This window comes from Nelumbo nucifera, chromosome 4 (assembly GCF_055504915.1).
Source record: "Nelumbo nucifera cultivar China Antique chromosome 4, China Antique-T2T, whole genome shotgun sequence".
In the NCBI taxonomy this organism is placed as follows: Eukaryota; Viridiplantae; Streptophyta; class Magnoliopsida; order Proteales; family Nelumbonaceae; genus Nelumbo; species Nelumbo nucifera.
This window is the reverse complement of record NC_142652.1, coordinates 84,512,534-84,580,179: the sequence shown is the minus strand read 5'-3', so window position 1 is coordinate 84,580,179 and position 67,646 is coordinate 84,512,534. Positions and strand designations below refer to the sequence as shown.

Sequence of the window (67,646 nt, the reverse complement as noted above, 5' to 3'; positions counted from 1 at the left end):
AATGTCTATTGGCTATTGAGCTCGGATCGTTGAAATTGTGTTAGGCTCTTCGAGCTCAATTCGAGCTAATTCAGTTTGAGTTCGGTTTGGTTTAAATCTAATAAGTTTGAGTTAGATTGCCATCCCAAGTTTTTTTCTAAAAAATATAAATTATATATATATATATATTATTTTACATATAAAAATGATTTACTATTATACATAAAAAAATAAAAATATTATATATATAAAACACTATAAAAAATAAAAATTATGTATTATATATATTTATATATTTATTTATATGTATATGTATATGTATATGTATATGTATATGTATATGTATATGTATGCAAGGGCGGATGTAGAGTTTTTTTCTTGAAGGGGGGCAAAAGCTAGGAAACATAGGTAAAGGGTCAAAATATAAGTGGGAATTAAATGTGTTTTATTGAAATTTTGAAGGCATAGGGGGGAGCCATGGCTCCCCTCTGCCCCTGTATGTATGTATGTATGTAATAAAGTATTATTTATTTATTATACTAGGCTTGATTAGGCTCGTGAGCCGAGCTTCACCAGGTTCGAGCTCGGCTTGATTAGCAAACAAGCCTATATATCAGGTTTGAGCTTGACTCGAAACTCGATTTAAACCGAGCCGAGCCAAACTCAAATAACTCTTAAGAAACTCGGCTCATGGGCACCCCTATGATCAGTACAATTTGACACCAACAACCTTTGAAATCAAGATTTCACTTAAACCTCCCATCGTTTTTCTCATAAATACTAGAAGTCCCCCTCCTTTTATTCTGAAATGACTTGTACATCCCTTCTTAAAATAAAACATTGTTACGACCAACAAGGTCAATCAAAAGGCTCATTTACCCTTAATTATACTTTAAATTTTCAATGCATTTGTTGTTCATTTATGAAATGATAAGTACAAGATCGAACTGATATGGTCTTTGTAATTCTCAGTTCATCCTTTCTCTTTCTCCATCAAAAAAAATAAAAATATGCAGAAATTACCTTTAGCATATTCAAAGGTAGCATGTGAATCTATAATTATAATGTTTCTCCTCTTTTCTCCTCTTGTTAAATTACAGTCCCCTTTTGTTTGGAGTTTATAATATATTAATATTGATATGCAACTCTAAATATGATAGGAAAATGAAGGGAAATTATCTAAAACTCACCATGACTTTTAAGCATTTATCTTAAACTCAATATAATTTTTCAAAACATCCAGAGAACCCCATGTCATTGAGTTTTTGCTTTCCAAAACTCACAATCCGTTAGAGCACCATTAGTATTCATTTACAAAAGTTGTCCACATCAGCATAAATGCAATTTTCATGGCCAAATTGCCCCTGAATGGCTAGCCAGCCTTATTAAACATATTTGTATGATTAAAATGCCCTTAAGCACCCAACTGCCTTATATATAAGATTTCTACTTGCTGAAAGACGTTTTGCTTTCACCATGTTCATTGAAAGTATTCCAAGGAAGTTAGAAAATGGGTTTTGGGTCGAATAATAATAGGGTACTTCTGGAATATTGACAAATGGGTCAAATATAACAAAAGGATAAAATGGTAATCTATTAACACCTATTAGCCTCTTTAATGTCACGTTACTGACATGGGGTTCCTTAGACATTTTGAAAAGTTATGATGAGTTTAAAAGAAACGTTGAAAAGTCATGGTAATCTTTAGACAATTTCCCAAAAAAATGAAAGAAATATCATAACACGATCTCCACCAGTTCTCAAGCTTCAGAATTGCCGACAGTGATAATAGATCATACCATTTTGATTGGAAATTAACCCCCTAGAAAAAAAAAGTAGTTGATTCACACATGAGCAACATCGAGTTTTCAAAAAATTTAGCCATGTGTGAGGTTACATGCGTTCCATGGGACAGAGGTTTTGTCTGTTGACATCACTCAACATGGGAGGTAATAGTTCATTTTGAAAAGAGAGGGGAGGTCTTAATATTTAGCATAAAAGCAATGGAGGTTTAAGGTGGCATTTGATAAACATGAAATCTGAAACTTGAATAGTTAAAAAGATATTATGTGTCTAAAATCCGAAAATAAGCAATTCAGGTTTTGTCGTTTGTGCTGGGTTAAACCTTAAACGTCTGAAAATTCTTTATTTACTATTTTACCCCTAGAACAGACTACTTGGTAAAATTATAAAAAAATATATAAAAATAATTTATTAAAATCAAAATAACATTAAAAAATATTAATGAAATCCAATGAAAAAGTAATAAAATAGTTAATAATTAATAACAAATAAAATGTATAACCGGCCTTGATAGTTCCACCATTGTTGATGGGTATCAAGTTCCATCGAGGAGAAGAACAAAGCTTCGCGTTTGCGTTGACTAGAGGCACCTCAACCCTCCAATTAGAGTAATTTGTAGTCAGTTCGACAGTTGGCCTTTTCCAACCTCTTCGTTCTCCTCTTCTATGGTTAAAGTGACACCAAGACTAATGGATTCAATGGCTAGCGAAGAAGAAGAAGAAGAAGAAACCTCCATTGCAGACTGTATAGGCCAAGGCCGAAGATTTTGGCAAGCGGGACTAGGAGTATGTATGGATTTCAAAAGACAACAACTTCGAGGCAAAACGATAAGGTGTACTTAGAGGCTGATGACGTTCTCCGAGAATGCGATTTGCAAACCCATCACAGTATCAGAAACTACAAGATTTTCCTACTTGCCTTGGAAGCAATGGCCCTCTATGAAAAGCAAATCACATTTCCAATGCACTATAGTCTTGAAATTCAGAGAGAGAGAGAGAGAGAGAGAGTGTGTATGTGTCGTTGCCATGAGTTGCAGCGGCGATCGAAAAAGAAAAATAGAGGACGAAAGCCATGGGACCAAATAAGAAGAAGAAGAAGGAAAATAGAGGGAGAGAAGGCCGGAGGAGTCACTTGCCATCGCTAGTTCGCCGTTTTGTTAAGTGGAGAAGATGAATGGTGGGAGGGAAAAACGCACATGTCTTTAATTAAGGGTATTTTGGACTTTCAACCAGGTCCGAAATGCGTATGAGCACATTCAACACCTGACCTAGGTCTTATTACTTCAGATATGAAAATTCATTTCAAACCCAAATTCATATACATTTCCAAACACCTTTAGCATCTAAAAAGCAACATTTTTAGACTTCAGATGTTTGAAAAGTGTTGTAAAAAGCCATCTAAGTCTTTTACCCAAAAATGTAAGATCCCACAACATCAACCAAAATCTTAGTGGTCGTTAGCTCTCACATTTCTCAACAAAACTACATTTTATTAGTAAAGCTATTGTAAATAATATATATGGGTAAATTGTTGAAGCCTCCTTGAAATTTGGTAATTGTAATCACCCATTCAACTACTTTTTGACAAAAATACTTATTGTCCAATTTTTTATCTTCATATGAATCACTACCTTAAACCCTTTCAATATTTCTTTTAAATTGATTTATTTTCCAAACTTATGAGGGTCGGTCTACCCCTCCAGTCTTATTATGCCATGTGGTGACGAGAACGCTTTATGGCACTTTGGCAACACATGCGGTAGGATCTCGCTTGAACGCTCCTCAACAGATCGGCCTATGTGGCCCTAACAAACTCTGACCTGGCTTAAGAGTACATCGACAAATCAACTTACTAACTCATAGCACATGACCGACTTAGCTGCTCTACACTCCTAACCTACTTATTCACACTGGGCAACCCACGACATGAGGAACCTCTTTGACCTTAGTATGCCTTCTGACCTATGTGGCACGATGTCTCTCTTCTTCATTTGCACAAAGTAGTCAACACAAGGTGTATGTTGACGCAATGCCTACCTGGCAAGGATAAGCCTGCTTGCGCCCCGCTTCACAGGGAAGTGGATAAGGACACTCGTGGTGTTGTATGGACGCATCCTGTAAAGAAAGGACGGATAGATGTCAATAGACCAAATATGTCAATACATATCTCAATAAAGTCTCGAGGTGTATATAAGGGTGAGCCTTCACCCTCAAAAGGTGTGCTCACAATTACACACAAACACAAACACTCGCTTCAATTCTTACTCTATTGCTTATCACCACCTTAGAGAGCTCAATACTTACTTGATCGTTGGAGTTCCTTGCTTGGGAAATCCCTTGGGCCCTCTAACACACCCACGATGCCGTACAGGCGCATCTCATAAAGAAAGGATGGGTAGATGTTAATAGACCGAATGTGTTAGACACGTCTTAACCAAGTCTCAAGGTATATATAAGGGTGAATCTTCACACTTAGAAGGTTTGTCACAATTACACACATACACTCTCTTGCTTTAATTCCTACTATGTTGCTTCTCACCACCTTAGAGAGCTCCGTACTTACTTGACCATGAAGTTTCTTGCTTGGAAAACCCAATTGGGCCCTCTAACATCATCTTCCTTGTAGGTTTAGCATATAGTTGAGCTTGTTGAGCTCCAAACTATCACTGACAATAAGGATCCAGTAAATTTGACCTCCATTAATTGGCGTTGTTTTGCGGGAAATATCAAGTACCGAATACAAAGGTTGTTCCCTCTTTCTTTCCGTTCACCATGTCTTCTCCAAAGAACAAGGACACTCAAGTCGCTTGTGGATCTTCCTCTAGGAGACAACCCCAAAATGTTGAGTCATTAGTGATGCCAATGGGGGTAACTAGTGAGCAATTCAAGGACCTTGTGCGCCTGGTCAAAAGCATGCACGTCTCCTATGGGTTTGGGAAGAGTGTGGAGCCGCAATTGCCTCAAGAACAGCCCATTGCACAGTTAGTGGGTAGCTTCCAACACATAACTATGAGAATTGACCACCTGCACCACTAGAAATTCCTCCAACACCTCGCAACAACAATAGTGATAGCCTTTACCGAACACGGACATCAGAGTAGTGGGACCACACTTACATGCTTGAGAAAAAAGGGGAGAAAAGTGAACTCTTCCTATAGGTTTGACATCTAATGCTCAGCGGCAGCCCCCAAGCGAGATAGATACAAAAGATGTTCCAACATGAACCCATCCGGTTTGATACCTTGAGCGCCCCAAAGTTCACAAGGGTGTCGTCTTTAGTGCTCGAGATACTCTCGGAACTACACCCTAAGGATTTCAAAACGCCAACCCTAGAGACCTACGATGGGATCGCCGACCCACTAAACCACGTCAAAAGCTTTTAGGGCACTCTTGTTGCTATAGAGCCTCATAGGTGAGCATGTGCCTGGCCTTCCCGACCACACTTCGGAAAACAATTCGTTGTGGTACTCGAGACTTGCATCGGGCTCTATCAAGAATTGGGAGCAGTTCAACGAACAATTTGTGGCACACTTTGCGATAAGTCACCAACATTTGAAGACCATTGTTAGCCTAATGCACATCCAACAACGATCTAAGGAAAACCTCCGGGAGTACATCTAAAGGTTTAACTTGAAGACCCTCTAGGTCCATGACCTTAACCCAACAATAGCAGTATAGCAACCACCCACGAGGTCAAAGATAATCGTCTCCAGTTCTCCCTAGCAAAGAAGCTACCATAAAACATGGCCAAGTTCCTCCACCACGTTGAGAAGTACATGAATGATGAAGAGGCCATATGTGCACAAGGAGACTAGGGGAGAGGAAGAAAATAAAGGAATGGGACAGGGACCAAGGTGAAAACTTCGATAAGCGAAGTTGCGCTGAGGAAGGTTTCTCCAGACGATCTCAATCACCACCCATGCACGCTCGGGTTCTGTCCAAAAGGCATCGAACCTACACACCATTGAACGTCAAGAAGGGATAGATCTTGATGTAGAACAAACAAGTAGACTACCTAAAGTGGGCCCCCTCGCATTAGAGATAACCCAACAAAGATAAACTAGGATTGATTTCGTAAGTTTCATCGGACCGCCGGGCATGATACAAAGTATTGTCAAGACATGAAGAATGAGATCAATGAGTTGATCGAATGCAAATACCTTAAATTGATTGTTAAGGACACTGACATATCGAGCAGCCTAAAGATTGAGAAAACGAGGATGAGGAATAAGCACTCACCGAGCGAATTGCAATGATCGTTGGCGGATCAGTAGTGATTGGGTGCAGCCAGACCACCCGAAAAGCATAAGTTTGGGAGCTATAGTCGAGAGAAGGCAGCCCACCTTTGAAGGGGTTGAAGCTAGACAAGATGATCTCGTTTGGGGAAGAATACATGAAATACGTTTGCTTACCTTACGATGATGCCCTAGTGATGAAGATGTTCATAGCGAACTACGAGGTAAAGTGTATTTTATTAGATAGCGGTAGTTCTGCTGACATATTGTTGTTGGATGCTTTTGAGGAGATGAAACTCAATCGGAAATGTCTCATCCCAACTAACGTACCATTGGTTTGCTTCAGGGGGACGTAGTTCATCCGATTGGGAATATCAGCATGTCAGTAATAGTGGGGATTGCACCGAGCAAGGCTACTATGAAATAGGGGTGAGCAAATGGGTAGGTTCTACCCGTAGCCGAATGGAACCGGCTTTGAATTGACCCTACCCAATTTGTTATAGGGTAGGGTTTGGTTTCAAATGCTTGGAACCGCCCCCTACCCAGGGCGATTCCAAGGTATAGGGGTTTACCCTACCCGAACCGACATTAGTTGGCCTTGGTGGAACCGACCTTGTTGGAACCTGACTTGAAATGAAACCCAAAATACTTTTTGGGGATGTGGAGATTTGAACCTAAGCATTCATGGTTACAAAGGCCATGGCCTCACTTGACTATTGAGTTACTTTAGTTATTTGATCATTTGTTTTGACCAGTAAGTATGCATGTGCTTTGTACATGGCAATTTTAGATGATGATAATGATAGGGACAATGTATCCAAAATTTTCTAAAAAAATCATGTATTTTTTTTTGTTTTCACTATTAATCGGATGTAAATTGCAAAATATGAATCTGATTACGTAAACACCTCATATTGAGCTACAAAGTTTCGGGTATCATTATTAGACCTACCCACTCGATTGGACTCTCATCTTCTTAGTGTTTTTTTTTTGTTCATTTGTCAATAAATAAATGTAAGATTGAAAGAAAGGGATTGAATGGGGTAAAATTTGTAGTTCAAACTATATTTTAAACCTCACAATTAAATAGTGATTAAATTCAATAATTTTATTCATATTTTTAATAGTAGTGTAAATACGGGAGTTATAGATGTATTCAATTTTTTCTATCTTTTTTATTTCCATGTGTAAAAATAATATTGTTATGTACACTTTTTTTTATTTAACATGGTACATATAAGATATAATACATGTGCCCAAATGTTTTTTGGGGAAAATTTATGTATTTATTTATTTTTGTCTTTTTTATATTTTATTATTTAACTATGACATTAAAGGTTGACTGATTTGACCTAATAGTTGAACTATTGATCTCCACTAAACAAGAAAATAATTTCATTTTTGGTTAGTTTTAGATTATGTATTTCATTTTCATCATCAATAAAATATTTGTTTTTTTAAATTGGATTAACAAAAATATCACAAATTTGTCTATTTTTATCTACGCTTTTGTAATTTTTTATATTATTTATATTTAAAAAATTTATTATATAACTATTATTTCATAGGTTGGCCAATTTGATTTGGATGGTTGAAATGCTTAGTTATCACTTGGATAAGGAATGGTTTTATTATTGAGTAAGTTTGAAAATATATGGGTCTATATTGTTAGAAGTATTGGACATAGATCTAATTAGTAGCATTTATTAGTGGAAAAAAACTTAAATATGGGATTTAATAAGAGAGAATGAGAGTTAATACCTTAATGTTAATGAAAGACTATTAAATGAGGTGAAAGGTATTAATTGAAATTACATTTTCAACTTTCATAATTAGAGATTGACTAAATAACAAATGTGGCATTTTAGTCAAGAAAAGTCCCAAACCCTCATTCATACTTTTATAATAGTATAGATAGATTTTAATATTTGAATGTGTACAATAAGTATTGTAAAAGGTAATATTTACAAAATTTAAATTTAATCTATAAGTTTTTAAGCATATAGTGATAATTTACATATTAAGTTATCTAATTTAATCAATAAAGATAATATAAGTTTTAAACTATATATTATATTTATTAAAAACACGCTTTTAAAGAACATGTTTTTTCTTTGTGAAAGGGGGAGAGTAAAGAAAGTACAAGTTCCATGGGATAGACCCTAGAACCAACCCCGGAACCACCAAGGCCATATAAGGGTGAGCAAAAAAACCGAAAACCAAACCGACCGAAACCAAACCAAAAAATTGGTTAATCGAACCTATCGGTTTGATTTTGGTTCGACATTCTTAAAAAACTGATAGTTTCGGTTAACCATTAAAAAAACTGACGATTAATCGAGCCGATATAATTATATATTTTTTTAATTCAAATAAAAGGGTTTGGCAGTCTGAGATATTTTTAGCCTTTCTCTTTGAATTTTGAACCTTTCAATTGAAAGTTCGGCAGTGCCAGATTGCCAGTTTGATAGTTTCCATTGCCCATCGGTTTTATCTTTTATCTTTTCCCCAGACTGCTAGTCTCCATCGTTATTTTTGTCTCTCCCAGTCTCTTAGATTTCTACTTTTTTCTTTTGTCTCTCTCACTCTCCCAGTTCTCTTACTCTTATTCAGTTATTCTTGTACTATTCGTATTCCCCAATCCCCACTCCAGACCGTCACACGGCCCGCGCCAACTACCAGCACGACAGCACCTAGCGGCAATGCCGGTCGCCGCCTCACTGGCAAGCAAGCACGAACGGTCCAACGCCAACCACCAGCACGGTAGCACCAAGCCCATTGAACAGACTTTCATCTATCTTCACTTTCCTTCTCTCACCACTCCTCTTCGCGCCTCTGCCAAGCGCCACCTCTCAAGTTTCAAGTTCTCACTTCAGGCGATAGTCGACACTTGACAACAACCATCGGCACCAACCAGTCCGGCACCGACAGTAACCACCATCTTCATGAAAAAATCTGACACCGACAACAACCACTAACAATTTTAGTTTTTTTTTTTTATTTTAAGTGCATAAAAAAACCGAACCACGGTTAACCGGTCAACCGATGCATCTTCGATTTAGATATTTAAAAAATTGATCAGGTTGGTTCGGTTTGAAAAAATACCCCATGGTTCGGTTACCCTGCACCCCTAAGGCCATACCCTGGTTCTAGGTTCTACCATGGAACCATACCGAGCTAGCCCATGCTCACCTCTAAATATGATGATAGAATCCTTGGTAGTTGAATCACCATTGCCCTACAATGTAATCCTGGGCTGCCCCTTTTCTACATGCCAGCTGAGCCGTTGTGTTGACTTACTACCTTACCATCTGACCTGTTCATGGGCCGGGCTTTGACTCTTTATTAACAGAAAAATGTTAGGCCCGAGCCCAGCCCGACCAACGGGCCTACAACTTGGGCCCGAGCCTGGCCCTGATAAAAAGCCCGAAGCCCGACCTAATAAAAAAATCAAAATTTTCCCTATTCAAATAGACATTATCTATTTTAATTCAAATGTTTTTTCCCCCATTTAAATGAACAATGGGCCTACAAGTGAATCAACAACCTTCTCAAATCAAAAAAATTATTCAAATGGACATCACATAGGTTTAACTATAGGTTGGGTCGGGTTTACTTAGGTTTAACTATAGGTCGGGCCAGGCTATTTTGGCAAAACCCGAGCCCAGCTCGAATTTTATGCGGGTCGGGCTTTTTGGCCCGAGGTTAGGCCCGCGGGCCAAAAAGCCTATTCAAGCCCGTCCGGGGGTCGGGTCGGGCCGGGTGGCCCCCATGAACAGGTCTACTTACCATGAAGTTCCCAACTGAGAGGGATTGGTGTAGTTTAAGGGTATCATATCAAATAAAGAAAGTGATATGCGGTGACACTGAAAGGAAAAGGGAATCAATCACTAGCAGTTGACCTTGACCTACTGATCAATGATAATAGAGGATAGCCTGTAGGGCAATCGTCTCAATTCCTATATTTGTGATCGATCATAAGGAGAAAGTGTAGATCATGTTGCTTTTTTAGGACCCCATCATAACTGAATTAACATGTGAATTAGGAAAAAAAATGAACTTCACCCCATACAAATGGAGGACCATTGATGAGGAGGTTGGGAAGCTCCTAAATGCCGATTTCATTTAAGAGTTTAAGTACTTGGATTGTATAGCCAACATGGTACTCGTAAAAAAAAGGTGAATGGGAAGTGGTGACTATGCGTTGATTACACTGGCTTAAACAAAGTATGCTCGAAGGATAACTTCCCACACCTGCGGATAGATCGACTAGTAGACTCCACATCGATATTCAAGCTGCTAAGATTCATGGATGCCATTTCTGGACTACAACCAGATCCAGATAAACCCTTTAGACCAAGAAAAAACCAATTTTGTCACCAAGGCTAGGTTGTACTATTATAGAGTCATGCCCTTTGGCCTTAAGATGTTGGGGCGACATACCCAACGTCTTGTAAACTTTACTTTCAAAATTTTAATTGGAACAAATATTGAAGTTTATGTGGATGACACGGTATCTAAGAGTAAGACTTAGAGGTGATCATTTCATCCCGGCCCCTTGGGCCTGGGTTTTGTGTTCAGGCCCGACCTGAGCCCGGGCTCACATCAGGCCCGCAAATTTTAGGGTCAGACTTGGGCTTAATATTTCAAGCCCGGCCCGACCCAGCCCACATACATTTTTTGTATAATGTATGCATGTTATTTTACATTATATTATATATTTTATATATAAATATTATAACATTACATTTATAATTTATACTATATGTAATATTTTATATTATATAATGTATAAAATAAGTTCATATGCATGTTATGTCATTTAATATATAGATATGCAATGTTTTATATAGGAGTGATATTGTCCCGAAATCAGGCCCAAGCCCATACAGACTTGGGCTAGGGCTTATGTTTTAGGCTTGGAACCTCAGGCCGGGCTAGGCCCGGGCCTAAACTATAGTCCTTATCATAAGTGCAAAGTCCGGCCTAGCCCATGATCACCCCTAGTAAGACTTCTAGCTCATGTATAGCTGACCTAACCAAAGTGTTTAAGGTATTGCGAAAATACCAATTGAAGCTCAAGTCGAACAAGTGTGTGTTCGGCATTACATTAGGATATTTTCTTAGTTACATGTTAACTCCACGTGGCATTGAAGTCCATTCCGAGAAGATCCAGACAATCATGGATATGCAACTATTGAGGTCAATCAAGGAAGTTCAAATACTCACCAGCTGAGTTGCAATGCTTAACGACTTCATGTCCATGTTGGTGGGAAGATGTCTACCCTTTTTTCTAAGCAAGCAAGAAGGCAAAAAAGTTACATTGGACTGAGTAATGGTAGTATATGTTTGACGAACTAGACAAATACCTTAGCTCACCTCTATTATTGACAAGACCCAAGCCCGGAGATGAACTCCCTTTGTATCTATCTGCCAGTGACGAAGTTGTTAGTTTGGTACTGGTCTATACTGTAGAAAAAGTGTAGTGATTTGTTTACTACATAAGCAAAACCTTGCATGGATATACAACCAGATTGAGAAGCTTGCCTTCACTTTAATAATATATGTTTGGAAGCTACGACAATACTTCTAAGCCCATACAATCGTCGATTCGTTGTGCTCATTGACTAGCTGTTGCATTAAGTTATGCAAGAACTTGAAGTGTTGGGGAGACTCTCCAAATGGGCTGTCGAACTCAACAAATCCGACATTCGATTCGAGCCACGACTAGCTATCAAGTCTCAAGTCTTAGTTGACTTCACCACTAAAACATTTAACTCGATGACATTGGAACTGGACGAACCACCAGTTAAGTTGGAGGCATCCATAAGCATGGAATCTTCATCCAATACAGAATAATAACCTTGGATCCCCCACGTAAACGTCTCATCCAACCATAAAAAGGTAGTGGATCCAGATTGATCTTGCTAGGTCCTGACGAAGTGAAGCTTGAGTATGAAGCGTTGGTAGCCAGGTTGTCCCCGGATAAGGAGTTTAGCATGAAAAAACATCGAGGTTTACAATGACTCACAGCTCATTGTCAACGAAGTCAACAAATGGTACGAAGCTCGGGGAGCCAGCGATGATCAAGTATTTGGCAAAGGTAAGGGAGCTCTCACAGTAATTCGACTTGTCCACCATCTAGCAAATCCAGAGATTCAAGAACGCACTTTCGTGGACAACATTCGGAGAATGGTTCACATTGAAGACCTGCCACACCCTAATGTAGATAAAGTGGCAGAGGTCAAAGTAACACTGATATAGATGATAGAGCCAAGGTAGATCAATCCCATCATGGAGTATTTGTGCCATGGAAATCCACTGATCGAGGTGAAGCCCAAAATATTGAGTGCAGATATGTCCGTCACTACATCATCATTGGCAATCAAATGTACCGAAAGTGGTTTACTATACCCTACTTTTGATGTCTTTGAGACCTACCAAGGCAGAGTACTTGCTTAGAGAGATCCACAAAGGAATATGCGGTGAACACTTGGGGAGTAAGTCACTGACTCAAAAAGCACTTCAACAAGGCTACTATCCCACTATATAGGAAGGCATGGTTTGATTGGTCCAAGGTGTGATTGATGCCAATGCCACACCAATGTACCCCATAAGCCCGCCATTGACTTATAGTACCTTAACAACCCGTAGCCATTCGCTCAATGGGGAATTGACATCAATGGTCTTTTCATACCAACAAATGGTCAAAGGAGGTTTTCAATCGTGACTGTTAACTACTTCACTAAATGGGTGGAAGCTGAATCCGTTGCAACCATCACTATTCGAGACATTTAGAATTTTATTTTAGAAGTGCATCATCTATAGTTTGGACTAGTACAAGCGCTCATATTGGACAAGGACAAACAATTTCGTAGACATTAAATTTCAATACTGGTGCATTAAGCTGGGGATCTAACCGAATTTTACTTCGATTCTCAACCCAATAGACAAATTGACTTGACCAACGAAGCAATCGTTCACATTATTAAAATTTAGACTAATTATTAATTATTTATTAATTGTTTATAAGGAATGGGTATAATTATTTTAATAATTAGTCATTCAATTATTTATTAAATGAGTATAGTTGCATCGTTTCTTCATTAAAACCTAGACTAATTATTAAAACTTATACCAAAGATTAATAGTTAATTATTCATTAGTTATTAAAATGGAACAAAAAATAGAATCAAACCAAACTGAATTCGATTAGGATTGGTTTGGCTCAAAACTCTAATTTGATTCGATTAAATTGAGAGAAATGCTCAAAGCCTCAAAACCGAATACTCGGTTAGGTCTTCGGTTCGAACTGAACCGAACTGTACACCCCTAAGCAGAACAATGGTTACTGGTGCTGGGCGGGAAATTATCGTCGTCGCCGAATAATTGGCGGGAAATTTCGCCTGGCAACGCCCGAGAAAACCATATTTCTCTCAAACACATATAAACATTACCCCGCCATTTTCAATATATTTACATTTGCTTGACCAAAAGTAGTTTTTAGGTACTCCGCTTCCTTCCGGTACCCATTCTTCTCTGTTTTCCATTTCGACTCCTTCGCCGCCTGAGTCCGATCCACGAAACCCTTGATCCGAGAATCGATGGCGAAGATCTCCAATTCCGAGGCCTCCTCCGACGAAGCCCCGTCGAATGTTTCAGTCTCTTCGGAGGAAGAGCAGAAGGACGAAGAGATCAACGTAGAGGACGAGGAAGAGCTCGAGTCCGTCGGGAGGACGACTGGCTCTGACGACGACGAAGCAGGGGAGGACAATTCAGAGACCGAAAATGAGGTCGGAGGTGATGCGAAGAGCGAAGAGGACGAGGATGAGGATGATGAGGTAAGGTTGCGAATTTGGATGTGTTGTTTGGATCTGCAGCCTCTTTTTTGTTGTCTTGACAAGTCAAATATTATGGTATGTGTTATGGTCTATACCATTTTTCTCCTTTATACGGTATCAGGGGGCTGTGTGTCTAGGGTTTGGGTCGTTGCATTGGTGAAGGGGGATTTTCTCCTTGTCTTTCCTCACCCCATTTGATGGGTTTCGTTGCTTAGCATGCTTTTTTTTTGATATTTGTTTTAAGGGACTGTTATCTTTTCCCTCTTTTACTTGCTTATTATCCATGTTACCAACTGCTTAGTATGTTCGATGTATTATTTAATATTGTTCCAGTGCATTTCTGCAAATTTCATCTCTGTTTCGTGCATTGCATTAAAAAAGTAGCTCAGGCTTGTTGGGTCCTGCCTGTTAGATTCATTTATTTTTTTAAGCTACTAATTGGTTGTTCGTGTTTGCGCCTTATGGAGTGTTTTCTTTTGCCGATTATATCGTTTTTATTGTATTGCCACAGGCTGGAAACACTTCGGCTAGTGCTGAAGTTGGACAGCGTGAAAGGGCCAGGTTGAGAGAACTGCAAAGGCTGAAGAAGGAAAAAGTCCAGGAAATATTGGATGCTCAAAATGCTGCTATTGATGCGGACATGGTTTGTAATTCACCGGATAATAAACATATTGCTGCTTTTTGTTTGGTCCTTTTACTAGATAGGTATAAAAAATTATGGATGTTTTTTGACCAGAACAACAAAGGAAAAGGCCGTTTGAAGTATTTACTACAGCAGACAGAGATATTTGCACATTTTGCCAAAGGAAATCAATCTGCATCTCAAAAGAAACCGAGGGGAAGGTATGGTTCTTGTAAAGCTTATGACATTATTGTTGGTAGGAAGTAGAAACAAACCGAGGTTATCAATAACAGTTGTGCAAGGAAGTTCTGGTGCTTAGACATGTAATTCAATTATATTATGGCACGGTGATTGGTGAAGAAGCATAAATGCTTTAACTTACAGTCTTACTTAACCTATAACATGGAAGGAAAAAAGAGAAAATATAAAAGATGGAAGAATAAAGCAAACAATGAGTCAAATTACCAGAACATTTGATCAACCAAAGAATCAGTAAATCCTAAAATACTTAAAATAAGAAAACCAACAAAGTTACAGTTGACAAGGCAATATAACCGTATTTTGAATGTTGTGTGACAAAAAAGAAAATTTCAAAAACAAAAATAAAGAAACTTCATTTAAAAAAGAAAAAAAAGGTTAGAACTTGGAACAGAACAATGAAACATATAAATTTAATAGAGTACTTCACAAAATGCCAAAAGTTAGATCTGTACTAAGTCCTCAGTGACAGGAAAATGGAGTATAACACCCTAACTTGAAATAACTATAAATGGAAAATGCAAGTTAGAGATAGATGTTTTGAATTACACCACAAAATAACTTAACAAAATGATAGATTGTTGTCTTGCAGGATGAGGGAGGAATAAGGCAAGCATCAAAACTAATTACCTTGATTTACATTTGAAGCTTGCATATATAAACACATTATTGGCTTCTATGAATTATTACTATTACTTTTTTTTTGTAGTTGCATCATAAACAGTTTCCCTCTTTTAATGGGTTGATTTAATGGCTTGATTTTTGACTGAAGAAAAAAAGGACTACATCGCTGAGGAACAAACAAAATCATCAAGCAAAATATTTTAGGCAAGATTACCATCATTTTTTTGTAGGCTAGATTTTATCAAGTAATCAAATGAGTTTATAAGTGTTAGGCAATATGCCTTTTTTATAGTATATCTTTACTATTTGTCTCAGCAAAGCTGTTTAAAAGGATAAGAGTACAGTGGTGGCATTTTATATTACAAACATGTTTTATTTTAAATTTTGATTTTTTTTTTTGCTTTTTCATTGGATTTATCAGGGGTCGCCATGCATCCAAGGTAACGGAAGAAGAAGAAGACGAAGAATGTCTTAAGGAGGAAGAGGATGCTTTTTCTGGTGCTGGAAATACACGATTGGTGACACAACCTTCATGTAAGTTGTTACCTATCTTTTGCAAGAATGGCATGCATTTGATAGATTTGTAATGCCATGACCTTATGCTGTACTATTGTAAGTGGGACTTTAGGATGACTAGATTCCATTGATCTTATGGATTTCAGAGTGTTGTCCCTTGAGCGTCAAGAGGCAATGATGATTAATTGCAGCGGTCCTCCATGGTTGCATCCCTTTCTTATTGTGTTAACTTGGTTGTCCCCATTTTTTGTATCACCAAAGATTTAAATAGATGGGGAAAGAGAAATGGCCTGCATATTGCAATGTGCCAATCAGCTGGTTGGTAAGGTCTCTTGTTGGTCATAGCGGAGACTTGGGGTCGAATCTCACCTGCACCTGGGTTGGGGGATGGGGCCGATGGGCTACCCCCTGTTGTGTAGCCCTTCAGACGATATAAAAAAAAAAAAGAAATGCTCTGCATATTGTCCTGTCTTCTATCATCTACTTTTGTCCCAATTTAGTTCATTTTGTGGATTCTTCTTTTTGTAATTTAGATTCTTGTGGTCTTATTTAACTACCTAGTTGCTGGAAATCATAATCAGCGACCAGTTTACTAATATTTTTACGTCTTCGACTAAGTAAGATGTCAAACTGTCTGTACTTGGAGAATATGGTTTATTTCACTTTTTTCAAGTGTTGTGGTATTTCACAAAATCTAATTTGAGTAGGACAGTCAAGTCCTGCAGTTTTTTTTTGAATGTAAAGTATGTTTCCTCACCTTTTATTATCCTGCATCTAGAGTTTATTTTACTTTTTGGCATCCAAGTAAGACCAGGGGAAATTTTGAAGTGTTGTGCTTCTGATCTTTTACTTTTTTTTTGATAATTGAAATAATTTTATTAATCAGCAATAGACAAGCTTCTGATCTTTTACTTGCCAATAAAAAAATTGTACTATGCATCATTTTCATGTGTTTCTTTTAGTTTTAGTTGCATTCTGGAGCATGAGCTTAAGGTTCTGTTTGGTTGCTAAGAAAATACAAGTGTAAGAAACTTCAATTTTTTCTCCTCTTAAACATAATTTCTCAGCAAGGAAACAAAAATGTTTGATTCATTAGCTGTTAGTGAAACCCTACCACCCATTTTGCACCTTTTACTTGCACTCCAGTTAGATTTGTACAGAAAAATACAAGTGCAAGAAGCTTCAATTTTTTCTCCTCTTAAACATAATTTCTCAGCAAGGAAACAAAAATGTTTGATTCATTAGCTGTTAGTGAAACCCTACCACCCATTTTGCACCTTTTACTTGCATTCCAGTTAGATTTGTACAGAAAACTTAACCACAACTTGGTGGATGATTTTTTGAAATCAAGAAAATCCTGTAGCTTGCCACATACTTTTTCTCAGAACAACTAAATTCCTGTTCCAGATTTCAATCAGAAAACTTCAGAAATCCTCCCACTCTCCCTTAGTGATTTAAAAGGTGTGTCTAGATACACAGGCGAGGTGCACTTTAGGGTATGCGCCCTCTTAGGCGCAGCCCTTTCAAAAGACACGATGTGCCTTGCGCCTCAGCCCAGGTGTGTGCCTTTTTAAAATTTTATGTTTTTTTGCTTTTTTTTTTGAATCTAGTGGTTGGGTTGTGGGCTTTTGCCCAAAGCCCCCCTGGACCCTGACCACACCACAAGAGTGGAGTAAAACCCCTATTTGCTAATGTTGTTCATTCATTCATTTTAATAAAATATCTTCTTAAAAGGAAATTAAAGTTATAAAATCATTATTTCTTATGTGGGAATTAAGAATTTAAGACCCTAACATGGAATTGTTTGGGCTTGCCTTGAGGGGTGTGGTACAAAGGTGGCTTGTAGAATTGGGAATGCATTATGTTTTACATCACTTTATTTTTTGGATCAATAATAGAAACTTGTTTTACATCACTTTATCTACTTGAAGTAATGCAATTGAGGAAAAAAAGAGATTGTGGGTTTTACATGCTTCAAAATGCTTTATATGTTTGATTTTATTTTTAAATTTTCATTGGAATACATTTTACATGTTATGTTTATGTATTTTAATTTTAAATAATAGGTTTTTTGAAACATTATTTTAAAATTGAAGTTTATATTTTTTTTTATTAATGTTAAGTTTAATGTTTTTTGATTTTTTTTTTTTGCATTTTTGACATTTTTTTGAATTTTCTAACATTTTTTTTTGATTTTTTATTTTTGCACCTTGCTTAAAAAAAAAGCGTGTGCCTCACCTTTGGGCACAAATTGCCCCTTGTGCTTTTTTTTGTGCCTTGCACTTTTATCTTTTAAAACATTGCTCTCCCTCACTTCTTGGGCAATGTGGTGACTTTGCTTGAAATATGAGGAACAAGGGAAGGCATCCATTGGGTTATGTGCACATGTGAGAAAAGTAATGATTTTGCTTTCAATGAATGGAAAATTTTGGCATGTATTGCTCTAGAGTTGGTGATGAACCTTACCATAAGGTCCACAAGGGTTCATTGATCTTCCTTGAAGCTGCACCAAATTAATTCATGGTTATTTTAAAGATTAGATTCTGTAGTATTGGACAATCCATGGAACCTTATACTCTCACAAATGTGAGGTCTTCCACAAAATATATGCATGTGTATATCTTAGTAAGCCACCATGGAGGTATATTTATCCATCATTTGTTGTTTTTCCATGAGCTGTGCCAATTGCTATTGTTTTAGTGTTAGTCTACTTTATGTTTAATTTTATCCTGTGTAGGCATTCAAGGGAAGTTGAGGGATTACCAGCTGGCTGGATTAAACTGGCTGATACGGCTTTATGAGAATGGCATAAATGGAATCCTTGCAGATGAGATGGTATGCAGATGTAATTTAGTCTTGCCATTTTAGATTTCCTTGTCATCCTCTTCTCTTGTGTTTATTTTTGGTACCAAGACCAAAAGCTGTTCATGTTTTAGTTGATATAATCATAATTCAAAGTATCAATACTCTTGATACTCAAAATTTGTGTATTGAGAGTTTCAACTTGATGGAAAGTCACTTTTTTCATTTTTTTTTGATTTTACCTCTTGACAGGTCATCCTAAGTACTATTATTTTCTGTATTGATAACCCTTGATATTTGTAAAATCCCTATTCGATTCTAGGTTAAAGTAGAGAAGAAGAAGAAGAGAAGAAGGAGAAGAAGGGTTCGGCCAGATTAGGAAAAAATCAGTCCACTTCTAGCCGACCCACTTGTATTTATCTCCAATAACATAGTTACAAGAAAGACCATATTGTCCCTCATAAGTGATGTGACACATAACTTAAACTTAAATAAAATAGACCTTTCACTCTCAAATAGATAAACCCAAATGACCAAAATACCCCTGATTTGTGTATTCTAACACTTCCCCTTAAGTTGGAGAGTATATGTCATATAGTCCCAGCTTGTCACAAATATAATCTACTCTGCCCCGAGACAATCCCTTTGTAAAGAGATCTGCCCACTGATTTCTTGAGTTCACATGAAACGTGGTTATCACGCCACTTATCACTTTCTCTCTCACAAAGTGACAATGTGAACAACAGTTTGGTTGTCACAGTATAGTCTCATGGGTTTGTCAACCGAGAGCCCCCTCTCTTGTAGCAAGTTCTTCAACCATACCAGTTCACATGTGGTATGAGCCATAGCTCTGTACTCAACTTTTGCACTACTCCTTGCCACCATTGTTTGTTTCTTGCTCTTCCAAGTTACAAGATTGCCACCAAGGAAGGTACAGTACCCTATAGTTGATCTCCTGTCTGATATAGAAGCAACCCAATCAGCATCTGTATACCCTATTATTTCAAGAGTCCCTCCACTTTGGTATAGAAAACCACGACTTGGAGCACCCTTCAAGTACCTAACAATCCTTAGAACTGCTTTCCAATGAGGAATCCGAGGATGTTGCATAAATTGACTCACCGTACTCGCAACAAATGATATATCTGGTCGGGTAATAGTCAGATAATTCAACTTTCCCACCAACCTCCTGTATCTTCCAGGATCATCAAACTCTTCATTTGCATCAACACTCAACTTGACATTAAGTTCCATAGGAGTCTCTGCTGGTTTAGCATCTAACAGTCCTGTTTCTTCAAGTAGGTCAAGAACATATTTTCTTTGACATAAGTTAATTCCATGTCTTGACCTTGCAGCTTCTATTCCTAGGAAGTATTTCAGCTTACCCAAATCTTTCATATTGAAGTGGTCCTGTAGGAGTTTCTTCAGCTTGTCAATCTCGTTACTGTCACTCCTAGTTATGACAATATCATCCACATACACCACTAGCAAGATTTTCCCATCTTTTGAGTCATGGCTGAACACAAAATGGTTTACCTGACACTGTTTCATCCCAAATTCTTTCACTACTTCACTGAACCTGCCAAACCATGCGCGTGGAGATTGTTTCAGTCCATAAATTGCCTTTTTGAGTCTACAAACCTTACCATCCTCCTCCTGAGCAACAAACCTTGGCGGTTGCTCCATATACACTTCCTTAATGAGATCACCATGTAGGAAAACATTTTTGATGTCTAGTTGCACAAGAGGCCAATCATACATAGCAGCTAATGAAATCAACACCCGAATTGAACCAATTTTAGCCACAGGAGAAAATGTCTTCATATAGTCTACACCATACAATTAAGAATAGCCCTTGGCCACTAACCTGGCCTTCAATCGCTCCACACTGCCATTTGGAAGATACTTCACTGTGTAGACTCACTTACACCCAACAACATGCTTACCAGGAGGAAGAGCAGTAAGTTCCCACGTGTGATTGTGTTGTAGAGCAGGGAGTTCCTCTTCCATGGCTTGCTGCCACCCTGGGGAGGTAAGGGCTTCCTGGACAGTCTTGGGAATGGAAACAGATGATAGCAATGATATAAAGTTGCGATGAGAAGCAGAAAGGTGAGCAGCTGAAACATAGTGTGAAATAGGATGAGAAGTACAAGTGCGTTTATCTTTCCGTAGGGCATTAGGAAGATCAAGGTCTAAGGGAGAAGAAGCAATGATAGGATCTGTCGACGAGGGCTGAATTGGAGGAGGGGCTGGTGCTCTTCTGTGAGTATACACTTGTTTGATTGGTGGCCTCTCAGTAGTAACTGGCATGGGAGGTGAATCTGCAACTGGAATGGAAACCACGGGAAGGGGATCCGCAACAGGGATGGGAAGAGGAACTATGGAGGAAGGAGAAGAAACCACAGTATCCGAGAAAAAAGGAACAGATTCAAAGAAGGTGACATCGGAACACACAAATGACTTATGAAAGTTAGAGTTATAGCGCTTATACCCTTTCTAGGTCCTTGAGTAGCCAAGGAAGATGCACTTAGTAGCTCATGTATCTAATTTGTCTAAACCAGGCCCCAAGTTTGAACACAACAAACACATCCAAAGACTCTTGGGGTGAGAGGAAACGGAGATAAGGTGGGAAACAACACCGATAAGGGGGATTGACTTCCAAGGATGGACATGGGCATCCGATTGATGAGAAAACAAGATGTGAGGATAGCATCACTCCAAAAATGCTTTGGGACATTCATATTAAGCATCAAAGACCGAGTAGTTTGAAGGAGATGTCGATTTTTTCGTTCAGCTACACCATTCTGTTGTGGGGTGTAGGCACAAGAAGTTTGATGAATTATCCCATGGTGCTCTAAGTATTGCTGAAATGGTATTGAGGTGTATTCTTTGGCATTATCGGAGCAAAGAATTTTAATATGAACACCAAATTGGGTACGCATTTCAGCATAAAATTTTTGAAAAATAGAAAATAATTCACTGCGATCTTTCATAAGATAAATCCATGTCATCCTTGAAAAGTCATCAACAAAAATTACAAAATACTTATAGCCATTGTATGACATCACTTTGATCGGACCCCAAACATCAGAATGAACTAAAGAAAAAGGACTCGAGACACAACTATCAACTCTTGGACTAAAAGAGACTCTATGATGTTTCCCAAGTTGACATGACTCACAATCCAAAGATGAAAGATGACTCAAGGAAGGAACCAACAACTTCAGAGCCTTGAGAGAATGATGACCAAGTTTGCAGTGCCATTGAAGAGGAGTAAGAGACGAATGAAAAGCTATTGGAGGGCCACCACCATCAAGGTAATACAATCCACCTGCCTCATGCCCTCCACCAATCTTCATCCCCGTCTTGAGATCCTGAAACACACAAGAAGAGGGATAAAAGGTTATGGAACAATTAAGTGACTTGGTTAATCTACTAATAGACACAAGGTTAAAGGGGAACTTGGGAACATATAAAACAGATAATAAAGACAAGGAGGAGAGATCAACATCACCAACACCACAGATGGGAGATGTAGAACCATTAGCAAGAGTAACTGTTTGAGATGTGGAGGCCCGAGAAAGAGAAGAAAATACATTAGGAGTCCCAGACATATGGTCCGAGGCTCTGGAGTCAATGATCCAGTGTGAAGGCTTGGAAGCCAAGCAAGCCATACCTGAATAGGCAAGGGTAGTTGTGTTCTGCTGAGATGTCTGAAGGAACTGCTCATATACTGCACGGGGTACACTCACCATCTCCTTCCCAGAAGCACCAGTAGATGTGGAGGGAATCAGGTTAGTTTGTTGACTTTTAGTAATTGTACCACTATGCTTAGTCACAGCATGGTTAGCCCAAGTGTTGGGTGGACCATGTAAATCATAGCAGAAATTAACCGTGTGCCCCTCTAATCCACAGTGTGTACACTTCCTAGGGGTATTACTTCTTCCTTTACCACGACCTCCCCCTGAGTTCCGACCTCCACTCCGATCACCAGCACGGTTAAACATGGGACCACCACGGTTACCTAGAAGTCCACGACCACGACCACGACCACCACCTCCCCCTCTAGTCACCACAAAACCAGATCTGTCTGAGAGAGAAGAATGCTCTATAGACTCAATAGATGTCCTCCTGAGACGGGCAAAAACTTCTTTAAGTGAGGGAAGTGCAGACCCCCTAGTATTTGTGCTCGGACAGGCTCATATTTAGCCTTCAAACCCACCAGAAACCTTGTCACATCAAGTTGCTCACGTTGTTGTTGCTGAATCTGAACATCCTGTGTTAGAGGATGATACACATTGAGCTCATTTTGGATATTCCTCAGACTTGCATAGTATTCCTCCAAGCTTTGATTGCCTTGCTTTCAGATTAAAGTACTCTTGGTACAACTGATACATCCTAGTTGTGTTGTCTTGTCCGAAGTACAGTTTCTTAGCATGATCCCAAATTTCTTTAGCTGTATCTAGGAACATAAAGTTCACGCTAATTTTTGGTTCCATGCTATTCCACAACCATGTCATTATTTGTGCATCTTCCTGTTCCCAGTCACTAAACCCTGGAGAATCAGAGGAGGGTTTCTCCTCTCTCACATGTTTTACTTTTTTCTTGGCCTTTAAAAACACCTCCATAGATTTTGCCCACGACACATAATTCTCACCATTCAACTTAATAGATGTCATTTGAACATTTAGGTAATCTGGAGAAATCATAACGCCTGTTTTATTGTCATTCCCATCTTCAATCAATGCCATCATAACTAATTCACCTTCAAATATTTAGCACAACCTCACGCACTTCCACAAAACTTATCTCACTCTCAGCACCACCAACTTCTTCAAATACACATTGCACATCAAATACAAAAGCTGAAATCACTCGGTCATTAAATCAAACACCTGTACTGCACACTGCAGAACCATTCACACACCAAATACAAGGGCTGAAGTCACTCAGTATAAACACCACCACACGACACAAGGTTTCACTTTCAACTATTCAGAGTCATCCCCACACCATTCAACACAATACAACCACCACCACACCACTGCTGTTGTGAACTTCAGCAGTCGAAAAACTCTACTTTCAGCACACATACGAGGTAAAAACATAGAAGAACAAGGCTGATATGCATACTAATCACTTCAAACCTCCACAAAAAAATATTTTGAACCAAAACACAGCATTTACAGTCCGCTATTTGGGCAAAAAACAGAATTGCTCATACCTGTCCACAAACAGCTATCTTCGTATCACAGAATAGAGGGCATCTAGTACACAACCTCAACGACCACCACCACAGTAACTGGAGGCATACTCACCTCCAAAACCACAAAACGACCACTCCTTTTTGGCCTCTTGTCGAGCTTCCACTCAGGCTAGAAGAAAATCGAAGAAAGCTGAAATGGTTGGTGGCGAACCCAGGAAGAAGACAAATAGTGAAAGAAGAAGAAAAAGGGAAAAGAGAACTAGGTTTTATTGCTCTGATACCATGTAAAATCCCTATTCGATTCTAGGTTAAAGTAGAGAAGAAGAAGAGAAGAAGAAGGAGGAGAAGAAGGGTTCGGCCAGATTAGGAAAAAATCAGTCCACCTCTAGCCGACCCACTTGTATTTATCTCCAATAACATAGTTACAAGAAAGACCATATTGTCCCTCATTAGTGATGGGACACATAACTTAAACTTAAATAAAATAGACCTTTCACTCTCAAATAGATAAACCCAAATGACCAAAATATCCCTGATTTGTTTGTGTATTCTAACAATATTATATGATACACTGGTACCTTGGATATAATCCATCAAATTTTCTAAATGGAATTGGTCTCTCTGGTCTGTTTGAAATCATGAGTGCTGATGTCATATGATCGTTTGATATAATACCATGATTTTCTTGTACAGCCTTTAACCAGTTTATATGGATTAATTTGGGGTAACTTTGACCTAGGGTCTTGGAAAAACACTGCAAACAATCTCTCTACTGGGTTATTTGCATGAGTTTAGAGGAATCACTGGTCCTCATATGGTTGTTTCACCAAAATCTACTCTTGGCAACTGGATGAAGGAGATTCGGCGCTTTTGTCCAGTTCTTCGTGCAGTAAAATTTCTAGGAAATCCAGATGAAAGAGTAAGCAAATACACCTTTTGGATATTCTCTTCTTTCTTTGTTGCTTTACTTTTTAAAACCATAATGTTAATGGCTTACTCTGGTTTCTGATTACACAGAAGCATATACGTGAGAACCTATTGATTGCTGGCAAGTTTGATGTTTGTGTTACTAGTTTTGAAATGGCCATCAAAGAAAAAAGTACTTTACGTCGCTTTAGCTGGCGCTATGTTATTATTGATGAGGCCCATCGAATCAAGAATGAGAATTCACTTCTCTCAAAAACAATGAGACTCTATAACACAAATTACCGTCTTCTAATCACGGGGACACCACTTCAGGTAGCCAATTATTTATGGATGCATGTATATCTTTAGTGTATTGTATGTATACATTTTGTGCAGTATGTGCTGGATGGTAGTTTCTCTTATTATCTGCCTTTTGTATTTGACATGAGCATGATTTTGTAACTTAGTCAAGGAAAGTAGGAGTCTAAATTGGATATACAATTGAGTAATTGATCATGATTCCAACGTGTTACTATATTGCAAACATTTGGCAGAGTTGGTCTGCCTGCTAGCTGGATGGCTGTGATGACCATTTCTAACTTTTTCAATGCTACCTCTATTGACCATTATATCTATTGCATGGCTAAATTAGGTTTAGTTCATAGTTCATTTTGGCGTAGCCTGTGTTGCCTACTGTTGCATGGAATCTCCTTAGTGGATGAAATCTGTGTTGGACTGCATTGGGTTCTGATGATACAGTAGGAATGGTTCATTCATGGCTGGTGAATCCAAAACATTTTTAGAGGAAGGAAATATAGTTCTTTTTTCTGGTCTTGGAAATCTTTTTGTAAACATTTGGGGTCTGATGATACAGTTGATACTTTTGTAGTTTGTATATTCCCAATGTACGGCCCTAGTTGTACATGGGCTATTCTGTTTCTCTTATTGATTGATACGATATGTTGGAATTTGGATTTCCTCCTCACAGCACTTGCAGCCGTGCATTGGAACATCTCCCCATGAATGAAAACATACAAGCAGGGGAAATATTCCCAATTGTGTGGCTGCAATGTGCTGTGAGATGGGTGAGGAGGATTCTGTGAGGGGGAAATCTGAACTTGCCTTTTAAAAATTTACTTGCTTATTTTTGAAATAAATAAATAGCTACTATACACAATAAACATCATTTTTTTCCAAAAACTGTTATCATGTAACTGAGGTTCATCATCATCATCATCATCATCTCGGCCTTGCCCCAACTATATGGGGTTTGGCTACACGAATCTGTTATCGAGTAACAAAGGTTCTAGGTCTTTTATTTTTATTTTTATAGTTTTATAAATAAAGGATGCTAGAATTTGAAAAAGTATGGACTATTTTAGTAGTTTATACTTTCTTATAGATGCGGCTGTGAGCCCTTGTTTTTGCTTCTTGCCAAGTCAGACTTCTGGACACGTTAGGTTATGATTCTTGTATCTGTGTCAATGCGATACTGGCCCGGAGGGTGGTTGGTTTTTTAAATAGGTACATGCTATATACCTTCCAAGAATATGGAAGAAAATGGGGTAAACACATTCATGTGGATGCTTGGTGCTTGTTTTTATGTCTAAAATCATTAATTTTCACATTGGAGCTCATTTTAAGGATAAAAATATAATGAAAGTTTCTATATGGCAGATTTGGATTTTATATGTGGCTAACTACATTTTAATGTATTAAGGATCTCTTCTTGATTATCTTTTTCATCTATCTTGATTATCTTGTATCACTGCATTGAGTCCTTGTCATCACATTTTAGGGTAGTGCCTTTATTGAGCTTGATGATGGTTGGGCATCTTTTGCAAAATGTTCCTGTACAGTATTAATATCTATACAATCTTGCTTATCTGCAGAACAATCTCCATGAGCTTTGGTCTCTTCTTAACTTTTTGCTCCCGGAGATATTTAGTTCTTCTGAAACCTTTGATGAGTGGTTCCAAATATCTGGTGAAAATGACCAGCAGGAGGTTGTTCAACAGCTTCACAAGGTACAATTTTAGCTGTCATATTTGAACTTTCATTTATTTTCCTTTCCTTTATTTGGTATGATGACTATGATAAATGATAATTGTGCATCTTGAAGGTCCTCCGTCCATTTCTCCTCCGAAGGTTGAAGTCAGACGTTGAGAAAGGCTTGCCCCCAAAGAAGGAAACAATACTTAAAGTAGGGATGTCCCAATTGCAGAAGCAGTTCTATCGGGCTTTATTGCAAAAAGACTTAGAGGTTGTTAATGCTGGTGGAGAGCGTAAGCGTCTTCTGAATATAGCAATGCAATTGCGTAAATGTTGTAATCACCCATACCTTTTCCAAGGTGCAGAACCTGGCCCACCTTACACCACAGGAGAACATCTTATCACAAATGCAGGTAATCTTTCCTTCTATAATTCTTTCATAAGTTCCTTGACTCTAATTAAATACTCAACAGTAATAATCATTTCCCATCTTGCAGGTAAAATGGTTCTTTTGGACAAGTTGTTATCAAAGCTAAAAGAACGTGACTCAAGGGTTCTAATATTTTCACAGGTCTATATTGCTTAGAGAAATGATGTGATTTCACCAAATTGTTTACAATTCATAAAGAAATAGTTGTCATTGGGATCATTTATCCTTACAGTTCAGAGTGTTATCCTCAATTCTCCACTTTCTCCTTATAAGCACTGCTGCACTGGGAATCTTCTTTACTAATTTTGTGGGTGGGTGCTTCTTGTTTTTCTTTGTTCAGATGACAAGGCTGCTAGACATTCTGGAAGACTATTTAATGTTCCGGGGGTATCAGTACTGTCGGATTGATGGAAATACTAGTGGAGAAGATCGTGATGCTTCCATAGAGGCCTTCAACCAACCAGGAAGCGAGAAGTTTATCTTCTTATTGTCAACCAGAGCAGGTGGCCTTGGTATTAATCTTGCCACTGCAGATGTGGTCATTCTATATGACAGTGATTGGTAAGCCATTGTTTTGGTGTGCTTGTGGTTTATTCAATAATGGTTCTAAACATGCAATGGTAATCTTTCTAATATTCTTAATCCAGGAACCCACAAGTGGATTTGCAAGCACAGGACCGTGCCCATAGGATTGGTCAAAAGAAAGAGGTCCAAGTGTTTCGCTTCTGCACAGAGGTTTGTGGCCTATGGGGATTTCACTTCTGTATTTAAAATATCAGTAATGTTTTATATTTTTCCTATGCATGATAATTCAGTACACCATAGAGGAGAAAGTCATTGAGAGGGCATATAAAAAGCTTGCACTTGATGCTTTAGTGATTCAACAAGGGCGGTTAGCTGAACAAAAAAGTAAGCAATATTTACTTTATAAGCTTCCTGTTTTATTATTGCAAGTCTGGAAGTCTGAAGTAAATTGATTTTTTTATTGTTTATGTTTGTGCAGCTGTTAACAAGGATGAACTCTTGCAAATGGTGAGATTTGGCGCTGAAATGGTATTCAGTTCCAAGGATAGCACAATCACAGATGAGGATATTGATAGAATCATAGCTAAAGGAGAGGAGGCAACAGCAGAACTAGATGCCAAGATGAAGAAATTTACAGAAGACGCTATCAAGTTTAAAATGGATGATAGTAAGTTGATTCATAAATAAGAGTTTTCACTTGATCACTGTCTATTTCCTTGCCTAATAATGTTTATCTGGTTTTTTACAGCTGCTGAGCTATATGATTTTGATGATGGCAAGGTGGAACTATTTCTTTGACTACCATTTTTTAGTTACTAAGAGCTGCTCAAATAATAGTTGTATAACAATGTTTTGAGACATACATCATAGTATTACATTACACTAAAATATTCATTTTTCCACATTATGAAGGATGAGAACAAGTTAGACTTCAAGAAGCTTGTTAGTGAAAACTGGATTGAGCCACCAAAGCGAGAGCGTAAGCGCAAGTAAGTTTTTTTTTTTTGTTTTGGGCGGGGGGTGTGTTGTAAACTGCATCTGAGTTTCCTGTTTGTTATCTTCTCTCTTGTAACTTAAATTTGTCATTCTTCTCTATTAGTTACTCAGAATCTGAGTACTTCAAGCAAGCATTGCGTCAGGGTGGTCCAGCAAAACCAAGAGAACCACGAATTCCTCGTATGCCTCAGTTGTAAGTGTCTTTTGATGTGAGTTCCTGTAGGTGCTTAGATTGCCATTGAGACTCATTTGTATTACCTTTGGGTTATCAGGCATGACTTCCAGTTCTTCAACACACAAAGGCTAAGTGAGCTTTATGAGAAGGAAGTTCGCTATCTCATGGTCAGCAGCATTTTAATTCACCTGTTTTCTCTTTTTGTTCTGGTCTGCAAGTCGTGCTTCCATGGTTTGAGGATTTACTTAAGTTTCCATTTGTTTTTCAGCAAACACATCAAAAGAATCAGTTGAAGGATACTATTGGTGATGGGGATGAGCCTGAGGGTTTGTACTTTTTTTTGTACATCTCGTTTTATTTTTTAAGTATTCACGTTTCTGTTATTCAATGGTAGATTCTAATATCCAATTGGACCTTTAATATTGCTATTGCCCATTTAGATGTTGGGGAGCCCTTGACTACAGAAGAACAAGAAGAGAAAGAACAGCTATTAGAACAGGTGAGTGGATCATTATTGTTATAGTGGTGTTCTTTAGACCGTAATGTTCTCTCTTCCTGAATAATCCTCCACACCTTTCAATGCCCCAAATAAAAAAAGAAAGAAATGTAAAGATTGAACCTTTTTCTGAACTTGATTGTTGCTGAAATTTAGGGATTTTCAACATGGACTAGGAGAGATTTCAATACTTTTATCCGGGCTTGCGAGAAGTATGGTCGGAATGACATAAAAAGTATTGCTTCTGAGATAGAAGGCAAGACAGAACAGGAAGTTGAAAGATATGCCAAAGTCTTTAAAGAAAGATACAAGGAGCTAAATGGTAATTGGAACTTGCGTACACTTGTTCTTTATTTTGCTTAGTATCATACTAATTGCCAAATATGAAACCTGCATCTGTTAAATTGAATGTAGAATTTCTGCTCAAGGTTTCATCTCTTGCTTTTTTATAGTTATAACAAGTTCTTTTGGCAAGGTGTCTTAAGCCATTATTTTTCTATTTCATTTAAGTTCTTTCACATGCTCCCTTTGTTGCATCTATCCAGATTATGACAGGATTATCAAGAACATTGAAAGAGGGGAGGCAAGAATATCTCGGAAAGATGAGATTATGAAAGCTATTGGGAAGAAGCTAGACCGCTACAAGAATCCATGGTTGGAACTGAAGATTCAGTATGGTCAGAACAAGGGGAAGCTGTATAATGAAGAGTGTGATCGTTTCTTGGTGAGGTTTCTGAAAAGTCCCCAAGTTTCAGCCAAGAATATGTACTAACACAGGAATTTCAGTAAAAAAGTGCCAAGCTTTTTTGCAATATACTTGTATGCACAACCATTCTTATGTCAGCTGCATGATTTCAGTTATGCATGGTTCACAAGCTTGGGTATGGGAACTGGGATGAGCTGAAAGCAGCTTTCCGCACCTCTCCCCTATTCCGTTTTGATTGGTTTATAAAATCTCGTACTACTCAAGAACTTGCACGGCGCTGTGATACTCTCATTCGGTTGGTAGAGAGGGAAAATCAAGAATTTGATGAGAGGGAGAGACAAGCACGGAAAGATAAAAAGCATGCCAAGGTTAATTCTCATCCTCTCGTTCTAATTCATGTTTGCACCAATTTTCTGTTAGCTGTACCTTTTTTTAGCTAATCTATTTTTTCAAAAAATGCATTGATGATGTCTAACTAGGTATGCCTTTTCTTTTCATCTTCTTTATCCAGAACATGACACCATCAAAACGGGCCATGGCTAGATCGGTGTCTGAGAGTCCAACATCAGCATTAAAGAAAAGGAAGCAGTCAGTGATGGATGACTATCTAGGCTCAGTAAGACAAGAAACCATATTTTGTTTTGAAGAGTTGAATTTTGCCTTAAGATGTCAAAAGAGCAACATTAGCGCCATGGGGCCTCTTAAGTCACAAGAGGACATATTGAAGAATGGTGTTATGGCGGTATTTAAATTTGTTCTGTCGTGATTTTAGGACTCCATGATTGATGGACATGGTCCATGATGTTACCTTTGCTCTTTTAAATGTTTTGCATAGTTACCAAAGCTGGCTTAAGCTGTGGCTTATTTGGTAATGATCTTTATGGTTGCAGGGAAGGAGGAGGAAATGATTTTTTACAGGAACCCTACCTCCATCCAGATTGTTTACAGTATATTTTACATACAGAACATGCAACAAATAGGATTTTACGCGAAAAGCAGTGATGGGAGGTTCACATGAAGAGCCCAGCCCTCATTTTTTGCTTCTTTTTTGTAGATTGTGGTCGCAACCCAATTTTGTGGCAGGCCATCTTTTAGTTAATGGGTGGGTATTTGCATTAGCCTGTTGTACAAATGATCCATTCCTTCTATGTAATTAATCTACCCAATTATCTTGCTGCATGCAGCTGGAATCAAGGCCCTTTTTGGCAATGCTCCCACTTGTTTTTGTTCTTTTAGAAATTCCTTTGGTAGATCAAGAATTTTACTTCTTTCTCCTCGGGAATAATAGAGGCATTTGGTAAATTGTTCTTAGAGAACTGATTTTTATTTTACAAAAAACATAGATAACGTTTGGATAACAAACTTTTTCTTAACATCAGTTTTACAAATCCATTCCCATTTAGTATAAAATTAAACATGTGTCATATCATAATGATGTGTTTAAAATTGATTGCTGGGGATAGTCTTTCAAGAGGAGATGATTGTTGTGTTTAAAAAATTATATAAATAATGATCGTTGGAGGTAGTCTTTCAAGAGATGACCGTTGCAATAGTTATTTTTAAGGTGAAAATATAGAGCATCCAATGATCCAATGTAAAAAATAGCAAGGAAGACAAACTTGCATTTGTATGTGATTCTTGTTGGAAAAGATGATTAGTTGGAGATGAGTTTCTGGTCGTTGTCCATTCATTGTCCCACTTTCAACTTTTGTCGCTTTGGGTTTGCAGTGGTAGAAGGTTGAATGAATGAAGATTTGAGGTTAGGGCTTGGAGAGTTGGAGTTTACAATTATGTGTGAAATGACAATGTTGCCTTTTTTCTCTCATGTGAACATTGTGCATGTGTTTTATAAATAATGGGGAATCTCCCTCAATAAAAACTCTTGTTGATAATGTGTAATTTCATAAAAGAATACAATTTTACTATTATGACATTTTAACATTATTTATTAAACTTGGTATATTTTAAATTTGTAACTTCTTACATGATTATTAACGAGATGATAATACAAGTTTATTAAGTTATGGATGCATATTTTATTTATTCTACCATTTGCTAGTATTTCTTGCACACGTGCATATAGCATGTGTATTATTGTAAATAAAAGATGATGCTATTTAAACCTCGTAGTACAAATAAGCCTGGCTCGAGACGAGTTCGGCTGGTGCAATCAAGGAACACCATGTACAAGTTAGCCATGCTCATGCAAAAAAAATTTCTACAAAATAAAACCTGTACAGAAGGATTCGTTAAATGTGAGAATTCACCTCCGTATAGAAAGAACAATGGCGTTTAAAAAAAATGACGCTCTGAAATCCATACACCAAGAATGTAAGAGATAAAGGTAAGGAGGGGTGGAGGAATGAAACGCCCAAACCAAATGTGTAGTGTAGTGTAACCTATATTCTTTTTTGGCTATTCCTTTATCCTCTCCCATTCAAGACGACTGGCCGTCTACCAAGGCCACAAGTTACAATGAATCTGGCATTATTCCATTCCTGCCTTTCGTAGTATCCCTAGGCTTGAGATGAGCTTTCTGAAAGAAGAGAATTGTTCAAGCATGAAAGCTATACAACACCTCATTGTGGCTCATTTGTACCATCAAAGCTACCTGCAGCAGTGTTTGCTCGCTTTCTTTCTCTCCAATTCTCACCCCATACTTTGGCCTCTGCAACTGCACGTTCTCTATCAAAATCTCGGTTATAATTCCTTGGTGTTTCCCTTGCTCTTCCGGCATGAACAGGGCTGTCTCTTTGGGATTCTTGCTTTTCTAATTCATCTAAGCCCCACTTCCTCCCAGACCCACCACTTGTTTCCCCCCTGCCAACCTCTGCACCAAAACTCATTCCCCTAGCAGGATCTCTCTGTCTGAAATCTGGCGAATTCTGATGAGGGGATTGTAGGCCATGCCACCCGGCACACCCAACTTCATCTAGGCCATCAGCTCCACTATTGAGGTTCCTTTTGTCATCTCCATCTCTTAGAACGGATGAACCTACCCTGTTGCTTTGTGTGGAGGCTGTATTTGGGTCGTAGCTTTGGGAAGCCAGATATGACAATGCAGTCACAACATCCCCTATGAGAGGCCTTGTAGCAGCTTGCTCTTGTAAACACATGGCTGCAACAGCAAGGGCTTGGTAAAGTCCTCGCATTGGGTAACCTCCTTGCAATAGTGGATCAGCCATCTTTGGAAACTTCCTACGGTCCTTGAATAGTGGCCGGGCCTGTAAACCCAGATGTCAGGAGATGAAAAATGAATATATATATATATTTTAAAATTTTGAAATGCATAATCTTTTGCAAAAAGTAATCAGATTTTGTTTTTTCAAAGTAAAAAACACGAGTACAAGAACAGTGAGAAGAAAAGAGAAAAATTACCCATGCAACAAGATTATGCTCTCCAGGAGCTCGGGTGTTGTCTATAGCCTTTCGGCCTGTGATCAGCTCAAGGAAGACAACACCAAAGCTATAGACATCAGACTTCAGAGTGAGTTGGCCAGTCATAGCATACTCGGGAGCGCAATAGCCATATGTTCCCATCACTCGTGTAGATACATGAGTCTTGTCACCAACAGGACCTAATTTTGCAAGCCCAAAATCTGATAGCTTTGGGCGAAATCCCTCATCAAGCAGAATGTTGGATGACTTGAAATCCCTGTAAATAACAGGTGGGTTTGCTTTGTCATGCAAGTACTCCAAGCCCTTAGCTGCTCCTGCTGCAATCTTCATCCTTGTATTCCAGTCCAGAGGTTCCTTGTCAGGAGGGAGATCTGAAAACAGGACAATTTACTTCAGTTGATTACTTGATTTTGAAAAGATCCAGTCATTTCATTAGAACTTGACATTTCTATTACAAAAAGGAGTGTAAATTGAAACTTTTAGGACATATACAAAGTCATGTGTAAAATGTGTGAAGAAATCTAAAATTGACTTCAACAATAATGTTAATATAGGATGATCAGATTCCCAGCATACTACTACAGAAGAGCTGGTTCAATCTCAGAAAATCATCTGGACAACCAGTTTACTTTTGAACATTAATAATTTACAGTATGGAATCTAATATCAAATAGCTTTAACTCTTTAACTCTACTAAGTGTTCAGAGGACAATTACTCTTCCTGAATCTAATAATAGAAATTGTTACTAACATAGCCCAAAAAGGACATGGGCCTTGGAGAACTACTTTAGGGACCCATAATTTAACAACACACATGGTACTAGACAGAGCAGAATGGTGGAACAGGATTAATCTGGCTGACCCCATATAGTTGACATAAGGCTTAATTGAGTTGATTGAATTGCTTTGGACATGTGCAGAAAAGGCCATCTGCAGTATTAATGAGAAATCTCTCCTCTCTCCAAAAAGAAGTACTCTTGAGAAGTGATCTATATTACAAGTTAAAGGGCCTAGAAGAGGGTTAAGAAGGTCTAATGCATTGTTTCGAATGTCGCCAAATGTCGCTAATGTCGCCCGACATATGTCGATGTTGAGGCTCACCGACATGAAAATGGATGGTAATATAAAAATTACATTATTTCAGTCGACATTTCCTAAATGTCGACCAAATTGGTCCAAATAACAAAAAAAATGCAGTTTTTCCTATTATGTCGACAGGATGTCGACTAATGTACATTAATAATAGTTCCATTAGTAATTTCTATTTAATATTTCAAACAAAATATTTATAAAAAAGAATTAACAAAATATAAAAACAAAAGAATAAATTAATTACTTTATAATAAAAAACATAAACTATTAACTAGTTAGTATTTTTTAAAATATTTATTAAAATCAGAAAATGTTTATTAAATTTTATAATAAATCATATTCTACATTTAATATAAAAAATCAGAATAAATTTAATAAATTTTATACTAAATCATAATTTATTATAAATTTAGTACTAAAAATCATAATAAATTCATTAAGTTTTATAAGAAATCAGAATTTATCATAATCTTAATACTACAAAAAAGAGAATCAGTTTATTAAATTTATAATACAACATAATGTATTATAACTTTAATATTTAAAAAATCAGAATAAATGTATTTCTATTTACTAGTGTGAAATAAATACATTAGAATTTATAATAAATCAGAATTAAAAATAAGAAAAGAAAATATCAGATGACCTTGTAAAAACATCAAAGTGCATAATAAGTCAGTAAATCATCATTTACTAATTTGTTATTGATCTTAATTTCTTAGCTTTATATAATGGTTGGGAATAAGATAATAGTCTAGAAATATGTATTCATGCTTCTTTTATCATTTTACAAAATATCTTTGCATATTTCCACATATTTCATAATATTTCCACAATGTCTCTAATTTTTACAATATTTCCCCTCGACATTTCTGACATTTCCGACATATGTCCTATATTTTGGTAAGCAACATTTCCATCGACATTTTAAACCTTGGTCTAATGTAGTTCAGTAATTTTGCTTTTGCTGAATGTACAAAGATGAATTATGTTAGGTCATTCATCATCATCATCACTATCACATCTTGTACCAAGATCTCCTACGTTGAGGCTAGAAATTACAACCCAGCCCTTCCCCTTCCTAATTTAAGTAATTCTTTTACAACTATCCCCCATAAAGCCCTGTTCACCTCTTGTGTTAAGCCAATCTATTAGCTGATCTTCGAGCCAGGAAAATGAGGATACCGCTCTGAATTCCCCCACCCCCCCCACCCCACCACTACATTCTTTTCTTGATCCAGGAAGCATTTCATTAAAATAAAAGATTAGAATACATATTAGGGGAGATAAAACATCTTAGCTCCCCTAGGTTTCAGAATAAGCAATCAAGGAGAGAAAAAAGTTACAAATGAGCCCAGAAAACAGCATCCCTATGCACCCCTTGCCTAGCTAATCCATCGGCAAATGAGTTGGCACTTTTCTTTACCCAAATACACTTTACATCAATATCCTTAGCCAGCCACTTAAACTTCCTCTTCTCATTGTTGTAGTTCTAGAGCCCAATCTTGTCTTCCTTTAACCAGCCCACTACTATCTCAGAATGAGTTGGCACCCCTTGCTCTTTTTACCCCTTCCATGACTGCCATTACCTCGGCCCTAAGGGAGTCTCCCACTCCAATTGGGCCAGAAAACATGGCTATTATATTCCCTTGTTCATTCCTTAACACCCCCCCAATGCCAGATGGCCCTGGGTTTCCCAAACTGCTACCATCGAAATTCAGTTTGATGAAGCCATGAGGGGGAGGATTCCATGATGGACTTGAAGTCAACTTATATGGGACTGACTTCGCAACTTCCAATTTCGTAGCAGATCATCCACTGAGAAGTCTGTGAACAGCTGCAAAGATTTCATCCAATGTATTGCACGTATGTGGATTACTTCTATGACATTTTCTAGATTTCCCTCCTTATCAAAAAAAAATTCTTAAGTTTCTTTCCTCCCAAATAGACCAGCATACAGCAGCCCAAACACATCTCCACATAACCTTTCCTCTTTTTGTTGGCCAGCTGAAGGAAGAAGTAAATAGGTTTTGCACATTCAGAGGGGGATTCCAACTACACCCAAATGAAGAAGTGAACCATTCCCAAATACCTTTTGCAAATTGACAGGAAATTAATAAGTGGCAACCAGACTCACCATCAGCCTTATAGAGAGCACACCAACGAGGAGATAAACATCTATTAGGTCTCTTTCATTGAAGCAAATCACCTGTGTTGATTCTTTCCAAAAACGCTTCCCAACAGAAACTCTCAACCTTTGGAGGGATAGGTGACACCAAACTTCCTTAACAGGGAAAGACAAGCCAGAAAAGTCAACCGGTTGAATAAGTGTCTTAAGAAAGGAGGCACAAGTGAAGGATCTTGAGGGAGATGGGGTCCAAATTCTACTATCTAACATTCTAACTGTGAGAGGTCTAGGCAAATCCCATTAAGGATGCCCACGAGAGCCATAATATTGTCCAACTCTGTGTCTCTAATAGCTCTTCTTAAACCCAAGTTCCACCCAAAGCCTGAAATCGAGTTGGAAGGTACAAGAAAAGTGGAAATAGGTTCATTTTTAAAAGCAGAGATAGCAAATAAAGTTGGAAATTGGTCTTTCAAAGGGGAATTTCCAACCCAAACCTGCTCCCAAAATTTGATGATGTTACATAAATGTAAATCATACCTAATCCAAGGAGAGAACAGAGGCAGACAGCCTGAATTGCTTTCCAAGGTGAAGCTCTTGTGCTCCTAGCCAGAATCCTAGCATCCCAACCATTATCCACAAGCCCATGGATACTAGCGATGATCTTAGCACACAATTTCTCTTTCTCAATGGGGAATCTCCACAACCACTTCCCTAAGAGAGCCAAGTTCCTCTTCCTGATATTCCCAATGCCAAGACCACCATATTTCTTACCTCTACTCACTACCTCCCACCCAAGACCCAACCCTATGGTCCTTTTTCTCCTCCCTCGGTTCCCATAGAAAGTCTCTCATTAGCTTTTCCAACTTACTAGCTATTACAGTTGGGATCTTGAAAACTGATAGATAATAAACAGGCAAGTTAGCAAGTGTAGACCTGATTAGGGTGATTCTTCCTCCAAGAGATAAGTAATTCTTCTTCCAAGAGGAAAGTCTCTTCTCAACTCTCTCCACTACTGGGTTCCAAAAGCTTCTTTTATGAGGATTGTCCCCTAGAGGTGAACCTAGGTAATTCAGAGGCCAATTAGACACTGCACACTCCATAATGTTTGCATATTCAAGTATCTCCCTTTCCTCCAATATTAACTCCCACTATACAACTTTTCTCAAAGTTAACTTTCAAATTAGACAATCGCTCAAAAAGTTGTATAACAAGCTTCAAATTCCTAACCCAATTCCGATCCCTTCATAGAATAAAATTGTATCATCTGCAAATTACAAGTGAGTAAGGGGTATGTCCTCCTTGCCTACCCTCCACTCTCTTATTAAATTCCTAGAATCTGCTCTAGAGATCAAACTCCCCAGAGCCTCCAGAATCAAAGTAAACAAGAAAGGAGAAAGGGGGTCTCCTTGTCTTATACCTCTTGAAACTGGAAAAAAACTACCAATGTCCCATTAACTAGAACCGAATAGTGGCAGGTCCTAACACACCCCAGCACCCATTTGCACCATCTATCTCCAAACCCAAAGCTTATCATTACCTCTAGCAAAAAGGACCAATCTACCAGGTCATAAGCTTTTTCAAGATCCAATTTGCAGATCAACCCCTTTTTCCTGATTTCTTAAGATCCTCCACACTCTCATTAGCTATAAGAATCAAATCAGTTATCTGCCTTCCCCTCACAAAGCTCCTTGGTTGTGAGCTATAATAGAAGGGAGCACTTGTCTAATCCTTAGAGACGACACCTTCGCAATAATCTTGTACAAACTATTCACCAAGTTGATTGGTCTATAGCCTCTTGAGCGATTAGCTTCTTTCTTCTTGGGAATCAAATCTAAGAAAGTAGAGTTCAGTCTTGGGTTAATCACTCCTCTTCTGTGAAACTCTTTGAACACTGACATCAAGTCCTCCTTCAAAATCTCCCAACAATCTTGATAAAAAGCCATTGTAAAACCATCTAGACCTGATGCTTTTGATCTATCCATAGAAAGCACCGCTTCTTTTACTTCTTCCAACTCAAACCTTCTCTCCAACCACTCCCTATCCTCTACCCTTAACCTTGGCCATTCCAAACCTTCAATCTATACCCTCTCACTGAGGGGACTTGTAAAGATAGATTTAAAATGACACATGAAAGCCCCAACAATCTCATTTTGATGGGATAAGGTTGACCCCCTCAACTTCTAATTTGGAGATGAAAATTTTCCTCCTTCTGCCATTTGCTACAACATGAAAGAACTTAATATTCCTGTTTCCCTCCTTCAGCCATTTACATCTAGACTTTTGCAGGCTGCTCTTGTTGGCATGCAGGCTTGGGCAGGTCATGCCTGCCTGGCTTGTAACCCTTCAAAAGGGAAGCTTGGTATAGACTATGGCATGAGCCCAGGTGGGCTCACACCATGCCGGGCCAGGCTAGTCATGGGAGACAATTATTTTAGAAAAATTGAAAAAAAAAAGAAAATAAATTAACAAGATAAACAAGAAGTTAAAAAAATTCTTAAAATTTTATTCCATATGGATTTTGACGTATACAATTGTTTATATATGAAACAATAAAATAAAGTTGAAAAGAATTACAATAAAATTGGAATAAAATAGTATAATAAAATTGAAAATAAAAATTTATATACATACATATGTATATATATATATATTTTAAATATATAAATAATATATTAATATATGTGGGCTGTGCTAGGCTGCCATTTAGACCATGCACGGACTGTGGCTGGCCCAGTCCACTTTATATAGGGACGTACTATTTTATTCCAATTACAATAAAATTTGAATAAAATAGTATAATAAAATTGAAAATAAAAAGTTATATACATACATGTGTATATATATACATATTTTAAATATATAATTAATAAACTAATATATGTGGGATGTGCTAGGCTGCCATTTGGGCCATGCACGGCCCGTGGATGGCCCGGTCCACTTTACAACTCTACTTTCCTATAAGGTTGGCTAGACTTTGGCGTCTAGAAGCTCTTGTTGGCTTGTGATTCTACTCCTGCAATCTTATATTAGTATAGGGACATATGAGAACCTTGGCAAATGTCGGGTGACCAATCAAAGAACACGTTGAGTAACTAATCATTTTGTTTCCTTACAAATGTTCTCTCTAAATGTCTACAGACAAGCCAATAGACCTGTTTGTCTATTTGTATGAATTTGTCCATATGAGGATGAGCACCATAGTAACTCCCAAATTAACCATATGAAAAAGGATTCTTCAATTGAGATTTTATCCCTCCCCTTTGCTTCCCTTGTAAGCTCTTGTTTCTTTAATTAATAAAAATTTTCTGTTATTGATAAAAAAAATTGCACCTCTAGTTTCATTAAGTTTCACATTGAGGATTGAACAGGTTATACAGCTCCTTATCAATGCATAAAAATACATTATTGTCAATTTGGATGTTAAGCTAGCAAGACACTTCAGTGAACCCAAAAAATGCCTTCAGCTTTCCCAAGAAAGAAAATTAGCTTCTCCTATAAGAAACTTCCAATAGCAGAGAATCCTTTAATCACCTACTTTTTCAGTGTTCTCTTGTTAAAGACTCACAATAATTATTCCTTGACCTTTTTAGGTTGGAGAGGAATCCTCAAAATGTAAATCCCAAGGACTGGGTTTAAGGAGTGGCTAATACTGGTTGTGTTTGGTACCGTGGTGTTGTGTTCCTGTTTTGATTGGACAGATTAAATTTCAAATTGTCACACCACACTTTGCATTTGGTTGTGTATGTTGGAGCACAACTTGGGTTAATCTGAGTAAACACTTTACACAGCTTCGGACTCAGGCTTTGGGCCAGGCCCCTTCAAAATTTGACAAGAGCCAAACACGAGCCCACCCAAGTTGCACACCCCTATGCGTATCAGCGTATGGGGGTGTTTTAGGGCATCAAAATTCAAAAAGATGTTTCTTGTATTTGGGGAGTGTTCCCACTTCAGTTTTCCCATGTGGCACCTAATGGTGCTTATGTGTTTGAAACTGTTGAAGTTGACCTGCCCTAGAATTCTGTCTTGTTCGTTGACTGTAAAGTAAAGTAAACAGCAAGAAGTAGGAGAGGAAAGAAGAAGAAAGAAAAGAGAGAAGGACTGGTTCGAATTAGAGAAAAAATTATCCCTAGATTCGGCTAGACCTGTTATTATATTATTAACTTATTGGAAAAGACTTAAGTGCCATTCTTTAAGTGAGAGGCACTCGAACTAACATAACAGTACACATCAACATTCTCAACAAGTACAAAGACCGAAATACCCCTTCACTAACACCACTAACACTCCCCCTCAAGCTGGTGAGTATATATCATATAATCCCAGCTTGTTACATATGTAGTCCACTCTCCCCCGACTCAAACCTTTTGTAAACAAGTCTGCCCACTGGTTTCCCATACTAACATTTCTATCACTCCATTCAGCACCTTCTCTCTCACAAAATGACAGTCAACTTCGATGTGCTTGGTTCTTTCATGAAACACCGGATTGGAAGAGATATGAACCGCTGCCTGATTGTCACAATAGAGCTTCATTGGAGTACTGATGTCATATCCTATCTCCTGTAGAAGGTTCCTTAGCCACACTAATTCACAAGCAGTATGTGCCATGGCCCTATATTCTGCTTCTGCACTGCTTCTTGCCACAACTGTTTGCTTCTTACTTTTCCACGTTACCAGGTTACCCCCCAGAAAGGTGCAATAGCCTGTGGTAGATCGTCTATCAGACATAGAACCTGCCCAATCAGCACCGGTGTACCCTTCTACTACCAGTTTTCCACCACTCCTGTACAGCAAACCATGACCAGGAGCTCCTTTCAGATACCTCACAATCCTTAGCACTGCATTCCAATGTGGGACCAAAGGTTTCTGCATGAACTGACTCACCACACTAACCGCAAATGAAATATCTGGCCGAGTAATGGTTAGATAGTTTAGTTTGCCTACAAGTCGGTGGTATCTGCCAGGGTCTTCAAATACTTCACCTATATCACTGCTCAGCCTCGTATTTGTTTCCATAGGTGTCTCAGTCGGTTTAGTACCCAACAACCCAGTTTCTTCCAATAAATCAAGCACATATTTCCTCTGACACGAATTAATGCCATGCTTAGATCTTGCTACCTCTATGCCCAAAAAATATTTCAACTTGCCAAGGTCCTTTGTCTGAAAGTGTTCCTGTAGGAATGCCTTCAATCTGTCAATGCCCATTTTATCATTCCCAGTCACAACGATATCATCCACATACACCACCAATATTATTTTGCCTGCCGAAGAGTCAAAACTGAAGACAGAGTGATCAACTTGGCACTGTTTCATACCAAACTTCTTGACCACCTCACTGAACCTACCAAACCATGCTCGAGGGGACTGTTTAAGTCCATATATAGCCTTCTTAAGTCTGCATACCTTACCATCCTCCCCCTGAGCAACAAACCCTGGTGGTTGCTCCATGTAGACCTCCTCGAGCAAATCACATGCAAAAAGGCATTTTTGATATCTAGCTGATGTAGAGGCCAATCTCATACATAGCTGCAAGGGACATGACGACACGAACTGACCCTATCTTAACAACCGGGGAGAATGTCTCTGTGTAGTCAATGCCATAGGTTTGGGAGTACCCTTTGGCAACCAGCCGCGCCTTCAGGCGCTCAACACGACCATCTGGCAAGTACTTAACACTATACACCCACTTACAACCGACAACCTGCTTCCCAGGAGGAAGAGCGGTGAGGTCCCAAGTGTGATTATGATGCAGAGCAGAGAGCTCTTCTTCCATCGCACGACGCCACTCTGGAGAGGTAAGGGCTTCCTGGACATCCTTAGGAACAACCACGGAGGATAGTAAAGAAATGAATTGGTGATGGGAGGCAGAGAGGTGAGTAAGTGAAACAAAATTGGAAATAGGGTGAAGGGTGCAAGTACGTTTACCTTTCCGGAAGGCAATAGGAAGATCTAGGTCGGAGGCTGGTGTCGGAGCTGAAGCTGGATCTGTCGATGGTGATGAAGCTGGAGGAGCTACAGCCGGTGCACGCGGGCGATGTGTATACACGTGACGGATGGGTGGACGGTCAACAGACAGTGGCACCAGAGGCAAGGACGTAGGCATGACCCCACGAAGAACGGAGTAGACTCGAAGAATGTAACATCAGCACATACCAAGGAACGACGAGAACTGGGATGATAACACTTGTACCCTTTCTGAGTTCGGGAATAGCCAAGGAAGATACACTTCAGGGAACGTGCATCTAACTTGTCAGTCTCGGGACCTAGATTATGAACGAAGCAGACACACCCAAATACCCGAGGAAAAAGCGGAAACGGAGACATGTTGGGGAATAAGACACTAAAAGGAGAACAACCATCAAGAATAGACGTGGGCATCCGATTAATTAAGAAACAAGAGGTGAGCATTGCATTGCTCCAAAAGGTTTTGGGAACATTCATGTGGTGCATGAGGGAGCGTGCCGTTTCCACAAGATGTCGGTTCTTTCTCTTAGCAACCCCATTTTGTTGTGGAGTGTAGGTACATGAAGTTTGGTGTATAATGCCATGTTGGTCCAAGTATTCTTGAAAAGATGAAGACAAGTATTCACGACCATTATCAGAACGGAAAATTTTGATGTGAACGCCAAATTGATTGCGGATCTCAGCATAAAATTTCTGGAAGATGGCAAATAATTCACTTCTTTCTTTCATTAAATAGAGCCACGTCATTCTTGAACAGTCATCAACAAAAATAATAAAATATCTGTATCCATTATATGACATCACTTTATAAGGACCCCAAACATCTGAATGAATTAAAGAAAAAAGACTCGACACACGGTTATCGACCCTAGAATGAAAGGGAACACGATGGTGTTTCCCAAATTGACACGACTCACAATCTAAAACAGAAAGTTGACTCAATGAAGGGACTAAGGACTGCAATACTTTCAGCGAAGGATGACCAAACCTACAATGCCACTGGAGAGGAGAAATGGATGACTGAAGGGCCGTTGACGTTCTTCCACCACCATCAAGATAATACAGGCCACCGGCTTCATGCCCTCCACCAATCTTCATCCCCGTCTTGAGATCCTGAAAAACACACATAGAGGGGTAAAATGTGATGGAGCACTTAAGGGACTTGGTCAGCTTACTAACAGACATAAGATTAAATGGAAGCTTAGGTACATATAAAACAAAGGATAGGGATATAGGGTCTAGGTCAACATTACCAACACCACAGATAGATGATGTGGAGCCATTAGCAAGGGTAACAGATTGTGATGTTGAGCAATGAGTGAGAGATGAAAACACACCTGGAGTTCCCGTCATGTGATCGGAGGTTCCAGAGTCAATAATCCAGGGGTTGGGTGTGGATGCCAAACAAGCCATACCTGAGTGTGCAAAGGTAGCTGTGTTCTGCTGTGACTTGGATTGAACAAACCTTTCATACTCATCCCAAGGAACACTCACCATCTCCTTGCCTGGACCATCTAAGGGAATAAATGGCATCGGGTCAGCTGACCGGTTCTCCTGTCTAGAGCTGAAACTGGTGTCACTAGTCATGGCATGGTTGGCCCATGTCGAGGGAGGACCATGTAAGTCATAGCAGTAGTTAATAGTATGTCCATCCAAACCACAATGAGTACACTTCCGTGGACCCGAGCCACGTCCTCTACCACGAGCTCCCCATGAATCTCTGCCTCCAGTACGACCACCACCACGGATATGTGTAGATCCACCACTACCACTCCTGCCAGGCTGGGCTCCTCGAGCCCCACTTCTGCCACCTCGACCTCTCGACACTGCAAATGCTGATTTATTTGAGACATTAGAATCCATAGATCCAATGGAAGCCCTCCGAAGACGAGCAAACACCTCCTCTAAAGATGGAAGAGCAGATCCCCCTAGTATATGGGCTCGTACTGGTTCATACTCACACTTCAGCCCCACCAGAAACCGTGTCACATCAAGCTGCTCTCGCTGTTGTTGTTGAACTTTGACATCAAAAGTGAGAGGATGATAGACATTTAACTCATTACGGATATTTCTCACACTGGCATAGTACTCCTCAAGGCTTTGATTTCCCTGTTGCAGATTGAAGTAATCCTGATACAGTTGATATACCCTAGTGGTATTATCCTGACCTGAATACAGTTTCTTAGCATGATCCCACACCTCTTTGGTTGTGTCAAGAAACATGAAGTTCACACTGATTCTGGGTTCCATATTGTTCCACAACCATGTGATGATCTGTGCATCTTCCTATTCCCAGTCTTCATACTCCTGAGAATTAGCGGGGGGTTTCTCCTCTCTTATGTGCTTCACTTTCTTCTTCGCCTTCAAAAAAACCTCTACAGACTTGGCCCAAGGGACATAGTTCTCTCCATTCAGTTTAATAGAGGTCATTTGGACATTCAGGTAGTCAGTAGATATCATGACACTAGGTTTACTATCACTGTTATCTACCATTGCCGAACTCTCTTATCATTGAATTCTGAGCACTACACACTGCACACTACACACAGACACTTCACCGAAATCTGCACACTGATTTCAACAGTAATAAATGCTGAGAACTGCAACACCACAAACCCTACTCACCGAAATCTGCACACTGATTTCAGCAGTATTAAATGCTGAAAGCTGCAACACCACAAACCCTACTCACCAAAGTATGCACACTAATTTCAACAATATTAAATGCTGAAAACCACACTTGTAACACCACAAACCCTAATCCACAGCTACCGGAAGTTTCACCATTAAGTAGACACTATTGCCCTTCGAATCACACACAAACCAGAATAAACCCTAACATAAACCCTAGCATACTGCAATCTGAAAACCCATCATACGAACTGTACTACACCTCTCATGTATTCCATAACAGGAAATATGCATAAAAAAAACTTTACCCCATCGCCTGAAGGCCAACCACACGAAGGACTGAGACACCACTGCACCACACGTACCAGCCCTAATTAGGGCTTAGAAACCACAGCAACCAATCACCAACGACACAATCGGAGGCATAGGAACCTCCAAGGGAAGAGGGCAATCACTCCTTTTCAGCCCTTTTCCCGGTCTCCAACTCACAGCTGAGAAACCCTAGTTCAAATGCACAGAAGACAGAATTCTAGCACGTCTGATTTGTTTAATGTTGCTCTGATACCATGTTGAAGTTGACCTGCCCTAGAATTCTGTCTTGTTCGTTGACTGTAAAGTAAAGTAAACAGCAAGAAGTAGGAGAGGAAAGAAGAAGAAAGAAAGAAAAGAGAGAAGGACTGGTTCGAATTAGAGAAAAAGTTATCCCTAGATTCGGCCAGACCTGTTATTATATTATTAACTTATTGGAAAAGACTTAAGTGCCCTTCTTTAAGTAAGAGGCACTCGAACTAACATAACAGTACACATCAACATTCTCAACAAGTACAAAGACCGAAATACCCCTTCACTAACACCACTAACAGAAACTATAAAAAATTATTGTGCAGTGTGTTTTGTGCCAAAACATCTCACTTTCTCAGCAATCAGCTCCCAATGTCATGATTTAATTTTAAGTTCAGAGGTTTTGACTTAAAACACGATGGTACAAAACACCCTTGTGGTGTTTGGGAGGAAAGAATCAAGGGAACTCTAAAACCAAGTTTACTTCATTGCAGATTCTAAAAAGACAGTCCTCTTCCTAGTAGCATCATGGGTATTGATGTAAGAAGAATATGTAGCATCTAAGAAGATCCATAGAAACCTTTAATCCATTCTACAATCTTCTCCTTCTATTAGACCTGCTATTGATAAGCAAAACCCCTTCCAATGAGCCATATCAAAGGACAGAGAACCTTTTATTTACCCCACAACATCCCACCTGGACCAAAGACAAGCAAACTTATAGTTTCTTCAGAGCAAACAACAAACTGAAAGATCAGAGCTAGATTAAAAATGAAGAGAATTTCAAATTCTCCAAATGAATTGGTAGTTCCATGAAATGTTTATTTTTTTAGGTTAACCATTGCCAATGCTGAGTTCAAAACCCCCAAATGTTGAGGATGAGATGATGAGACTATAAGCACGAGAGAATGACATTTCATAAGGACTGGTTTGGATGGCGCCATACCTGGCAGTGGATTTTCAGTATATGGTGACTTTTCATCCTTTCATTAATGAAATCTTAAGAACTGTTATTGACAAAAAACTGGCATTGACAAAATGACTTTTATCAGGATTGTTGGGATATCTTGAAAGATGATCTCTTGCGGGTGTTTGAGGAGTTTTTCAGGAGAGGAATTGTCAATCCGGGTGTGAACTCTACATTTATAGCCTTAATTCCAAAAAAAAAGATGCATCCCACCCGAAGGATTTTAGGCCAATAAGCTTGGTTAATAACTTGTATAAGATCATTGCAAAAGTGTTGTCTTTGAGACTGAAGAAGGTACTGCCAGATATCATTGCACACTATCAAGGAGCTTTTGTGAGTGGAAGACAAATTACAGACAAGATTTTAATTGCTAATGAGAGTGTGGAGAACTTTAAGAGGGATAAGAAGAAGGGAGTGGTCTGTAAGCTGGACTTGGAAAAGGCTTATGACTTGGTGGACTGGGAGTTCTTGAGGAAAGTTTTAACTAAATTCGGGTTTGGAGCTAGATGGTGTAAGTGGATCATGGGCTGTGTCCGGAATTATCATTATTCAGTGCTAGTGATGGGACAGTGGTAGATTTCTTTCCAGCCAGTAGGGGTATAAGACAAGGAGACCCCCTTTCTACTTTCTTGTTCATTTTAATTGCGGAGGTTTTGGGGAAACTGATTCACAGAGCAGATTCTAGGGGGCTCATTAGAGGCTAGAGGGTTGGGAGGGTGGAAACCCCCCTCACTCACTTACAGTTTGCTGATGACACGATTCTGTTTTGTGAAGGTGGTAATGTGAGGTTTATCAGGAACTTAAAGTCGGTGATACAACTGTTTGAGCAAATGTCCAATTTGAAGGTTAACCTTGGGAAAAGCTGTGTAGTGGGGGTGAATTTGGAGGAGGGAGAGATCAGGAAGAGTGCTGAAGTGCTGGGGTGTGAAGTTTCGAGGTGGCCTCTGAACTACTTAGGATTACCATTAGGTGATAATCCCAAGAGAGAGAGTTTCTGGAACCCGGTGATGGAAAGGTTTGAAAAAAGATTGGTATCCTGGAAAAAGAACTACCTCTCTCTTGGTGGGAGAATTACACTAATTAAGGCCACACTTGCTAACTTACCCATCTTTTTCATGTTGGTGTTTAAAATCCCAGTGAAGATTGCTAACAAATTAGAGAAGATAATGAGAGATTTCCTGTGGGAGCCGGGAGAAGAGAAGAGGGATCATAGAGTTAGCTGGGAGATAGTGTGTAGGAGTAAGTCGTGTGGTGGTTTGGGGCTTGGGAGTATTAGGAGAAGGAATATGACTCTGCTGGGGAAGTGGTTGTGGAGGTTTCCTATGGAGAAGGAGAAGCTATGGGCTAGAATAGTGGCAAGTATTCATGGGCTGGAGCACAATGGATGGGACGCTGGAATCAGAGCTAGGATCACAAGCAATTCTCCTTGGAAAGCCATTCATGACCTGCTACCAGTTTTCATTCCTAATATCAGGTATGACTTGAATTCCGGTAACTCCATAAAATTTTGGGAACAAACCTGGGTGGGGAGCACCCCTCTAAAGGATCAGTTTCCGTCTTTGTATGCTCTTTCTGATTTGAAAAATGAGCCGATCTCGTCTTTCACCACCCCGTCCTCTTCCACTTCTGGGATTGGGTGGAACTTGGGTCTAAGAAGGGATTTGAGGGACTTAGACTTCGATTGTATTTCGAGCCTTCTTGCACTTCTTGATAACGTTGTCTTAGACCCCACTAGGGCGGATTCTAGAATTTGGACACCTACCCCCAATGGCATTTTCTCTTGTGCTTCGTTCTTCAAAGTCTTAAGTCAGTCCACCAGTCCTACCTTGTCCCCTTTCCCTGTTGGTGAGGTTTGGTGCAGAGCTATACCTCCTAGGGTTGGTAGTTTTTGTTGGGAAGCCTATCTAGAAAGAATCAACACTGGTGATCTACTCCAAAAGAAGAGACCCAATACTTGCTTGTCACCTCAGTGGTGTGTTCTGTGTAAAGCAGATGGGGAGACTGATTTTCACCTAGTGGTGTCTTGCCACTTCGCGAGGTCATTGTGGGATTGGGCTTTCTCCTTATTTGGATGCAGCTGGAATCCCCCATCAGACATGCAGGGCCTTTTCTCACCTTCCTTTTTCAGGTGGCGGCTAAAAAGGGGAAGGACAATGTGGAGAGGACTAAGGGCTGCAGTATGTTAGACACCGTGGGAAGAAAGAAACTCCAGGATATTCTCAGAAACTCAAAGAGGAACAGCAGATCTGAGGGCTATCATACATTTTAGGGCGGTACAGTGGCTGAAATCTTTGGAAATATTCACAGATTACACTGTGGATGACATGTTGAGGAAGTGGGGTGAAATTGCAAATTGCACGCAGACCAGGTCAGTAATGAGTGTGGCTTGGACCCCCCCACCTAGTGGATTCTTGAAATTAAACTTTGATGGATGCAGTAGGGGAAACCCGGGACAATCGGGGATCGGGGGTGTTTTTAGAGATGAAAATGGGGTCATCTCTGCTATGTTCTCAGGCCCAATTGGAGTGGGTGACTCCCTTAGAGCTGAGATATGTGCAGTTATGGAAGGAGCCTGGAAAGCTAAGGAATTGAACATCAAGAAACTTATAATTGAAGGGGATTCAGAGGTGGTGATAGGGTGATTGACTAAAGATCAAAATGATTTATGGAAGTATAATAATGAGAAGAGGAAATTCAAATGGCTGGTGCGGGAGATGGAAGTTAAGACATGTTGGATTAAAAGATCAGCTAATTCCCTAGCTGACGGTTTAGCAAAACAAGGGGCAGAAAGGGATTCTTTGTTTTGGGCTAAGCTGTAACGTTAGTGTCTTTGTATCTTTGTATTTTCTTTTTCATTTCTTGAAGTTCTTTGTGACTCTTAGAAGATAAGTGTGTTTGTCTTCCACTTGTAAATTTTCTACTGATGAATTAATGAAAGTGTTATTGATAAAAAAAAATCAGACAGAAAGTATGTTACATTATCTAAGACGACATGGAACTCTTAGAAGATTAAGAAACTTTTAATGCTAAACTGCTAGTCCTTGAACTGGAGGGCAGAGAAGTCATGAACTTGACACAGTCAGAGATACCAATCACTGGTCATTTAACCCCCTTGTTCTAATTGAAAGTTTGAAACCAACTATGTAAATACAGAATATTCTTTTACACCTAGTACCAAGATATGGCCAACTATACAGATAAAGGAACAACTTGCAGATATGAATTTGGTAATGGTTATTAGAGATTGTTGGGTGTGTAATTGACTTGATCAGTTGGAGGAGGAGACTATCAAATTGTTATCTCATGGTTTTCTGGTCCTTGGATCCTGAGACATTTGATTAGGGAAGCAAAGGCTTTGGCAACCAATATGAACTGTTCACTCAATTGGACCTCTAGATATAACAGCCTTGTGGATTCACTTGCAAGGGCAGGGGTAGTAAGGATAGAACTAGTTTGGGGGGCCCCAGTCCCAGTGCTGGAAATGTAATCAAGAAAATTTCCATGCTTAATTCATAGCCAGCCATAGGCTGCAGCATGTTCTCCCTCAATCCTAATATGGGTTGAAGCTCTTCTTTCTTTCAATAAAATTCTTTTCATTGTTGGAATCCAAACTTCAGAAGACCACTTTTCGACTGGGAGGTGGAAGAGTGTTTGGAGCTGTTGGCTAAGATTCAGGCCTTGGAAATCAATCCCTCAGTTGCAGATATCAGAATTTTTTTTTTTGAAAAAGGTAAAGTAAATTTATTGAAAGAATTCAGATCCATACAAAGAAGCCCCAAAGAAGGAGCAAAGGCTGAGAACAGACTCTCAGATTACATTACAAATCAAACATACTATTATGGAAAGAGTGTAAGATGAGAAGTTCACAGTCAAGTCTATATATTTGGCTCTGATCAGAAATCAGGTGGAGGCCGATCCAGTTAGGGGTATCTGGGGGAAACCAGTGCCTCCAAGGGCTGAAGCCTTTGCTTGGATGATTGCTAGAGGGTGCATTTTAACTCAGGACAACATTAAGCTCAGAGGCTATCAGTTTCCAAGTAGGTGTGTGCTGCGTTTTGCTGGAGAGGAAAATTTTCTTCATCTAATGCTTCATTGCAGCTTTACAACTTCAGTCTGGTTATACTTCTTCAAGCTGTTCAAGGTGAATAGGTGCTCCATGTCAGATCCGGCTGATATCTTTAGTTGCTGGCCAAGAATCCAAGGTGGTGTAAAAACTAAGATTTTATGGACCTGTATTCCCTTTGCTGTTTGTTGGGAGATCTGGAAGGAAAGAAACAGAAGAATTTTTTAGGAGAAAAAGAAAAAAATGGAAGAGGTGGTGGCTGTCACCAGTTCCACAGTTATTGGTTGGGTGCTACTACTTCCAGAGTTTCATGGGCTGAAAAAAGAAGATCTTGGTGCTGATTTCTGGACTTCTCTGAATTCACCAAAGGAGTTCTGATGTCTATTTTTCGATCCTGAAAGTTGTGTTTTTGGTGGTTTATGTATTGTCTTCTTTGTATTTAGTGGGGGTGACATCTTGTCACCTAGTTCTGTAGTACTTGCTTCTTTTTAGTAATATTTTTTTTTCTTTAATTATCTCCAAAAAAATTTATTTTCATTGTTACGGGAAAAAAAGGACATGATCAGCACTGCTCTCCATGCAACAGTATTTGAGAAAAAGAAGGTAATAGGTTAATAGCTTCAATGCAACAATCAATCCCAGGCTACTTAGATTAAGTTATCTATAAATAAGAGGTTCAATAAGCTGTATCTTGGAGCAACAACAGAAGGCCAAACAAAAAGGATGCTTTTGGGGAAGGGTCTTCAGCCAATATTTGGCAAACTCTGATGAATTGTTACTCTTTGAAACTCCAGAATAAAGTGATCAAAACTACTCCACTTTGTAGATGAAATATTTCCAAGAGATTTCAATATCTTTATTCAACCTCATTATGCATCACCACAAGAAATAGAGCCCAAGAGGTAAATAAAATTTATCTTATACAATTTGACAAGTGTATGTTTGTAGGGATCTAAAATTTGTAGGGTTTAATAGAAAATTTCAACTTGTTGGAAAAGTAATACTACTCATGAGATTCATGATTTCATGTGTGTGCTATGCATATACAGGATTTTCTATGACTCTGTAAACACATGTATGCCTGTTTATGCATGCATACAATAAAAGATATTTATAATTGCATCACTTAACAAGTGTAGAATTACCAATCAAAGAAAACAAGCGTAGGGCAACAAGGTTTAAGAAGTTTCTATGAGAATATGAGTCAGACTTGCCCATGATGCCATGCAGAAATGCATAGGGTAGATTTTTGGTTGTCTTAATTAATGAGAAAAGACACAAACATATGTTCCTTTCACCAATATATATATGTATAGGTGACTTGACTGCCAGAGGTATGATTGAGTTTGTACTAGCCAAGAATTAAGATGCATCTACTTGACCACATAATTCATATACTTGTTTGACTATCCAAAAGAGATATTGCAAAGGATACTTCATAACATTACCACAAATCGATAGGGGGATTTCAGGAAAATGAACCATTGAATATTTACATGCTTTTAACTTTTCCACACCATCCGAAGAAAATGTGCACTATGTTTATCAATATATCAGGATGTACTTAATAACTGTCACATAGATGGTCATGAAACCTAACCATGTAAGTGGTCCTCCAAAGATCCCAAAGGCATGTACTCATATACAAGGAGACGTTGATCTCCATCAGCACAGTAACCAATCAAGTTAACAAGGTTAGGATGGTGTAAGAGGCTGAGCATGAGAACCTCCACCAAGAATTCTCTGTTTCCTTGAAGGCCATTCCTGTCAAGTTGTTTCACGGCAACTATCTGCAAGGACAATTATTTCACATTAACTAAAAAGCAGAATATGAGACCCATGGTTAACATTTTTCATAACAATGTTTCATACTGGAAGGTCAAGGTAAAAGATATTCAACATCAATGATTTAGAAAACTAACACGAGGATTTTGTGTGATCAGTAAAATGTCAAGAGGGTCATTGCTTGGTGCAGTGGTAAAATCTCAGGATAACAAGCAAGAGAACATGGGTTTGAGTCTGAGAGTGGCCATGCAAAAAAATGCCAAAGGTTAATCCAGTCCACCCTTCCCCAGATCATGGACATTGATAGCTGGAACCAACACTGGGGAATTGTCCTTACGTTCTGTACAATCAGTGAAATATGAAACAGTGCATATACTTGTGTAGTATATCAATCAGCAGAAACATTCAGTCCTAGGCTTCTCTCAATTCCACTATTTATTTCCTGGGCCTTAAAAATTTGAATGGCCACAACTGACCTGTCCGGTGCTCTCCAAGCGACCCTTGTACACCCGTCCAAATCCTCCTTCACCCAAAAGGCACTCTTGCCTAAAGTTCTTAGTGGCAGCGGCAAGCTCTCGAAAAGTAAATGTCTGTGCAGCAATATTTGTAGTCTGCCCATCTTTTGCTGCTGGTGTTTCCCTCTTAGAGTCAGAACTGATCCGAGATTTTGATTTATCTGCATCACCAAGCGTATAAGATGCAAAGGGATGAAAATGAAAAATGAACACCAAAAAAAAAATATTGAAACGAAAGAATGACAATAGGATAAAAAAACTAAGGAAATTATTACAACTAAGAGATGGTGTATGTGAAGTAAAACCCATACAAAATAAGCTGATAGACCCTCCACAATTTTGCATTTGTGACTGTTCTCAATCACCCTAAAATTAAATCAAATGCTACAATGATCTTTCTTTCAGTTCACCAATCTTCAATCACATGACGCTATTGCTATGTTTAGTTTGATAGAAAATAGGAGAGAAATATAAAATTGAGGGAAAGTTCTTAAGGAAATTTGTGAATTTCCATAAGAACCTTCTGTCAAGTCTTTGTTCTTGTAAACAAAACATGGCCTATAGGAGCTTATTTGGATTCCCTCAACATAAACAGTTTATCATAGATTGGCCAAATCAAACTCAGGCTGCATTTGGCATCCCTTATTTTAAGGACTTGTCTCCTTTTTGCAGTTAAAATGCCCCTATGAACACTGAGATTTTAATAGCAAAAAGGAGACAGGCCCTTAAAATAAGGAATGCCATATGCAGCCTAAAATTAAGATTTCCAAAATTATCTTTTTTACTTATGGATTAGGTTCTAAGACGTTATTCTGTCTCCTACCCACCAAATAACAAAGTGAAAGCACCTCATTCAAGTTACAAGCTCACCAGTTCATCAGCATTTTCCTCACCTCTGTGTTTACCATATAAAAGAACAATCATTATTGTGATTTAAGTAAGAAAGATACACGATTTTATAGACGAGAAAAAACCACCTCTGTGTTTACCATATAAAAGAACAATCAGTATTGCGATTTAACTAAGAAAGGGACACGATTTTATAGACGAGAAAAGACCATATAACGAAAGAGCAATCGATGTTGCGATGGAAAGAGACACGATTTTTAAGACAAACAAAGATCCCCAAAAACAGCTCTTGAAACCAATAGACTAACAGACAGAAAAGAACACTAGCAATAACGGAGAGAAGAAACTGGCAAACTAGCAATGCACCCGTGGACATCAAACTTGAAGAGATACAAAAGCCCAACTGGTTAAACCTCCAAAGCAAATAAAAAGAAACGATCAAAATTATCACAATTTTCAACAGCAGCCCCATATTCAAGACAATCAAGACTACATCACGAAACACAAAATTCAAAACCCACAACGTGTCTCAAGCAGTGAAAACTTCTAAGAACAAAATCGAAATCATAACACTAAAAGAAAGAAAGAATTACCCGAACTGACTCTGCTCACATGGTGAGACTGAGCAGCTGAACCCTCCTTCACAGAATCTTTCTTCCCACCTTCCTTAACACCACTTTTCTCCTTGCCCGGCGATCCGAAACAGGGGAGACACCCGCCCATCTCAAATCAAATAAACCCAAGAAGAGAGCAAGAAATGGTCGATCCTTAACAACCCCTCCTCTTCATTTCCTCACTACCAACCAGAGAATTCCAAGCTTCATATCTCTCACTCCTCTTCTGGGTGGATCTTCACTCGAACCTTTTCTGCCCTCAATGCCTTACCAATTACCAAACAGCAAAGAAAAGGTGATCATAAGCAGATCAACAAATCCGCGACACTGAAACAAGAAGCGAGGAAGAGAAGGTAAAGGAGAGAAAGAAATAAATATATATATATATAAATAATAAATAGAGAGAGTGGTTAATAGTTGAAAATGAGAGAGAGAGAGGTTAACTAAGTAGTTAATCACTTGATAATTACATGATTTAACATTTAAGATTCTACGTAATCTTCCGGATTCTATTGAACTGCCATTTTTTATGACCATATTACCCCTGAGTACTAGAAAAATTTACGGCAACTATCATCAACGGCCCGAAATGAAATGGAGCCCACCTCGAGTGTCGAGTGTGAACGGGTGAAAAATTAAAATATTTTTTTTGGGGGCAGAAATAGAAAGGGTGAAAAAAATTAAAATATTAGATTATTAGTCCCTTTTTTTATTGTGTTGATTGAGATCGGACTCCAAAGCCATTCGATTTGCGGACCGTAAAAAGGGCAAATGACCCCGTCATGGTCCCTGATCCAACGTCTTTTGATTAATAAACAAAGCTCAAAACAGTAATTGACTACTCGTTAAAGATAATGTGTATTATTTTTTAGAAGTATGGGAAAGAGTAGGTGAGTGTCATAAAATCCAACGGCTGCAGTTTTACGAGGTGATGGTGGGGCCCAGATATGGGGTTCCGAATTTCGATAAGGCACATGTTAAACAAGCGGTTTGGGGTGGGGGGGCGGGGGGGTATCAATGTTACACTGTAGTGTAATGTACCTCGTATCGTAGACCCAGGCTGGGTGGCTTCAGACCTTCAGTGGGTAAACGTGGGCCCCCTACGATTTTCGCTCAGGGTGGGGCCCACTTAAGGTGGGAAGTAGGAGCGCTCGTGCAGCCGCGCATATGGAACATCAGTTGTGGTCACCGATGTTCTCAACATATGGCTGGATGAGCGTAGTATATCCGGATTTGTTGGGTATCGAGACTACACAATAATATCTCCTGTCAATTTCAACACTCTACCCATTCATCTAACAGTATACATCAGACTGATGAAATTGGGGCTATCATAAAAAAGTGGGACCTATTATACATGAGATGTGCCGTGTCAGATGATGTTGCTAGCGTGTGGGAATGTATTTTATTGGTAGGGGATCCGGACTCATGGATATCCGCCTATCTGATCCGGTGGTCCCGGCAAATAAATCCAAAATGTGAGCAGGGGAATGAAATACAATCCGACCGGGGAAATATGTTGTAAGTCGTTACATTGCAGGGGTAGGCGGGTCGGGCGGGTTGATTAGGGAACCGAGAAAAGTAGCACCAACAATGAAGCTGTGGATCCAGCACAATGTTTTAAAAACCAATTTGGAATTATAACGTTTTGGCCATTGTTTTTCGGGTTAGCAGTTCGACCATCCGGTTTGAATGGATGACTTGTTGCAATCTAAAAAATAATTAAAATAAAAAAGTAAATCAAGGGTAAAAAATAATCGATTACCTAATCGGTTCTGGGCCAAACGGTATGACCGTCCAGGTAAAGGAAACCATGATTCAGGTCGCTGTTTGGTTTGAAAAAAAAATGGAAACACGTAGGGGTGCAAATGGATCTGATCATGATCCGATCTAACCCGAGATTCAATCCTATTTGGTCGAATTCGGATCACCCCTATCTGATCCGAGAAGATTCGATCCAATATGTATTATATATATATATATATATAGACTATTTATTTATTTATAAATATATTTTTTATATTATATTTTTATAATTATTTGTATTTTTGTTTTTACTTTATTTAAATTAGTATATTTTAATTTTCTTTTAGTAATTTATTAATTTTTAAGAAATACAAGTAAAATCGAATCAAATCCATTGAATTTAACATAAACAGTCTCGGATTAAATTCAAATATACCCTGATTCAAAACTAATCCGATCCATTTGCATTCCCTATAAACGCGGTTAAAATACGGGGAGGAGGTGCTTGCTGGGGTCTCGGGTGTCCCTTTGTTTTTTAAGCCTTCGGAAAGACTAAAGATAAGGCTTTAGGTTTGGGAATTGGGATGAAAAAATAAAGGATGACGGGATAAGAAAACTGGAGAAGGACAACTAGCTGTCGGCTATTCTCTCTTTACTTTTCTCTCTCTCTCACACACACATACATGGGCCCTGATTTGGGCTGACATCGAAGAATTTTGGGTTTCAGTCTCACATGAGGAGCAACTTTTCAGCAGTGGATTGGTGTCAGAAGGTGGGGGTATGGGAGTATTAACTATGGCTTCTAATCTGGCTGTGGTATCACAAAAGCTCTCTTTTATGGCTTTCCCTTCGCATGAAACAAGGTTCTTATTAAATTGCCATCTACAGCATATGGAGGCACTATGAGCTTACCTTATTTTCACTACCTAATTCTTTCTTCTGTCTTCTCCTTATCCTAATGTGAGTTATTTATTATTAATGCATATTAAATATAAAAACTAAAAATAATGCAATACAATTCACGGGCCTTCATACCCTAATTGGGCCCATGAGCATTCCTTACAAGTCACAATTGTTAGCTAATTATGCTTCTGAATTTACAAACTACTTTAGCAAATTTTATAAAATAACCATCAATTTGGTAAATCATTTAAGAAAAGATTAGAAATTTTGCAGAAACATGAATCAAAATGAAAAGTAAATAGACATTAATGTAATTGGTTAAATATTTATAGGACAATATCATATATTTAAATGACTTGGAAAATCTATGATATGGAAAGAGTTTTGACCAATCAAAACCTACCCATGAATTTTGATAAATAACACCTGATTCACTACTATGTTTACGATTTCAGTTTATTGGTCAGTTATTTTTCAGATATTATATATTTTCCATATCATAGTCGAACCCTTAAATGAATACTTATATGACATATAACATATTTTCTTATTTTATTTGAAAAATTACATGATTTTGTTTTACATTTAAAAGAAATACATAAAATGTGCATTTAAAATATTACGCATTTGAAAGATCACATTCTTTTGCTAAATAAAGGGGTTTTGGTAAAGAAAAAAAAACAACTACCACATCAGAAAATATGTTGTTTTTGCTGATGTGGCAGCTATTTTTGTTTTGAAAGACAAAATCATTCATTTTATAGCAAATATCATGGGCAGGACTTAAGAGCATTTAAAAAGCTGGCTCAAAATAACATCCAGTAAAGGATAAAGACGAGGGCGGATTCAGTCAGTCCTCACAAAACTGTGCTCACACCATCCTTGCAGCCTTTTTCAGCCATGCATTGAGAATATCTCCATATTTGTATCTTTTAATTTATGGGGAGATATTCTCAATACACGGCTGCAAGGGGCTATGACGACAGTGTGAGAACGATTTTGTAAGGACCAAATCCGATCGTGACAAAAGAGACACCAGTCTACCAACAGGTCTGGATAAAGCTAAAAAGCTTTAAAAAACCAAAAATAAACGGCTAGTGCAACTGGTAGTTTCAGAGGCGACCTTAGTGCTAGAATTATGCCACTAGACTCCACAAATAAGGGTTTTACAGCTCCTCTTGCTGCCAAAAGCATCCATGGGAAGGGAATCCGTGAGAGTTCATCTGTCACAACTTATTTTGGAGTTGAGAAAGCCCGTTGGAGTTGGAGGTTTCCAAACCGAGGAAGAAGGTACCATTGAAGATGAATCCAACTGTTTGTCCAGATTTCAACATCAAGTCATGAATGAAAATGGATGAATGATAGCCATACAATTTCTGCTTCTTCCAAAATAATCATTAGACATTAGACATACACACATACACACATACACACAATGAAAATGGATGAATGATTAAGGGGGGAGGGATTCTGGCTCTCCACCACCACCACCACGTGGGCAGGTCGACCTGTCCAACTAGCCTGCAGAATGTAGCCGCACCTTCACCTTTTCTTTTGTTGTTAGGTTTCATTTGTTTGGTAGTTATCATGCCCAGGACGACGACGAGGAACCAACAATTAGAATTAGTCTCCCTAACAATAATACACAGCTTCTGTCACACTGTGACAGAGAGAGCAGCCCTATGGGCCATGGCTGAGCACCCGAGCCCTGAGAAGACCTCAAGATTCCTTCACTCATTAAAAGTTGAGTCGGGAATCGGGATTGTTCTGTTAAGCTCAGCAATGCAACAAATTGGTAAGGTACTAGGTTATTCATTCTTGAAAGCCAGTTGGGCTGTATTTGGTTTCCCTTTTACTATCTCTTATTTCAAGCCAAAAATAGGGTTAATGAATAATTTTGGTGTAGTTTAATGAATAACATTAATAATTTGCCAAAGAAAGAAAAATATATGATGCCAGGGAGAGCCTTTGACCAATCAAAACCCCCTGTAAATTTTGATGAAAATCCACTGTTATCATGCCGATTAATTGGTTGTATGTCTTTCCACTATCATAGTTGAACCCTTTATTAGGGCCCTGTTTGGTGGGTCTTTCTACGTGATCTGCCAACTATTTACAAACCCGGCAAACAACGATTTTGTTTCTCATTTGGTTTGCGGTAGATCTAACCATTAAAAGCTAACATGTCAAAAAGACACGAAAAGCCCAAAACGAACGATTTTCAAGAAGCTCCGAATTAAACTTGTGTGTATGTGTGTATGTTTTTCTATTTGTCTTTGTGTGGAAAAACAGGCCTTAACCAAAAGAGCTTTAAGCCGCTCAGATCTTAATGCAAAATCTCAATGTTTCTTTTAACTGTCTGAGCTATCAGAAGATCTTCCCAAAAAGACTTATCAAACTACCCTTAAATTACCACTCATTGGCGATTTTTCTGTATTAATTGAACCCTTTGCCAGATTATCACTCATTGGCGTCCATCATGCTCCCGGATTAGCTGCATTCTGTGTTGAGGGCTGTTAATGCCCCGTGTCAGAGCCATGCATACCAATTAAGAGATTAGAGTGGTTGTATCGTGGGGCACATACAGTCATGCACTTGGTGGTTGACCGGGGGCGTTATTATCGATTAAACAGCCCCTAACACAGCCACCCAGTGCAGCAGATACAGACTCATCCATCGTCTCCTAGAGTCTTTAATTGGTTCTACAATGGCTCTCATTTCAGGCTTATTAGCCCTAGAAAGAATCGACATGTCAATAGACTCAATACCAACTCAAGTGTTGCCGCGTAGAACGATAGTTAGTCTGGTTTTACAACTTGCTCAAAATTGATGACATATAATTGCTCAATGCCCCCCCGCCCCACCCCTTTTAGTTCTTTTTTTTTTTTTTTTTACAATGAGAGTTTGTTTTCCTCGTAATTTACAATGAAAATTTTACTAGAAATTGGGGGAAAAGGAGAAAGCTTAGCAACAGAGGGATAAAAAAACAAGGATTGGCTTCATTTCACATAATGACACTAGCGCTAAATTGTACAAAGAAAATGATTACAACATGGGAACGCAACAACAACGGCCACCATGTAAAACAAAAAACAGGGAGAATGGGGAAATATCGGTCCAAGTAACTCTGGTGGGAAAAAAAAAATCTGACAAAAAAATTGGGCGGATTTCCTCTCTAGTTGTGGTATAAAGAAGCAACTCTTGTTAAAGGATTGTACACGAGCACATGTTTTGCTTTGGCATCTCCTCCTGGTTTTTGTCTGTTTCCCAAAATAAAAAAAAAAATCAAAACAGCAGGGAAACCGGATGTTATACCCTAAAAACAAAGTGACGCAACAAAGAAGGTTTAAACTTATATGCTATTAAACTGAATTGCTTCCTATTCTAAATGCTTTTTCAACTCTTAATTCCCCACAGTTGACGTAAACAACCAGAATGTTGCTTATGGATACATGGTCCATCTGATACAATTCTATGGGAGAAAAAAAGATAATCTGCATCTTAACACTATGCATTAATACATATTGGGCGTACTGTATCAGTAACAGTATACCCAGATATGCTTGGATACACCAATAAACAGATTTTTTTGAAACATTTAAAACATCTCAGTCCTCTTCCCCAACCCTCTGATCATTATAAAATAAAAAAAAAGTAAAATAAAAATAAAAAGGGTGAGTATTGGCCATATCAATATACACTGATACCCATGTTCGGATATCAGACATATCAATATTTTAATCCATGAGGATAGGTGATGACAATGGTTTTGAGTTTTTCCAGTTGATTTTGATTAGGGTAAGAGTACAAATACATACAAAATAATATAAAATATAAGGTTTTGCACTCTACATATTTGTAATTTTGTATTTGTACTTCTTCCAAATTGAGCCTAAAGGTTTGAGATTTTGGTTCTGAGTTTCTTTTAATTTCTTGTTCATTTTCTCTCTCCAAAAAATCATTTGCTTTTGTTTACCAAACAAAATGAAACCCACAAGCTAATTCTTATACCAACATATGGAGCTCAGAGTCAAACATGAACCAAAGAGCTAAACATTAACTTTTATATTTTGCTTAGTATAAATTTTTATTTATCTACCAAAGAAAAAGTCAGACATGAATAAAAGGAGAGAAGGAACTTCTATAAATGAAAACAAGAGGCTTTTGACTGAGACCCTTTTTTTAGTAAATAGAAAGAAACTTACTTTTGATCAAAAAAAGAAAGAAATTTATTATAAAAGGGAGAAAATACGAGGGATAGGATTATAGGAATTAGGAAGTTGTTGCTGTCTGGACACAATCACTTAGGAATGGATTTTACCTCTTTTATGCATCACCCTAAAATTAGTGCTCTTTGGGAATGGAAAAGACTTTAGAACAAACTGCTAAATATTTTTGTCAAGCTCTTGTATCAGGAGACGGATAGGTGTCAAGTGCCATGTCCATTCTAGGTCACTAAATGCATTGTTACTACATAAATGTTGGAGCTCACTAATAGATTTTGATAATATTTAAATATTAATTAATATTAGTTGTTGATAAAAAACTATTAATTAATATTAATGAATATAATTGTAAATAAGCAGAAAGTACAAGAAAATCAAATCCTATTTCAGGCAGATCCAAAGTAAGAATTAAGGAATAAACCATGGGTAAATCCAAGCGAGCTTTGCTTAAATCCAAGCAATCTTTATCCCAAAAAAAAAAAAAAATCCAACCAGGTGTTTGCCACCATTTAAATTGGGGGATTGGCTTGATTTTTGTGAACAAGAATCCTGCCAGTTTCAAAAAGAGCTGACCAAAATGAAGAAATGAAACATGACATACCGGTCTTCTTTCTTGCTAGAGGTGGCTGCACTACCACATGCATTGTAATAACCCCACCAGGAAGATCACCAAAAAGTATTCTGGACTCGGCAAGTGTCTTGCTGTTCTCCAAAACTTTCCCAGAGTAAATGAGTTTCACATCGTTTACTGACTTGGGTATGATTGTTTTGTCTGGCAATGGAAAGAATCCATTAAAAACTTCATAGTGTATACATAAATCATCTAACATAGTTCACCCATAACAGTAGAAGACAACATGAAAAAAATGGTGAATAGTCATGTGGAGTATTTGGAAAACTCACCATCACAATCAAAAAGGTGAAAATTTATGTGGAAGAGCACCAGGACAGCAACCGTGTGGAGGATTTAGAATGAGCATAATGAAAGAATCTTCAATGAAAGGAAGACAGAGGTGCACATATTTGTAGGAAATATAACAGTAAAGGTTGGTTAATGGATAGAGAAGAATTCAAAGGGATCAAGATAGACTGCATCCTTAGAGGCTGGAGTGTAGCAAGCTATGGACCTGGCAGACAACCAAGAACCAACACTAGAAAATTGGAGAGACCAGCTCAGGGTAAGCCAAAACTCAATTTTGATCGATGTACTTGGATTAATTTTATTTAATAAAAGTCAATGTTATCGATAAAAAACTCAATTTTGATGCTTGCTGCCTAAGTAATCTGGGCTCATCAGGAATAGGGGCTGAAGTAAGAAACCACAACAGAGAGCTTATACTAAGCTATAATGGTCCAATTGGGCAAGCAACTCCCTGAGAGCAGAAACTTTAGCAGTTAGCACTACTGCATGGGCTGAGACTGTGCAACTCTCATGGCTGGGCTGATATCAGCATTGAAAGAGACTGTAAAACCATAATTGGATGGCTCATTGCAGAAGATGAAGGTCCTTAGACTCAGAAATACCCTGAGGGACATCAAATCACTTTTATCCAACATGAACCATTCATTCATGTGGATACCAAGGATTGCAAACAGCCTTGCTGATATAGCCAAGGAAGGAGTACACAAAAATGCTTTTGACTGCAGTTCTCCAGGTCCTGGGAGGGGCTCATACCAAAATCAATCTCATCTCTAACACAACAATGGTCCGCTCTGAGTTGTTTTGTACTATTTTGCCATGGGATTCTCATGGACCATGCACATTGTGTGCAACTTTGATGCATAAACCCAACCAAACTTGCATAACCCAACTGTACCTATGAATATGATGCCTATATATAGTTACCTACATAGACACTGATACAGGAAGGAGATACTATCTCCATTTCCTAAAATCATGGACACATACAGATACAGGTATCCCATATAATATATGCTTATATCATGCTTTTGTATCAGTCATATGTTAAAACTTATGCCTAGCTAAACTTAAATTAATTTTATAGCAATAGAAAAACTTTATAGCATGATTTGTTAAAACATACCATTAACATATTTTAAAGTTTTAACTCTATAGGTTATACCTAAAAGAGTCCATACAGCATCTGGTGTCTTATTGGGCAAATATCTATGTCTGATACATGTATGCTATGCATGCATAGGTAATCCAGGTAAAGGTTCAATGTATTGATACAATACGCCCTGTATTGGTCATGTCATATCGTATCTTTTGGTCCCTGAAATGCTATTTTAGGGGAGTTAGAAGATTCTGTTGCTTTTATAGTTAAAAGATGGTGATGTAAGATTCCTGTGAAAATATGATACCAAAAAGATTAAAAAAATGACTTTTGGTAGAATCGACACTTTGAACCACGATCCAGATATCATAGACTGTAACATGCAAATTGTTGTGGCACATGATACAAGCCATATCATCTTTTGCCTAAAGTGGAAGCAAAGGTCAATTGCATATATAACTGTTGATTCAAACAACTAAATAAATCATATTATCTGTCGACAACAGGCAACTGATATCTTTGACAGCACCTCAATGAAAATCACATATTGGATTGCCACAAGAGAAGAATTCGAAGGTATCTTAAGAGATTTTATACCAAAGGAATGAAGGATTATTGCTGGTTATTTCTATAAAAACTAATGGTCCCTAGTAGCAGAGCCATTAAGCTCAGTGCTAGTTTGGGAGGCTGAAGGGCGGCAATTTCTGGCTGTCCGTGTGGGGTCCATACAGACAGCCTATAAGCTATGTTTGGTGAAGAATCCGGAGAGCCAAATTGGCTGTCAATGAGCCAATTGAAGGGCTGTCCGCTTCAGCCTCTTTGAATAGCTTATCTGAAGAGTCTTGCCAAGATTATCTGACTTGTCTGACTTCCTAGGCAGGTAAGCTGATTGTTACCAAATATAGTTTATGTTATTTATGTAACTGAACCAAAGCAACTTGTTCAAAGAAGCTGGACCAGCTTAGCTGAACCAAAGCTTATCTTCATCTCAGCCTTCCCAAACAGGCCCTCAACTTTGACAGCTTTGCTCTGGGCAACCCTGGTCCATCAGGCATTGGTGGTGTCTTTTAGACTTAAAAGACCCTACAGGGATAATCCTCTTGAGCTTTTCAGGTGAAAGAAAAGGGTGTACTCTCTAAGGGCTAAACTGTTTGTCCTTCAGAATGGTCAGAAATTGGCTATTGGTTGGACATAGGTGTGATAGAAGGTGACTGCTGAGTGGTGACTGATTGGGTACACTCAGCAATAGATGGACCTTGGACTTTCAGGTTTATCATAGAGAGACTATCAAACTGCATACTTGAATACTTCTTTCAGGTGGGTTTCCAGATTAGCTAATGCTTTAACCAATTCTCTTGTCAGAGGTTGGTTGGAAGGTCTGCTTTGTTATGGGGAGGCCTGGGGCTACAACAACAAAGCTAAAGCCCTGAAGCCTTAGTTTAGTTTTCTTGTCAGAAAAAGTATTACTTGTATTTGCACTTGTACCTATCAACTGGGGTTCTTTCTTCATATCATTAATAAAACCTATTTGACCATTGGTTGCTGATTCTAAATAAATAAATAAATAAAAGAAAAAAAATCCATATGGTGTTATAAAAGGGATGTGTGGCTTATGCATGAGTCTTATACCACACGATGCTCTAAAAGGCTCAAATCCAGAGGCTCATAATATTGCAGTTAGCATGTCTGATGAAAGATAATTAAAAAAGAGTGTCTCCCAACGACATTTAATACAATATGCTCAACATATTGGGATTTCAAAACCATCTAAAGCTAATTTGTACATGTGAGCATGCATCAGTCTCTTCTTTTGTATGTTTAATGTGTAATGAAATTCTACTACCGCAGTGTTCAACTAATCATTATTCTTTTTTTTGTGAGTATCACATAGTTTCTAGTTTTTAACTGATTTTTTGTTTCATTGAATAAGAGAACATAACTGAGTCCTAAGGTTTTGCTGCACTCTTTGTCTTTAAACACTACCCGCTACCTGCATCTTGCCAATGAACATCTGATAGAGTGCAAGAAGCCCAGAATTTAAGCTATAAATTGGTTGGCCAAGGATAGACCTAAACCAGGGTAGGGTGGCAATTATGCCAATAGTAAAAATTTGTTCCCATTTAACAAGGAGAAGGACGGCTGAATAAAGACTGACTGCATATCCAAAGGTTACATCAACTGTTCTGTATGCAACAGAAATGAAAATTCTTGAAGTATCACTTATTCTCTCTGCCTCAACACAACCCCTCTAAAGAGGAAGAGAAATTAATTCCATATGATTATATGATACTTCTTCCTACATACTAAGGCACTACTATCTGCGACTCTGCCTCTTTGACCCTTTAGAAACCAAAGTAGGATGAACAAAGAAGAATTTCCACAACCGGTGAAGCAAATGAAAAAGAATATGATAGTACCAATCAATAAAAAACAAAAATGGAAAGATCTGATTGGGTGCCTTCAAATATTCAATCCATGCATAAAAGCTTCAGCCTACACTGTATTTTTTTATCAACATTCAGCCTACACTGTATTTGAGACTTGGATTCCCAATCAACACCTTATTATGCACTATTGTTGATTTACAAGGTTACAAGCTGAACAAACTAAGACTTGTTTACATGCTTTTCTTTGTCCAGAAACCCTACACCTTTTAAACTACCAAATTATTGATAGTAGCTAATATGCTTCATTAGTATCTCGAGAAAAATAAAACAATAAAAGTGAAGTAGAGCTAATGCAGGCTAAGGGGAATCTAAGCTCCATAGTCAAAATAGGTTCAGGAACGTCTACAGACTAGGAATATGACTTTCTTAACAGAAATGAGGCCACAGCTGGTCGTACATCAACTATGTGCTTGGGGCAAGACAGGTTCAATTATTATGAAATGGGAGAATCTTTCTTGATTCCGTGCCATAAAGATTTTCAAATGTGTCATTCAATGGCCAATCTGATTGATTGATGTGGAGAGAACTTGCCAACTTGGGCCAATTGTGCAAGTTTCTACTAAACTTCTTCGAAAACTCTCAGACACTATCACATGTTATATGGATCAGATGACGGTGAAGTAGAGCGAATCTACAAAGACCGTCTCAGACAACACAGAACTCAAAGAGGCAAAGGAAAAATAATATAGAAGAATAAATGATCTAACCTTGAGGCCATTCGGCAACTAGTCTATCCTTGAGTGTTGCAATAGTAGTAGACGAAGCGTAGGTACTATGACTAATATCGGTTCCATCAAAGATGCGGAACTTGAGTTCAACCCTTTCGTCCCCTCCTGCCATAATACCACTTCTTCTTGAGTGACAAGCTTTCAGCTCCAACGTGATACAGGAAAAACTCTTTGAACCGAAGAATTATGTTCCTCCCTTGTCGCCTGCATGAGGAACCACAAGATTCTCAATTTATATCTCGATACTGGGACTACCAAAAAAGAATAGAAAACAATTAAGGGGAAGACTGGCACCTTCTTCTACGTCTGGACATCGAGCAATCACCGCCATAGATCGCTCGTAACACCAATGCCTACAAATGTGCCAATGGGTCTGCTACACGCCAAAACATCAAGGACAGCTGAATGGACAATTAGAGGAGGAATCTGACCAAGTACACACTTCATACGAGCCAAACGCTTCTCAAGAGAACTGCTGATACAGGTAAATTCTGCAAGAAGAGAGAACCAGAGACCCCTAAAGATCAGATCTTGATTTTTACGAAAACAACAAAAGAATCATACAAAGATCTCGGAAATTCATTCTGATTCTTCAGTGACAACGAATGCTCAGGAGTACTCCCAAATTAGCTTACGAACATCTGATCTGTGGGATTCTCTCCAACCTTTGAATTTTGACCAATCTTTTAAACTCTTCGAGCGAGTGCAGACAAATGATTTAAAAAAAACCCTAGACAATCTAGCAAAGAACAATTAAATACAGAACGCGAGAATAGCGGTGTAACCAACAGAGAGAAGAAGCGAAAAAGGTTAGCCGAAAAGAAAACACGCAAAAAAGATTCCAAAGACCACACACAACCCTAGATATTCGGTGAACGTAAAGAAGGAAGCAATGCAAGT

General features: G+C 38.6%; 3 protein-coding genes across 3 annotated transcripts in view; 1 reads left to right on the top strand and 2 right to left on the bottom strand.

Moving 5' to 3' along the window:
• Window positions 1–13,492: 13,492 nt before the first annotated feature.
• On the top strand, window positions 13,493–31,350 carry LOC104586145 (putative chromatin-remodeling complex ATPase chain). Its single transcript, XM_010243295.3, has 25 exons — window positions 13,493–13,857; window positions 14,369–14,500; window positions 14,594–14,700; window positions 15,783–15,895; window positions 18,615–18,712; window positions 24,625–24,804; window positions 24,903–25,124; window positions 26,684–26,818; window positions 26,914–27,196; window positions 27,281–27,354; window positions 27,554–27,774; window positions 27,861–27,948; window positions 28,029–28,122; window positions 28,217–28,405; window positions 28,487–28,518; window positions 28,651–28,727; window positions 28,838–28,927; window positions 29,007–29,076; window positions 29,178–29,235; window positions 29,350–29,408; window positions 29,562–29,727; window positions 29,951–30,129; window positions 30,264–30,479; window positions 30,623–30,727; window positions 31,002–31,350. Exons 1-25 carry the CDS (start codon window positions 13,621–13,623, stop codon window positions 31,017–31,019), a joined length of 3,243 nt encoding a protein of 1,080 aa, XP_010241597.1. The 5' UTR covers window positions 13,493–13,620; the 3' UTR covers window positions 31,020–31,350.
• Window positions 31,351–32,202: 852 nt separating this feature from the next.
• On the bottom strand, window positions 32,203–55,060 carry LOC104586152 (serine/threonine-protein kinase PBL27-like). The gene is made up of 5 exons (XM_010243308.3): window positions 54,658–55,060; window positions 53,177–53,376; window positions 52,516–52,705; window positions 33,490–33,881; window positions 32,203–33,335 (listed from the first exon to the last, which is right to left on the bottom strand). The coding sequence occupies exons 1-5, from the start codon at window positions 54,785–54,787 to the stop codon at window positions 32,691–32,693; spliced, it is 1,557 nt and encodes a 518-aa protein (XP_010241610.1). The 5' UTR covers window positions 54,788–55,060; the 3' UTR covers window positions 32,203–32,690.
• A 5,246-nt stretch (window positions 55,061–60,306) lies between these two features.
• LOC104586162 (membrane-anchored ubiquitin-fold protein 3-like) overlaps window positions 60,307–67,646 on the bottom strand; it is a 7,546-nt gene continuing 206 nt past the window's right edge. The window contains exons 2-5 of the mRNA XM_010243320.3: window positions 67,041–67,237; window positions 66,726–66,950; window positions 62,155–62,325; window positions 60,307–60,587 (exon numbers count right to left, since the gene is read on the bottom strand). Coding sequence (XP_010241622.1) covers window positions 60,532–60,587; window positions 62,155–62,325; window positions 66,726–66,858 — 360 coding nt within the window. The 5' untranslated portion in view covers window positions 66,859–66,950; window positions 67,041–67,237 and the 3' untranslated portion in view covers window positions 60,307–60,531. The remainder of the gene's footprint in view (window positions 60,588–62,154; window positions 62,326–66,725; window positions 66,951–67,040; window positions 67,238–67,646) is intronic.

Bases quoted from the DNA above. Each gene is read 5' to 3' on its own strand.
- LOC104586145 (XM_010243295.3), top strand. From the start codon at position 13,621: ATGGCGAAGATCTCCAATTCCGAGGCCTCCTCCGACGAAGCCCCGTCG. The intron at 25,125-26,683 runs GTAGCCAATTAT...GCTTATCTGCAG, and splicing joins TCACGGGGACACCACTTCAG to AACAATCTCCATGAGCTTTG. The intron at 28,519-28,650 runs GTGGAACTATTT...CACATTATGAAG, and splicing joins ATGATTTTGATGATGGCAAG to GATGAGAACAAGTTAGACTT.
- LOC104586152 (XM_010243308.3), bottom strand. From the start codon at position 54,787: ATGGGCGGGTGTCTCCCCTGTTTCGGATCGCCGGGCAAGGAGAAAAGT. The intron at 52,706-53,176 runs GTCAGTTGTGGC...TTGTCCTTGCAG, and splicing joins GCTTGGAGAGCACCGGACAG to ATAGTTGCCGTGAAACAACT. The intron at 33,336-33,489 runs GTAATTTTTCTC...CTGGGTTTACAG, and splicing joins AGCATAATCTTGTTGCATGG to GCCCGGCCACTATTCAAGGA.